Raw genomic sequence first — 72,089 nt, forward strand, 5'->3', positions numbered from 1 at the left:
AATAAAGATAAGAAAAGATTCTTATAGTAGAATCATGAAATATGCTTATATCAGAAACTTTTGCTATTATTTTAAATTTGTTCATAAACAATAGATTTAAATTTTAGCGTGGATTGTAATTATGAAAAAGATAAGTATGATTTCAATTATTTTTAATACTGAAGAGCATTATATACTAATATTAGCTAAACATAAATAGATTTTAATTGACTATTACAATTATTCAAAGAGAAAATGAAGTCAAGAATACTAGATATAATATATAATTTTTCAATGGCCATGGAAGTATTGAAATAGCTTTTTATTGCCATAGCTAAAATTTTCCTAAAATTTCGAAGAAGTCTTTCCATCTAATATCCATTCTGTGTATCTTCCACAGAGGACCTGAGCCTTCCAATGTGACTCTTATGTAACTAATATGATTTAAAAATTTGCCCTGATATTGTCATAGACTATAGCCTCTATGTTTCCTCAATTTTAAAAGTCTAATTCTCACTGTATTTAGAGATGGGAAGTAAGCAAAGCTCAATAAGACCATTGGTGGAGTGGGACTGGGGTGGAATTCTCTTAATTGGCATTAGTGTTCTTATTAAAAGAGTCTTCTGAGACAGGGGAGGTTCCCTCCCTGTGAAAGAGCCAAGGAAAGGCAATAGGGAGAAGTTCCACATTTGCAAATCAAAAATAGAATGCAGAGCTCAGAATTCCAGTCTCCAGAACTATAAGAAGATACGTTTCTACTGTTTAAACTACTCTCTGTGGTATTATTCAGTGACAACTTAAGCAAAGTTATTAATGCTATTCTTAGTGCTAAGTTAACCATCTAAGGCAGTTGATGACAGTGACATCGGTCTCTTTAACAATGAAATATATGCAGGAACAATAAAAAATATGCAAACATTACTGAAGTTTTTAAATTTAAGCATGAAGGGGGAAATCAGAAACAAGCATTTTTCATATGGTGTCTGCAGAATACTGTAAATTGCATAAATCTATAGAAACTGCTAATACTTACTTTGATTTATACTCTATAAATACCCAAAGACTATTCAAATACGTAATATACATATTAAATAGTTTTCTACACTCTTTGCACATACATATACATAAAATACTTATGAGAGATTTGAAGGTAATATTTGATTGTATTTAAAGTAATTTAAGCATTGTTATGAATGTTTCCTTAAACTCTAGACAACTATAATACTTATATATCTGTGGAGAGTGGTGACAGTGATTGGGAGATCAGTGTCTGAGATTGGAATCCCTGATAACTTCATGGCTATGGCATGCTTGGTGCCTGGGAAAGTTTCTGTGCAAAGGTACAGGATGCATGGTTGCTTTGGCAATACTCTCCATGGGGGGTCTCTGTGCTAGATTCTTATCATCCTCCACCCTGCTCTCAGACACACAGTTCCTGGAAATGAAGTAATTCTCTTTCTAAGACAGCTGCAATATTTCACCAGTTCTGCTGTTCTTGAACCTGCACACATAAAAGTAACTTTAAACAATGGACTTTCTTGAGAGCTACACAATGCTCCTAACATTGCACATTGAAACTGTAGAATGTAACTGAGAAATAAACTGCATACTGTTGCTAACTCTGTAATTTTCATGAATACAAAGAATAATATGTGCATAGTCTTTAAGCTGATTAATAAGACATATATAATAAATATTGCTGACATGATTCTTTAGAACCTTCTCCTCCATCAAAGAGCAGTGCTCCACCCAATATGAGCTATTTTATCTTCAAGATCTGTGTATGTGAGTCTCATTTCTTCCAATCTCCCAACACCCCTCAAGAGAACCTGCTAGAACCTGGTTGAAGCATATATCCACATACTTGACTAGACAGTCATGTTGAAAATCCAGAAATATGAAATAATATATCAGGGATCTTCACTTGTGCCATAGATTTGAAAAAATTTTATTCAGATATTCTTTAAAATTTACATAATCTTCAACTCTTTATAATGCAGTTTTCAATGCCTACAAATATGACAGATCAAAAAAAATAATTCTGTGAAAAATGGTAATGTACTCTCTTAGTGTCATGATGGTGGAACACTGCATACCAAGAAACTTTTCTAATTAGTTTGATAATGTAATGTGAATCTGATAATTTTATTGTTTGCACTCTGGATACACAAAACTAATTGTGGTAATCCAAGATTGAGCTGTATATCTTCCAATACAAAAAGTCACATGGCATGTATAGCATTGTCTATATTGCTTCTATCTCCACATCCTCTAGTTTAAAAATTTTTGTTACTGCTTATTTTAAATACTGAAATTTAAGGCATGATTACAAAATATATAACTCTGCAAACACTATGGAATTACAATAGTAATAGAATCATTTTCCTGCTTTATCTGATAATAATTTAATTCTTCTGAAATAAAAATGTAAAATAATAAAACTAACAATAATCCTAGAAAAAATAATTATATTTATTATTTCATTTTCTCTTTAGGAAGAAACTCCTTAAGGACCAGAATCTGGTAAGAACAAAGACAGTGCTTAGAAGCAATAATTAGGAGATATCTTCATTTACATAAATGGTCATTTCCAAACTTCAAAGGTATTTAACTGTCTTCCAGGTACTTAAGGCCAGTTCCAATATCCCCTGTTGTTCTTTTAGCCTCAACTGGTGCCATAAATACAAATAGTGGATGTAACAAAGGGATTTGTAAAATATGAATCATTTTACATTATCTTCTCAGTTTAATAAACATAGCAATTGGAATCACAACTTCTCTGCTTGCTGTTTTTCCTGAAGTTTTAGAACACAGTGAAACAAGGAGTGTTTTATTGGCAGTGATTATGACAGACATAATGATATAGCATAGTATTGCTTGCCTAGAAATGCCCTAGAAGTTGGAGATAAACACTGAAAGAATTAAAAAGAAAAAAATCTTCCTTTTTTCTAGAGGAGAAGGGATGAAGATAGAGTACATAAAAAGCATAGATTATATATTACATTAAAATGATAATAAGTGCATGGAACAGAATAAATATTCTTAGGAATGAATTTTAACTTAATATTGATTGTCCACAGAAGGTTTCATATTTGATAAGTGAACAAGTACAATCTTCCCCATCTTTGACTTTCAACTCATTTTATGAACCTCTTCCCATAATAAGCAAATTCCAACAAGTCTGATATTAAAAGGATTTATTTTCCATTTCCTCTATTTTTTCACCTCTTATGTACTGTCTCCGTTTCTTTCACAATTCAAATTTTATGGAAGCCATAGGATCAATTCCTTTAATACTCTATCAACTCATGTGCCATTTATTTTTTTCTTTGCTCTTACTGGGAAAAAGAGTTCATCCTGATTAAATTCATCTTCTTTATACTGCATTGCTTTCACCCATTCAATGAAAAGTGGCCAAAAAGTACACACACACACACACACACACACACACGCACAACCACATGTGCATGCAGAGCTTTTCCTCCATCAAGGTGAATTGGTTTCATATTCAATTTATAACTTGCCACAAGTGGGATCTTCCTTCTACTTATTGAGTTGATAAATTTCTAATCCTTTTATCTAATGCATTAAGCTGAATTTAAAAGAAAATAGTCAAGATAGAAAAGAAATTGAAGTATGTCTACATGACCACTGTACATTTCATTATTATCTTAATTTTGTAATCCCCTTTTAAAACTCAACTTCACTCTCATGTAGTGTATTTTCTCATGGTATATTCTCTAGATTGTTGACTTCCCATTAGAATGATAAATTTGGTCTCTGTTTACAGTGATCATTTTTAATATGAATGGAGATAAGAAAACCTATTTGTTCAATAATATTATAATTAATTAAAGTGTTTTCTACATTTTATTTGATAATAAGGTTAAATTATTGTCCTAATAAATGATGGGGTCAGATGTTTGTTAATGCTTAATAGTTCTAACACATTTCCATTATATTTCTTAAAGTAAAATTCAAACCTTAATTTTATTCTTATTACTCTTATGTAAACATTTTGAAATTGTGCAGCCACTTTTTGAATTTAATATTCATAAATAAGTAACAATTTAAAAATATAATTGTTATATTTTTATCTTTTAAAGTTACCTGTAACTGAAGTAAAAAAATCCAGAAGGCAGGAATGTTATTCTCATTTATAACTATGACATTTCTCAACAGCAAGCATAAGGCTAATTAATATTTAATCTCCTTGTTAGGGAAGAGATGATGAATCAGAACAGAGTGCTAAATCTGTAATTTTGATATATTAAGTAGGATTAATACCTAGTTCAGGAAAAACTATGTGTTTGCACATTTAGTAGATCATTTGAGGTATATAAAAGTTTCATTCAATATATCATTTATTTAGCTTGTCAACTCTGAAACTTTTTAAATTAGATGACTAAACTTCCAGTAATAATAAAGAATGAAGGGAGTGGGATGGAGCTTAGTGGTAGACTGCTTGCCTGACATGTGCAATACCCCAGGGTAAATCCTTGATAAATAAATTATATAATAAATTAATAACCTATGCCTGTATAATCAACTTTAGATCTACACATCTTTGTTATGAAGTAGAGGTAATGGATTCCTTGAAAACATTTCACTTATTGCTTAGTATAGCTCCTTTAAGATTCTACATACAGTTTTATTATCCCCTATATTGTTTATGTACATAAATTGTTTAATAATTGTATTCATTGATATGTTAAGTGACATTGGGAAAGAAGAAACATGGTTGGGCACTGGGATGACAAAGATGTGAGAAAGACAGAATAATGGCTAGGCAACATGAAAGAACTATGATAATATTTATAAGGAATATAAGGCAAATTGTACATTTTCTCCTATGTATATTTCTTATAAGATTTATCTATGATATTGGCCAGAAATTATTGTGTATGTTTCCTCTACTATATCTTTTCATGGAGAATCCAGGTATCATCTCCTTAAACAAATTCCTATCCTTTGCCATTTTCACTAATACAAAGAAGCAGAACAGTTTAGACTCTATGAGCCTAAACTCTGAAACCAGAGTACCAGAGGTACTTTTCTATGGCCATTTGAATGGAAGCTTTCTTAAATTCCATGTGCCTCAATTTCTTCCCTTTGTAAATGTGGTAAATAAGAATATTTAATTTATTGAATTTTATCAGATAATTATCATGCTTCTACTTCAACACAACACAGTCAACCTGGGAAAGAGGTAAACATTTAAAAATGCAATCATTTCTTTCAAAAAATTTGAGAAGTTTTTAAGATAAAATTACTAGTCATTTTTACAGATTATATTGTGCTATAGAGGCAACAAACCAAGCTACCTCAGAAAAGCCAGACATGTTCTGGAGTATCAGGCACCCAGAGGATATTATTTTCTAGCACAAGCAACCTGTTCAGGGTTCTTGTGATATGGCTTCCACAGAATACAATTTAACACTGTACCCCATTAGCCCAGAAATTAGAAAGCAAGTAAAATAAATATGGCACTCAGGGCTTTGTCACTGCATGGTGACGTCAGCCAAGGATACTCCAGTAGACTTTCTATGCCTCATATATATATTTGTTTTAAGAGTATCATAGACTTTTTTGGTACTGACTTATTTCACTTAGCTTGATGGTCTCCAGTTCCATCTATTGATTGGCAAATGTTGTAAAGTCATTCTTTTTTGTGGCTGAGAAATACTCCACTATGTACATATACCATGATCTTTTTATCCATTCCTCTGTTGAAGAAATAGTAGAAAAGTTGTAGAGTAGAGGAAAAGAAACTGGAGAAGGGAGGAAGAGATGGAAAGGGGAAAAAGAATACTGGAACTTAATTAGAACAAATTATATTCCATGATTTTATAAGTATGTCAAAGTGAATCTCAATGTTTTGCATAACTAAAAAAAGAACCAATTAAAATAAAAATAATAAAAATTTAAAAAGTATTGTAGAAAACTGACCCTTAAAATCAATAGCAAGTTTCATGATTTAGAAACCAGGAAGAATGATATACCCAGAAATGTGGCCCCTAATTAGATCTTTGAGCTGGTTCAGTTCCAGGCAACAGTCCTACATTTTAGTAGCTGTTGTCCCTTTTGATAATATTCATACTAATCTCCAAATTTAGGGCCCCAAAAGACGTGGATGCTGCACATTCTGGATCTTAACTAATTTAAAATTTTTAATGCAAATACATTCAAATAGCTTAATGACTGAATTAAAGGGATTTAAATTCATTTAAACATTCAAATAAATTGAAATATTGTAGTTGTTAATAGAAAGTGAAGTTATTAAGTCCTGTTAATTTTAAGCTGCTATAAAATTTTAATATTTAAGATAAAATTTATTTCTGATATATAAAACACAAATTTCAGATATTAATGAGCTACATATGAAGTTTCAATACATTATATACATTGTACAATGTTTAATATAATTTTTCTTCTTATTTGTCATCTAATTTTGGCAAGAACTTTAAAATTGCCTTCCCCTAGGTTGCAAGGATGGTTCAACATATTAAAATTAATAAGTACAGTTAACCACATAAATGAAATTGAGGACAAAAAATCACAACACTATCTCTAAAGATCTGAAAAAGTCCTTGGATAAAATTCAGTACACATTTGTGTTTAAAACGTTAAAAAAAACTAGAGACAGGGAGAACTTTCTTAAAATACCATAAGGGCTATTTGTGTCAAACTCAAAATTAACATTATAGTGAGTGAGGAAAACTGAAAATATTTCCTCTAAAAATAAGAAAGAAGAGTATGTGCTAACCACTCACATTTGTTGTAATACTGAAAACTTAGCCAGAGCAATTAGACAAGAGGAAATTAATGGGATACAAATAGGAAAGCAAGAAGTGAAATTTCCACTGCTTGAAGGTGATATGATCCTATAATTAGAAGATTCAAAAACTCCATGAGCAGACTTCTAGAGCTGATAATTTCAGCAAAGTAGCAGGATAAAAATCAACATACAAAAGTTAATAGTATTTGGGGGGCTGGGGTTATAGCTTAATGGCAAAGTGCTTACCTAGCATGTGTGAGGCACTGGGTTTGATCCTCAGCATCACACATAAATAAATAAAAAATAAAAGTGCATCAACAAGCAAAAAATATTTTTAAAAGAAGTTAATAGGGTTTCTATATATTAATAGTCAATTAACTGAAAGAGAAATTAGAAGTATAATTCTAATCATAATTGTGTCAAACTGAACTGAACTATAATACCTATGAATAAATCTAATTAAAGAGGTAAAATGTCTCTACAATGAAAATTATAGAACACTGCAGAAAGAAATAGAAGTCACTAGAAGTTGGAAGATCTCCCAAGTTCATGGATAGTCAGAATTAATATTGTTAAAATGATCACATTACCATAACAATCTACAGAATCAATATATCAATGGAATTCTTCACTGAAGTTTTTTTTTAGGCAGTCTTAAAATTAATATGAATGAATAAAAGACCTGTAACAGTCAAAGCAAGACTGAGCAAAAATGTCAATGTTAGAGACATAGCAATACCAGATTTTTTTTTCACTTTATATATTTTTTTGTTGTTATTCTTTTCTAGATATACGTGGTGATGGAATGTATTTTGACATACTATACATACATGGAGTAAACTTATTCTAATTTTACATTCTTTAAAATTTTTGAGAAATAGAAGCTTTAGTTGATATAGCACTATTGGCTTCTATAATTTGCAAAATTTGCTACTTATATATTTAGTAATTAAAATTTAAATTTTATATAAATTACTTGAATTTCTCATTATTGTTTCAGTTATATAAAATCAATGGGGCAAGTATCTTTAGAATAATTTCCAGTTGACTAACTTGTATTTAACTTATAATAGATAAGTGTTTTTTATTGATTTGTTTTTAAAAATAAATGAGAGTAGAATGCATTGCAATTCTTATTACACATATACAGCACAACTTTTCATATCTCTGGTTGTACATACAAGAGTAACAAAAACAGCACAGTACTGGAATAAGTTCAGATATATAGACAAATGAAGAAGATTTGAAGACAAACCCACACTTGTAAATTCATCTGATTATTGAAAAGGGCTTCAAATAGTGTGTTGTAGAAAAAACAGACTTTTAACAAGATTTACTGGGAAAACTGGATATAAAAATGTAGAAGAGTGAAAAATCTCCACCTTTTACACTTCACTGAAGACAACTTAAAGTGGATCAAAAACCTAGGAATTATACCAGAAACTCCACAATTTCTAGAAGAAAACATATGAGCAATGCTACAACATTTATGTATACGAAATGACTTTCTCAGTATGAATCTTAGAACATAGGAAAAATTAAAAAAAAATGAATAAATGAGATTACATCAAATCAATAAGCTTTTGTAAAGCAAAGCAAAAAATACAAATAATGATAAATATTGATGGGGATGTGAGGGAGAAATACTCATATACTGCTGGTGGCATTGTAAATTAGTATAATCACTATGGAGATAAGTATGGAGGTTACTCAAAAGACTAGGCATGGAAATAAAAATAAAACTAGGCATGGATCCACCATATAACCCAGCTATACCATTTTTCAGTATTTTAAGAAAATCAAATAATCATACTATAGAGATACATGTGTAGTCATATATGTAGCATATATAGACATACTCATGTATGTAAATATACATACATATATATATATATAATATCAACACATGCATGAACATGCACACATATATATGTGAGGTTTTATTTAGCTATAAGGAAGAATGAAATCAAGTCACTTGCAAATAAGTAGACGTGAACAGTATCATGTGGAACAATGTAAGTCAGATTCAGAAAGTCAAAGATCATATATTCTCTCTCATATGTAGAAGCTAGACAGAAATAAAAGGTTTTAAAAGGATCACTTGAAAACAGAAAGGGGGATCTTCAGAAGTGACAACAGAGATAAATAAGGGTGGAGGGAGGTACTGGGGAGATGAAATTGATCCAATTATATTATATTAATGAACCAATATGTCACAATCAATGCCACTATTATAGATAATCATAATGCATCAATACAAATACTTTTTTCTAGGTTTATAAATGTGCCTTTTATTACTTTTATTTGTAATGAACCTACTATACAAAAGCATATCAGAACTTCTTGTTTTTATCTAACTTCAACTTCATACCCAAAGACCAACTTTTTACCATTCCTCCCTTTCCCTCTTCAATCTGGCCTCTGGCATTTCAACTTCAAACTTTATGAGATCATCTTTTTTTATATTCCACATATGAATTAGATCATCTGGCATTTTCTTTTCTGTGTCTGACTTATTTCATTCAACATAATTATTTGCAGTTCTATTCATGTTTTAAAAATGACAAGTGAATGAATAGCATTTAATTGTGCATTGGATCACATATGATTCTAGATAATACAGATAATAATATTAGATGACTGAGCTGATATCAGCATATATCTATGTATTATTTGTTGAGTTAATGAAATTTAAGTCTAAATATATAGTGTATTTCTAATCTTCTGAAACCTTCATTGACTCTACTACTGTTCTTGAGGCTGTTGGAATTCTACTTCTTCAAATTTCCCCTAGATAGCAGAGCTGACTACAGGCTACAGTTCTATACAATGAGATTAAAGAAGGATTTGTTGTAGTCATTCCTATTCCCATTATTTTCTTGATGAGTTGAATACTATTATATAAGCTAGAATTGTGTCAGCTGTCTTGAGACCATGAGAGAAAGACTCGAAAATAACAGAGGAATTAAATAGGCATTGAGATCAAACTGCCAAATAAATGTCAATAAATTAGCAATTCAGGTCTCCTAAGTTCTTGTTTTATGTAAAAAAAAATTGTAAGTACAGGTGTGTAGGATTTATAGTTTCTATCACAATTGTTTCCCGAAGATGCATATTCTAGAATGATATTTTTTTTGTTTTTATTCAAACAACAATGAAGTGAACATATCTCATTTTAAATAAAAGGTATAAAGTATTTTGAAGTTCAAATAAGTTGCCTAAGATCACAATTTATAAGTTAGAAAACTGGGAGTTTTACGAACATTTGTATGTATCCAAAATGCATATTCTTAGCCTCCCATGCTGTGGGAGACCAGGCAATGATGTAATCCAGTCATCTCAGTCTACTTTTGGTGAACTAAATCTACTCTGCTGACAACAAAGCATGTAATATACATTACAGATATTCAGGGACTTAATTATTTAGGCAATGCTTTTGAGGTATGATTGCTCTATAGGTGTTCAATATAAGAAACATCTAATTTTATATACTCTAACATCATGTTAAACACTTAATTTAGGGGACAGATATCTGATAATAGTTTAGTGTCTTTTGTAGAAAGTAGAAAAAGGTGTTAATTTGTGACAATTTGTTTATCTATGCTGATTTGTGATCTTTAAAAACTTTTATGTAAGAAGCATTTGTTTGTTTCACTTACTACTCTAACAGTGCAAACAGAAAGTCTTCACTGTTTTACACACAAAGAAGAAATCACTGAATTTTAGAAAATCATGTCTACTCTCCTATGATTTTTCTTTCCAATTTTCACACTCAAAAAAAAAAAAAACAACAACAAAAGACATATACTTACAGGGAGTTAATTAATTTAAGAAGCAGTTTTTTTCTTTTAATATTTTTTCTAAATTTTTTGTTAGCATGTAAATGTTCCTTAAAGTTTATATCTCTTGGTCCAAAGAGAATCAATAAGAATACAGTTTCCCCTAGGGAGCATCTCCTGGGAAGTGTGCAGAGCATGGCAGTACTACAGAGCCAACAATTAGTACCATCATTCAATATGCGATGACAGAGGTAGTGAATTTTCATGGCCACCATGAATTGATCTCACTGTGTTTCCTCTGTCAGTATTGCCGTCTCTAATGATCTAGCCTTATTATAGGTTTTGGTATGCTGCATGAGATAGAACCTCACAATATTTTACTTCATTCGAGGTTATAAAATCCTGTCATTGAGAAAGCTTATTAAAGTAGCCATCATGCCAACTAGAAAAAATGTGCTTATTCATCTGTCACAAAGCATATCTACAGAGCATGAATCCTGGCACAGTTGTTTCTAAATCATTTTAAAAGTGGAATAGATAAATAAAATGGAAAATTCCAAGGATAGCAGTTTGTTTATCTCCCTCTTTCTTTTTCCTACACATTTCAAATCAGAAACTATAATTCAATCCAATTATTGGACCACAGTGGTTACCAGACTCTAATCATAAATCTTAACCAGTTGTCTGGAAAAATGCACATATTGTATGTCAAGTCTCAAGCTTGTTGGGTTATTCCTGTCTTACATTATTTTTTCTTAAAAAGGTTAACTTCAAAATATACTATGTTATTAAGTTAATAATGTGTCATCTTGTACTTATTTTGTCTATAGTACTATAAAAATTTTGAATAGTATTAGAACAAGAACCAACTATTGTTTTGAAGACATCTGAAGGAAATGTGACAAGGTTGAAAATTCTACCACATATGGCTGAACATTATTGCTTATTTGTTATACATAATTAAGACTACAAAGACATACTGTGCAATTCCAGCAGGTAATTGAGCCAGACTACCTTGATTCACATGCTGACTCCACAAATTTCTATTTTAGTGACCATAAGTTAGATTCTCCTCTGTGTCTTAGTTTCTATTTTATAAAATGGGTGGTATAATACAAATCATCTCACAAGATGGTTGGGACGATCAATTGCTGTGTATAATATTCTGTAAAAATTCCTGTCTCTGTTCTAATACATTTTAGTTATATATATATATATATATATATATATATATATATATATATGTGTGTGTGTGTGTGTGTGTGTGTGTGTGTGTGTGTGTATCCCTGTTGTAGATTGTGTTAGAGTCTGTAAACAAGTCAGGATGGCACCTGGCATTTTGCAAGAGGGAGTGGTTTGTGAAGTAATGCCAGTGAGCCATTAAGTGTGGAGATTCCTTATTGGTTGACTGCTGTATCTAGTTTATGTTAATTAAGATAAGCTGTGTGGAATGTATATATACCCCTCCTGTCCTACAATAAACGGATTCCACTCCTGTTGTATCAATCTACACAAGTTGCTGGTCACCCCCTGGTTATTTTGCTGCAGCTGGACTGTGGCAGATTGTAACATCTTTCTATGTAGATAAAATGGGTTTGTTGAGTCTTTTTTTTTTTTAAACCAAAGATTTAACCCAGGGGCACTTAACCACGAAGTTACATCCCCATCTCCTTTTTTGATGTATTTTATTTAGAGACAGGGTCTCACTAAATTGTTTAGGGACTCACTAAGCTGCTGAGGCTGGCTTTGAAATCTAGATCTTCATGCCTCAGCTTCCTGAGGTGCTGGGATTACAGGTGTGAACCACTATGTCCCTCTTGTTGAATCTTCATTAGCAAATAGAAGGACAGGTGCAATTATTCACCTGCCAAATCCTATGACATCATCCAGTGGAGGATAAATAGGAGAAATCCTGCCAATATTGTTACCACTTGCTTAGAAAGCAGTATTGACAAAGAAGTCTACTTTAACTGGGTGTCAAAGTAATAAATGGTAAAAAAATGGAACTTACTGCAAATAGGAAGTAATTCATGAGACCCTCTCAGGGGAATAGAATAATATGCTCTCATAGTCAATTTGAACTCTGTTAGCAGTACACTATAGATTTGGTAAATTCTAACAACAGAAACATATTCCTCATAGCTGTGATGGCTACAAAGTCCACAATCAAATTGAAAGGATATTGAATATCTAAGAGGACATTTCTGGTTCATAATGGCATTTTCTCATTCTATCTTATGTGGTGGAAGGAGCAAAGTATATCTCAGGTCCTCTCTATTGAGGGCACTAATTCATTCATGAGGACTCTGGCCTCACATTCTAATGCCCACATAATGGCCTTATTTTCTAATGGCATCACATTAGTAATTAAGTTTCAACATGTGAACTTTGGGATGACACAAACACTCAGACAATAATAATATTCTAACACAATTTTCTAAGATTTGGTGCTGTCAGCCACCTTATGCTAAAAAAAAAAAAAAAAAAAAAAAAAAAAAAAAAAAAAAAAAAAAAAAAAAACAAAAAAAAACAGCAACAACAACAACAAAATAGCCTAACAAACTATTCCTTATTCCAGAAAAAATGTATAAATATTAGTCCTCTGCTTGCATGAAGTGTCTGCCTGAAGATTGCATTTAAACAGTCTACATTTTGGATGTGGTGGACCATTCACTAACTAATGATTGGCTGGTCAGAACTACTATTTGCCTCATGATTGTAAGATTATTTTTGTTAGGCATTAGAGAGAAATATTACCTTTGAATCACATAAGATAAAGGTTGCTGAACAGTTGAGCATATGCACACTGTGTCATACTGAATTAAGTGACAATTTGCCAAGAAAGATGTCTGGATACGACAAAATGCAGATTTGTGTCACCTTCCAAGTTTGTCACAGCTTCAGGCTTTTGACTACTCTAAATCTAATATGAATGGAATATCTTTAATAAAAGAGACAATGCATACTAGATAATATCCAAGAGAATTGTAATAGGGATGATGTAGAGGCCAACATCATTGGCCTTTATCTTTCTTTCTTTGTATGGGCAAATTGTGGTATATGTTAACATCTTTGTTTACTATAACCAATACCTAAGATAATCAACTATGAAATGGAAAGGTTTATACTGGCTTATAGGTTTGAGGGGTTCTGCCTATTACCAGTTGTTTTCATTGCTTGTGGTCTCCACTGTTTGGGCCTGTGGTGTTACACTACATTATGGTAGAAGCATTTGCCAAATTAAGCCTGTTTACCTCATGAACACATGAGAAAGCAAGAGAGGATGGGCTGGGGTTTCACCATCCCATTCAAGGGCATGCCCTCAGTGACCTACTTTCCTCCTGTTGGGCCCCACTTCTTAAAGAGAGCTTAGTGATGTGGGCTGAAGATCAAGATTATAACACATGGATCTTTGAAGTTCATTTAAGATTCAGACTATAGTATGGAGTCCTGTAGCACAAATGGTTTGAGTGGCCTTTATAAAAGAATATGTTTCATAGAGCAACCAATGCTATGGTGTCTTTATTGTGTACAAAAAATAAACCTATGAGAGTAGCAGGAATGCTGGAATGTAATCAAAACGGACACCATTAATTCATATGGGTCTTGAACATATAAGAACTACAGCATTTTTGGATTATTGTGTCATCTATTCCAAATTGTTATTCCTGGATAAAAACACTATGCTAACCAGATAGGAATGTTTAGGGGGTCTATTCTAAGATCCTCTCTGCAACTGAGAGACAAACATTATGAAATGAGTCATGGGTGGAAATGACTTATTTCCAAATGATCAGTGTATCCCATTCATCCACAACATTGGAGTCTGTCTTCACTTTCACTGTGGAAAGAGTATTAAAGATATACATCACTATGAAATCTTAGCAAGTGACCAGGAGTCCTTGAGACCAAGTCTGAGATAAAGGTAAAGGTAAATTCATTTATAAGAACACAATGGTAGGCCTAAACAATGTTAAAAAAAATTACTGAAGGATGTAACTTTAATTGAAATATCTAAAAAAGTCTATTCCGTGGACAAAAATGGCTTTTCAAGGGGACCATGTGAGTAGTTCATAATGCAACATGAAAGTCTGTTTTCATAAACTTATAGCATGTTTATATCTACAAAGTGGAATATAGATTTGTTAGAATAATGGTTTCTTGTTACCACACAGTAACTACAACTGTATGTCTCATGATAATTATTTGGTTTTTATCAGAAGTACAAAAATGATCCTGGAATTTTAAAAGACACCTAAAGAGTCAAACATTATTTTAATAATTATACTATGACTATACATAGTGAAAAGGCATTTTCAAGACTAATGATAAAATTAAATAGAAATCAAACTTCTTTACATGATGGTATTCAAACTTATTTTTAAACATATTTGAGATGCAACCTCATGTAATAACTAATAAATTTAATTGGCTGACAGAGTAGAACAGCTGACCCCACAAAAATCCTATGCATCCATTAAAATGTAAGAAGAGCCAAACAATGATAATAAGAGAAATATTATACTTAATGATGCAGGTCCAATTTGATTTGGTTCATTTGATCCCTGACTTGAAATCCAGTACTTGATGTATTTATTAGTGCCTCCCTTTTTTGATTACTCCCCCTTTCTTTTTTTTTTTCTTTGCCTGGAGTGAACCCCCAGGGGCATTCATTTTACAACTAATCTACATCCCCAGCACCACTTCTTCTTCCTCCTCCTCCTCCTCCTCCTCCTCCTCCTCCTCCTCCTCCTTCTTCTTCTTCTTCTTTTTTTTTTTTTTTTTTTTTAGACAGGGCCTCAATTAGTTGATAAGGCTGAACTCAAACTTGTGATTTTCCCTGTCTCAGCCACCTGAGCTACTAGAATTATAGTCATGTGCCTGCACCCAATTTTCTATGCCTGTTTTTCAGTGATCTCCTAACACAAAACTCAGACAAATACAATGTATACACCCAAACTCTATCTCTCTCTCTGACACATAAACACACACCCCCACACACATAATACATAAGCAATAAATATCCCATGAAGTTGCTGCTAAGTGATATAGGCTGGTCCTCTACTACTGTTAATTTTTCTAGACTTATCTGGATTTTCTCAGGTGTTTGATGTTCAGCTAGCTATGAGTAGGAAAATTGAGGGTGACAACACCTGACTCCACATAGTTCTGCTTTTCTAGTTGATTAGCTTAGGCCTGTACTTACACAATAGAAAGAGTACAAGACCAGGAAAAGTACCATTATTCAAATGATATCAAAACTTCTTTCAACATATTTACTAAGATTACTGTTAAAAACAATATGAATGTTCAAGCCAGAAACCTTACATTAGAGGATGATATTGAAGCCAGATTTAAAGATAGGTAGTTAGTGTAGTTAGGTAAATTGGGTCTAATATTGAGTAAAATCCAGAATGAAGTCCAAATTAAGAATGGAGTCCAGGGAAATAGGAATTGAAAATGTCCCCAAGGCCCAGAGCCCACCCCAAGGAAATGTTAATGAAGCAGCTCCCAGCAAACAGGAGATGCTAATCCAAAAGTCTTCCTGCCCAGATTACTTTTTAGGCCCACCTGTCCCCCACCCTTTGGGCCTTTCCACTTACATTCCAACACTGCAAGATAACAGAACAAAGGACAGGAATGGGACAGGAATTCAGGAAACCTGAAAGAAGACCTTAGCTATAAAAGAGGGAAGACCTCCACCTTCCATGGCTTTCACCTCTTGGGTCCCTTTCTTCCTTCAGGGAGAAGTCTTTTCTATTGTCCTTTAATAAAGCCTCTACTTCCCACTCTAAACTTGCCTCAGTGTGCTCTCTGTTGTTACACTTCAGCATTGGGGAAGCACAGACTCGTCACATGTAAACAGCGGTAACAATATCAATATATAGAAAACTATATATATAGGTGTGTATGTGTGTGTGTGTGTGTGTGTGTGTGCGCGTGCGCACGCATGTGTGAGTAGGTAGGTTGGTGGGTAGGTAGCATTATGTTCTACCAAAATTCATGTGAAGTCTTAGCCCCCCAAAATATGACTGCATTTTCAGATACCCTTAGAGAGTATTGTAATTTAGATATAAGGTATCCCCAAAAGATCATGTGTGAGACAGGGGAAGAAGGTTCAGAATTGAAATTATTAGATTATGAAAACTTTAGTAAGTGGATTAATCCACAATATGAATTAAATTGCTGGTAACTATAGGCAGGTAGGGTGTGACTGGAGGGCATAAACTACTAGAGTCATACCTTTGGGGTTTATATTTTGTCTCCATTGATTGGAGCTCTCTCTGATTCTTGGTTGTTATGTTCTGATCTGGTTTTTTTTTTTTTTTTTTTTTTTTCCCACATCCTTCTGCCATGCTGTTCTTCCTTCCTTGGGTTCATAGAGTCAGCTGACTGGGCTGAACCTCTGAAATCAGGAGCCAAAATGAACTTTTCCTCCTCTATGTTATTCTTAGATCTTTTGGTCACAGTGATTAAGGAAAAAAAAAAATAGCTAGCAAAAACAGAGAGGTAATTACTTATTTGAGTTATTTGACAAGTCCTAAACTGTGATAACTTGCATTCCTGTAAGATAGAGATTTGGAACAGACATGTACACTCAGAAGGACAACATGAAGATAAAAGGAAAGGAAGCCATTCATAAGAAAAGGACAGAGATTTCACTTGGAACCTACATATGCCTCACTCTCAGACTTGGATCTTCCAGTACTCTAAGAAAATAAATATTTGTTTTTTAAACCACCCAGTCTATGGCACCCTCTTATGGCAGCCTTAGGAAACTAATACAAGGTGAAATAAGAAATGCATTCAAAATATGCTCAGCTCCAGATCTTGGCATCTAAAATTCTTATGCAAACACTTTTTTGAGCTCAGAGTACAAGAATGCCTGGGTCACACAGGATATCTAGATGAGTTTACTCTTAGCTGATTTACAAACTGAAGTAAATTATATATGCCTCCCTCACACTAGATGATTGACCCAGGGAAAGGACAGGACAACATCAAAAGGCATCTCTACTCAAAAAGATATAAAAGAGTCTGTCTAGAAAAGACTTCTGAGGACATTTGTTGCTCCCTTTTAGTCATATTTTTGTTGCTGTGACCAAAAGACTCAACAAGAACAACTTAAAGGAGGAATAGTTTATTTTGGGTCACAGTTTCAAAGAGTTAGTCTATGGTCAACTGACTCCAGAGCTCTGGGATTAATGTAAGGAAGAACATCATGGAAGAAGGACATGACAGTGTAAAGAAGCTCAGGATATGACAGTCAGGAATCAGAGAGACTGCTCCACTCACCAGGGAAAAAAATATAAACCCCAAAGGTACGCTCCCAGTGACCTACTTCCTCCAGCTACATTCCACCTGCCTATAGTTACCAGCCAGTTAATCCATACCAGTGGATTAATCCACCAATCAGGTTACAGTTTATATAACCCAATCATTTCACCTCTGAACATTCTTGCATTGTCACACATATGAGCTTTTGGGGTACACTTAATATCTAAACCATAACATTGTTCAAATCATGCACAAAGTCTTAGTCCCTTTTCCTAGCACCTGGAGATGACACCTGAGTCCCTGGAGCATATTCCTGATAAAAATATCCTTATGAACATGAAGATTTGGGCCAAAACAGCTAGTTTATTATAACATTATTATGGCAAATATTGTTGTGTGTGCTTGAAGGACGTCAATGTTTGAATGAACTTTTCTGGTTGGCAACACTATGCACATGTTAGCGTATACCATTTCTGTGGGATCTAGACAATGTTCATACAATCTACTGGGAGGTGGAAGGTGGTGTCTGATTTCTCTAGGACTCTATCCTCTTTCCCTTTTCTGTTATTTATTTTTATGTTTCCTTTTTCTGTAACTAAATTGAAATTGTGAATATTGTGATTTTTTTCAGTGCTCTGTGAGTTTACCTAGTGAATTAAGGCGATTCACTGCAGTATGTGGGATCATGCCAAGAAAAAAAAAAGTGTGTAATGAATTTTTATGATAAATCTTAAAATTGGCAAAATTTCTTATCCTTTATCTAGTGACCAAGACAGTTAATATTGATGCATTCCATTCCTCTGGGTGTAATAACAGTTTACGACAAACTCAGTGACTTCAAATAATATAAAGTTATTTTCTCAGCCCACTCTAGAGGCCAAAATACAAAACAGAATTATTGAGACAAAATAAGTGTTGTCAGGACCATGTTTGCTTTAGGGACTTTCAGGCAGAATCTCTTTCTTGCGTTTTCAGTTTTTGGTGGCTGCCAGAATTCTTTCTCCAGAACAAAACCTTTTCAATCTGTCTCTGTGACAATTATCTCCTCCTTCTTTCTCTCAAAACCCCTTCCACATCTCTCTTTTAAGGATATAGATGATTGCATTCAGATTTCAATAGTATAATCTAGGACAAACACTTCTTCCCAAGATCTTCAAGTTAATCAAATGTTTTGCCATGTAAGGGTCTGGTGTTATAATATTGGCCTTCCTTTTCTGGGGCTACCATTCACTCCACAACATTTGGTGGGAAACTGACACCATGCATACTAAGAAGAAGGGAATACTAAAATGTCAAGACCAAAACGTTAAAACATATGTAGAAAAATTTGCAATCTGTCTCACAATTAGTCATACTAGTGTATTACCATATGAAAACCTGCAGACAGTCATATACAAATGTTCCTTTCCCTCCATTTGAAAGGTTTCTAAAAATACCATTTAATTGTGGCATTCAGCCTCAAAGGCCAGGTTATTATGATCTAGAGAGAAGTGATGCTTCATTTATGTTAACTCATTACATTTTTTTAAAGCTTAGCATAATCCAACAAACACTCTCATTTTAAAAGGGGAATAAGAGGAAGTATGTACCATACATTGTAAACATTGTGAAATCCTGCTGCAAAATTTTATTTGGTCTTGAAATTTTCCTTCTCTTGATGAAATTATTTTTTCCTCCAAACAAGTTTATTGGATGTTTGAATTCAGTCTCTTGGAGGGTTACCTTCCCTATAAAATGCTGGTCATTTAAAGAAAACACTGTAAAAATATGTATTTAAAAAAAATATTCTCAGAATACTTCTTGAGAATGGTGGGGGTATGGAGCAGAGACATTTTTAATCTTGTATATTCCCCATCCTTTTAACTCCAGGCTGGCAATACTTTCCATAATACAACTTCCTAAATCTTCATGAGCTGTTTCAATTTTTAATCGAACTCTGCTTCCTGTATCAGAAAAACAATTCATTCCTCAATATCTTTCTCTCTCTACACTTGATCACTTCAACTATGGTTGTATCATTGCCCATACCAGTCCTAAAGTATACTTATCAAGTTGAGAGAATCTTCTGGTAACTGCCATAAATCTTTTAGAAATTGTTATGGTTTTACTCTGGAATGTTCCTCAAAAACTCATGTTTTGAAGTCATGGTCCTCTGACACAAGGTTCAGTAGTGTGTGTTTTAGGCAATGATTAGAAAATATGACCTCTTTTGTTTTTCAGGTTTTGGGCTGAAATTTCCTCCCCAAAATTAATATCGGGAAACCCTAACATTTTTAATGTGACTACTTAAAAGGAGGAAGTAATTATTAAATGAGGTTAAAAGAGTAGGATCTTAATCCTATAGGGCTGATAACTTCATAGAAATAGAAAAAAAAATCAGAGCACTTTTCTTTCAAATAAACCCATGAGAGTACAAAGAAATATGGTGGCCATATGAAAGACAGAAAGAGAGTCTTACCAGAAATTGACTACACTGTCACCTTGACCTTGAAACTTGTAGAACTGTGGGAAGATAAATTTCTGTTGTTCAATTCATACAGTTTATGGCAACCATAAAAGACTTACTTAAATCATTACCATTGTAACTCTTAATTTGATTACTCTTATAATATCCTAAGATATTCTATATGGTTTTTCTTCTTCATTTTGCAATAAGAATTGAACACCAAGGCTCTTAATCACTGAGCCACATCCCCAGTCCCTTTTAAAATATTTGGTCTAGAGATAGCATTGTAAGTTGCTCAGTACCCTGCTAAATTTCTGAGGCTGGATTTGAACTCATGATCCTCCTGCCATAGTCTCCCAAGCCACTGGGATTACAGGTGTATACCATCTGGCACAGTTACTATAGGTATTTGATTTAGAGTATCCAATGGTGTTATTTTATATTATCTTTCTGCCACATCATACATTGGACAATCACTACTTTGTTTGTATAATTATTAATGATTTTAAACCTTTAAAAAACCAATCATGTTCTTCAGTATTATTGGTCAAAAAAATAGAAAGCTGAAATAAGATTCTATACTCAAAAAATGTCAGTAATTATCAAAATTTAAACAGACTAAAAGTTCCATGAAATTTTCCTAAAAAATAAAAAAAAAAAAAACTTTATCCAATGCTTTTATAGAAGGTTACATTTTTTGTTTGTTTGTTTCTTTACTAGAAATTCATTGTGCATTTTAGAGAGAAGCATAATGGAAACTTCTTGAATGTATTTTACTATTACTACATAAAAGTATGCTATACCAAAGCATACATACTATATAATTTTCAAATTTTATAAGACAAAAATGATTTTATACAAGTATAATAAAAAATTAACAAATTTTGCACATAGATTCCTATCAATATTTGTTGAATATATTCCTATCAATATTTGTTCGTATGTATAGAATTGGGAGTCCTCTCATTTTAGAAAAGAGCATATTGGAGCCTATCTAAAAAATTAAACTATTTATCAAGGTATTTATATTTTCTTGATTAAATGAATCCACTGTAACTGACAAAGCCTCTCTTACTACTCTTTGATCCATACTCTTCTGTGATCAGCTGAAATTCCCTAGAAATGGCCTGAGTCTTCTGAGGCTGTGCCCCTTAGAGCATTATGTCCTGCATTCAGAGTTCGTCACCTGCATTTTTCTCATTCATCCCCTTAACTAACCAGTTCAGATCACTCTGTGCATTTGAACTGCTGGAACACCTCAATTTATTTACGTCTCCTTTATCACTCTTGGTGTTCTATCTTAACAATTATTATTCTTTTTATTATCTATACAAGATGAGAGAAGATCCTGTGTTTTATTCACAATTGTCTCATTCCAGTGTAAACATTACTATATATAAACTTTTCAATAATTATTATTTTATTTATGAACTATAATCCAAAGTGCTTTAAGAATAAGGCTTTTCATTATTTTAATTGTAGTAATGATGTTTATAATTGTTTTATTGCTGAATTGATTTAGGAAAGAATTGACAGTCTCATCATCTTTATTCTCCCAATCTCTATAAAGTGCATATTATAATACTGGCAAAGAGTCAAACCTAAGCAAGCAAAATAAAATTATAAATAAATAAACAAACAAACAAAAAAAACCCCACATGGAGCAACATTAGTACAAATGCAGAGATTCAAATGATGACTATAATTTTCTTTTTCCCTTTTTCTTGATTTTCTAATATTTTGTTTAATAAAGGCCCATTTCTATATTTAATCCAGGTTTTAATAGAACACTTAATTCAATGATCAATACTACCAGAGCCCTCTGCTGTATTCTGGAAATATAACAATAGAATATGATTGCTACAAATGCACTAGAAACAGTATAGGAAGAAATGTGCTTATAGCTACTTTCTTCATGCGGCTAAAATGCATAATCATAGGTTATTCAGAGTGCATTACTATGGCTCCATATTTTTGAAAATTAATTGCTGTATCTAACTAGAACTTTATCTCTGGAACTGCTACTTATAAAACAAGACTTTGTATATCCATAAAAGATACAAAAATAAAAATCTTCACTCCTCTTCCCAGTTTCCTTGCTGATTTCTGTACTAAATATTTTCTTTTCCTAAGTATGAGGGCTTTTATTCATTAACTTTACTTAGTTAATAGGCTGAGTTTTTCTATTTTGAGTGTATTTCCAAACACATTACAAGAGTCCTCCTTTGCCTTTTCTTTCTCTCCCTTCCTTCCTTGTGTACCTCTACTGTAAATAGGGGTTAAAAGTGCAAACTTGTAAAATCCAATTCATTTTGGATTGCAGAAATGACAAGATGTGTCAAATAGCATTCCTCTTTCACAGGAAATAGGAAATGTATCAATCTTGTGCAGTTTCTCTATAACTGATGAATCTGAACTTTAGACAGAATATGTTCTCTCTGATGGGGTTGCACATATTAATTGAGATATAGTATAAATAAATACAAATAGTATAAACTACTTATACTATTAATCGAGAATAGTATCCTCACCTTTCATCTGAAAATTAATGATATTACATTACCATTCTGTACAAAACTCAGAAGACTACTCTTTAACGTGTTCAGGATCTACAGTTGTGTTTCTATGTCTGTATATTTAATGCAATACATTGTTATTAAACTTTATTTCCCTTCTAGCAGTTGTGTTAATAAGTATTAGTGTTTAGACTGAACCCAAACTATTGTAACTGTTCATTAATATTCTGGAACATTCACAAAGTAGAATAATTAATAAAGGACTCAATATAACCTAATATATTTTGATAAGATTGAGTTCTCCATAAAATAAAAACTATTGCATTTTAAAAGTAATTCCTGCAATACAATATGTGTAAAATCCTATATAAAATATACAAGTACATGTATAAAGACACAAATTGGTGTGAATGTACTTTGTATACAACTAGAGATATGAAAAATTGTGCTTTATATGTGTAATAAAAATCGTAATGCATTCCACTGTCGTATAAAATAAAATAAATGAATAAATAAATAATAATAAAATATAAGCAGCCAGTAAATTCTTTTGATAAAATGTACCAAAAGTTAATCTTTTATGTGATATAAAAACTTTATGTGAATTAAATAGTAGAAGTTAATTGTATAATATTTATTGTCAATATCTTAAATACATCAATTCATTTCAAAGTATAATATTATGCTAGTATGAATGCCGTATGCAGGATATTCTAGAAGTATTAGTTAACTGCATTTTAGAATTGCATTAATATAGATTTAACAATAGTAATATTATAAATTTATCAGATTAATCTTCAATTCTGGCAAAGTGGTAAATAATATTAATAAAAGAAATAGAATAAAAAATAAAATATCCACAAAAACTGAAATTCATGTTTCCTTATGCAACAATGAATTTCAGTCAGATATTCATTCTTAACTTTATCTCTAAATAAAATGCTGGAGTAGGAAAAAAAATTGAAAACAAGACAAACCTTTCTCTACTATAACAAGGATAAGATATGACAATCTTCCATAGACTCTGGTTCCTAGATCACTTTAAGACACTGAATTTCATGTTGTTTGGAGATTTAAATTCACATGTATCTGGGTTCCCTACCCAAACTGATTTTTCAGATATAAAATGTATTCTTTGTAATTCCACAGAATGTCAGATTACCAGGGATTTTTAAAGAAAATCAAACCCACTAAACATAAACAAAATTTGTAGGTGTCAAAACAAAAGCACAGGGAAAACAGAAGGAAAAAGACATAGATGGGAGTAAATTAAAGTAAAAAGTTTCTGCAAAGTAAAAGAAACAGCAAAGCCAAAAACGGAATCTATGAATCAGAGAAATAATCATAAGACATTTACATGATAAATGGTAAATATCAAAATACATGTCATAAATGCAACTCAATGGAAAAAAAAAAAAACACAATAACCCAAGATAGGAGCAGCAGACTTGAGTAGACATTTCTCCAAAGATGAGGAGCAAGTGACTACCTAGCAGATGAAACCATGTTAAACAGCACTGACTATCAAAGAAACTCAGCACACACGGAGACATCATAGAAGCAAAAATAAAATGGAGTTTATCAGGAGCAGGTTATAGAGGATAATGGACTTTGCTGCTTAATGGGTGTAAGTTTTTTTAAAAAATAATATAATATCGTAACTTCAACATTTGTTAAGAGAGTAGACCTCAAGTTATATGCTTATAGTGTGTGTGTGTGTGTGTGTGTGTGTGTGTGTGTGTGTGTGTATAAAATAAGGCTACAAGGAAATTATTAGAGATGTTGTATATGTTTATGTCCATTACCTTGATTATGCTTATAATTGCATGAGTACATGCATATGTCAAAATTCATCAAATTATATGGACTAAACATATATAGATTTTTTTCTCATATATCAATTATACTTTAATAAAGCTATTAAAACTTTAAGGTGGACTGGGGATGTGGCTCAAGCAGTAGCACACTCGCCTGGCATGTGCAGGGCACTGGGTTCGATCCTCAGCATCACATAAAAATAAAATAAAGATGTTGTGTCCACCGAAAACTAAAACTAAATAAATAAATATTTTAAAAAATTCTCTCTCTCTCTCTCTCTCTCTCTCTCTCTCTTAAAAAAAAAAACTTTAAGGTGTCAAAAAAGCCTATGAAAACATAACCCACCATCACTGAGAGTTGTGAATGTAACAGAGAAGTAAAACATGGAAAATATAAAATAGTGCTTAAGATATTAGAATATGTGAAAACCTAGTTGTATGTCTAATCAGAATAACAGAACAATCTCAGTAAGAAAATGAAAACCTAAAGATTTTTAAAACAAAAGTAAATACAACATATACAGTTGTATAACAGAATCTACATTCACAATTTTCTCTGAAAAACAATTTTTAAGATGTCCTTTGTGAAGGCAAAACTAAAATCTATTTTAAAAATAAATAAAATGTAAGAAATTATGGGTAAATAATTAAATTGTCAAATGTGTTGGTATATATAAATATTTTACTTTTTCTTCTTAAAGAGTGAAAATCTTAAAACTAAAAGTTCAAACATAAATTGTAAACCATTGGGGTATGAGAAAAATACAGAATATATATTTTATAGAAATAACAATTGCAAATTAGTATGAAAAAGAATAAAGAAAAATACTTAATATAATACATGGGGGATAAAGAAAAATGAATATCAATAAATTAGATATTAAAAATCAATCTACATATTCAGCAATGAAGTTTATTTAATGTATTATTATTTATTTAATGGCCTCATGCATGAGAAGGAAGTGCTACCACTCAACCCCAGTCCTAGGTATTTGTTTTTATGAGCTAAAACCTATATGCACTGGAGGTTGAAAAATGAACTGTTGCAAGATTTACTGAGATTAGTGTTATTTTAAAGTAAAGAGGACTAAAGCTAACCCAAAATGAAGATAAAGAACTTATTGTTTCACCTATGAGATTTCTTATTGCAGAACTAAAAGGGAAGGGAAATGAAATGGGGGTTCTTAATTAAGGATTGACAATCATTGGTTTCAAATAACCGCTTGAAACTTCTCTAAATTGTATTTTCCTCAATTGCCAAAGTAGGCATTTATACTAAATGATCTCAACAGTCCATTCACTTTTAAGCATGTACAAATTAGCTCGAACAAGTCTTTATTATTTATGCTAATTGTGTGCTTGAAGTAAATAAGATTAAGAGATAACCATTTAATCCTCTAAACCCATTCTGTGCTTTCTTCTTTATTTATTCATAGAACGCCTTTAAAACAATCATTTACTAAGAATAAATTTAACTGCTATTGGTTTAAAATTCATTCATTATTTTCCCTCTTAGAATTCCTTGGTCAGGATAACAATTATCAGTAAGAAATAAATGGAAATATAAAAGGACAAAAGAGTTAAAAGTAAGCTACAACTCACAGTTATTTTCTTGTTTAGATAATACAATTAAAAGAGAAGGAGGATTTTGTATTCATTTGGTAAACACTAATTGAGCCCAGCTGCATTCTTGGCATGGTTATGGGTACTGAATGGACATAATATTTCACTGTTTACATATGTTGAACTCTATGTTCAGGAATATTGTAAACATACTAGCTCAAAAGTTAAAGATATAACAGGATTGCATTGCCAGTCTAGTGTTTTTCCTTTGCTTACCATTATAGTGGTAGTTAATAGCCACTTTACTCAAGCAGATTAATCCAAATCCCCAAGTACTTGGTTTCATGGTGTAAAAGCACATATTAAAGTAAATATATGTGAGAATCATGGTTAAGTATTTATAGCATTTTTATGTACAGTTTTTGGTAAGAACTTGTGATCATCTTAATTTTAACTTATTATAATGTCCTTCATTGGTCATCTTCAATATTTCAATCAAATAAATTCTACCACTTCATATCCCAACAATCATTTGGAATGTAAGAGATCAGTGTGTGAAAAGTCATTTCAAATTGAATACTAAACTCAACTGTGCCAATGTTAAGTTCCTGCAATTGTTAATGATGGATTTTAACTCAATAACCTTGATGATCTCTTGAATTAGATCGGAGACATGTAAGTTGCTCACTTTGTCTTAACTTACACAGTGTCCGTTCAGAGTCCTTATTCAGCACTGTGGTGCTCTAGAATGTTGGGACCTACACACTGTTCCTTGCTTTCATTTCTGAGTATGCTCTCAACTGAAGTGAGAGGCCTTATACAGGTATCTCCTCTCCTAGTACAGAGCTCCCAAGCCAGCTGCTTGCCACAGGATGGTAAAGGACCAGGACTTTCCCATGCCTGTGGATCCTATGGAAACAAACAGTTGAACTCTCTGTGGGACTTCACATCAGTTCCACTTCTTCCCTTGCTTAACCTGTTTTCTCATCCCTCACTTTACTTTCCAGTGTAATGTGAATCAAAGGAAAAACACTGGGTTAGCAATGCAATCTTGGAATTTGAGTTACTCTATTGAATTACCTCCATACAAATCACTATAATTTCCCATGTTTCCTATGGAAGACAAAAAAATGCAGCTGTCACCAGGGGTTATCCTAGAAAGCACATTATAAAATGAGTTGTTAGAACAAATTATCAGACAGCTAGTTTTTGAGAACATCGTTATGTACAAGAAAAATAACACTCCAAATAGCTGTGCATGTTTTTCATGACAGATGCAATACTAATAAATGCTTTACTCTTAAATATTTATGATAATTATTGGAATTACAATAACTCAGTGTATGCTCATGAGAAATTTTTAAAGGAAAAAGCTGTAAATAAAGCTGATAACATGTTTCAGTTCTAGAAAAAAAATGTGTGTTTGTGTGCGTGTGTGTGTGTGTGTGTGTTTGTGTGAGTGTTCATTACCCAAATAATGAATTTTATATTTTGTCCCTGGGTTCAATGTTTTTCTAGAATAAAACAGAACATATGTGCTATTATTGATTTTATGATGAAATAAAATTCCAGGTGATTATGAAAACAGAAATGCACTATGATATTGAATATAGACTTTCTGATATTTAATGTTTATGTTTCAAATTCTTTCAAATCTTGTATTAGATGAGCCCCATTGACCATAATGATGTGAAGTTGTTCTTTATCCCATTTGGTTTCTGTTTTCATTTGTATGGTTTGCATTATTCTTTGACTCTCTTCTTTCTAATTTTCTTATCTGTGCAAGGATAATCACTTTTCAAAGAAATGTATGCACATTGTCATATTCTATTTTACTACTGAATATTAAAGAACATTGTATTCCAAGTACTATGCTATTGTATTTACTTTTACAATGTTGATAGTTGAGGAGAATTCAATTTTACAATATAGTCTGGGTACAGTACACTGAATTTATTGGTACATTTTTCTAAATGCCTTTGGTTTCTCTTCTTTGACTAGAATTATTGCTTTTGGCTTAATGGTAACTATTCCTGCAACAAATTCTGTCTTCACAAAATGGCATTTATACAATGTTGCATATCAGCCCAAACCATTTAATATTTATCACTCCTTTAATTTATCCAGGTGTAGATTCACTTCCACTGATTTATATAACACACCTTATCTGAATAATATCATTATTTGTTAAAGATTTAAACATAAATTTAATATCATGAAAAAGTTCATAGACGTTATGTGGCATACAAAAATCAGTACCTTATAAGAAAGTAGAAACTGGCATGGCGGCACATGCCTGTAATCTTGGCAGCTCCAGAGGCTGAGGCAGAAGGATCAAAAGTTCAAAGCTGGCCTCAGCAAAAGTGAGGCATAAGCAACTGAGTGAGAACCTGTCTCTAAATAAAATAGAAACTAAGGCTAGGGATGTGACTCAATGATTAATTTCTGTTTAATGCAACCCACCCCCAAATGCAGAAACTGCAGTATATTTTTAAACATTTTATTCTTCCATGTTCTTTAAAGTATCTTTTGCACACTTTGATTTATCTTAAGTGCAATTCTTGAAGTCTTTGAAAATTTCTTTGGAAATATAACCATGAGTCAGTTTTGAATAGATCTGAAACCTCAAAATATATGTAGATGAAGATAAGGGTATCTTCATCTACATATATTTTGAAGTTTTATATATATATATATGTGTGTGTGTGTGTGTGTGTGTGTGTGTGTCCATAATCATGAATAAACAGTTGTGTAATAAACACACCTGTTTTATTTTAGTCCAGTTTGGATGTATTATGTGGTTTTGTTTTGTTTTTGTTTTGACTACTCTTGTTCTCATCTCCCTATTTCCATATCCATGTTAAGTTGCTAAATCATATCCACTTTCATGTTCATCTAATTATCTAATTACTTATTTTGTTCCTCTTTGCTTTACAAAATAGATTTATATTGTCTTCAAAACTTCTAAAATGACAATGGAGAACATTTGATTAGAAAAAATAATTGCACAATGACATTGCAAATCCTTGAATGAAAAAGATACAAGAGAAAATAGAGCAAACCCTTTAAATAATTATGTTTGATATAAATTAATTTTATCTTTCATGCTTTACAGTTTCTTTTCCTTTTGACTTTTGCATCAAAGAGAAAATGAGTTCTTAATAGTATATCAGAAACATTTGGCAAATGCAATTTGTGATAAATTTTCTTCTCCTGCAGGAAGAAAGCATGCACCTTGAACATCACCTTGCTGTCCAGTTGGCTTCTGATGCATGGTGACAGAAAAATAGTAGAATATTCAGTGCATATTTAGTATGAGGGATATTTTCTAGTAAGAAAAATGAATTCTTTGACATGTTTATTCTACACATCTCCCAATGTGTCATTGTGAATATGAACAATAGCTCCACGTGGCACTTATGAACAAGTATAATATTTTAAGACTTAATAATAGCAAATATGACTATAAAAATATGTTGATTGCCTTTGTGTTAAATTAGGAATGCAAGTAATTTGTGTTTGTTAACATTCTTTTAATGCAACATATGCACATGACATGTCACTGGAAAATATATAATTAGAAAAAATAATTATATAATGAGATAGCAAAACCCATTGATCAAATGACTTGGATGACTCCATTGAAACATGTACTAGGAAATTATTCCAGTAAACTGTAAAAATAAAAAAATATATATTTGCATTATGTTTTAAAATCTCAAAAACATGAAAAGACAGACTACATGAGTTAAATCTAAGCAATGCTCTAACTTAAAGTGATACAATGGAGACCCCAGGCCCATAGTGTGAGAATTGTAATTTTTTGAGGTCTTTGATACTGAAAAACTTTTTTTATTTCAGTATAGGAAAATGTAAAATTACCTAATACTTAAGATGATAAAATCAGTTTCAAAATTATGACTCCACTATTAGCTTTACTACATTTAGCAAGTAATTAAACTTTTGTGTACCTCAGATGCTTCTTCTCTGAAGTAGGACAGTTATAGAAAACAATAACAGTTCCTGTAAAATAGCAAAATTAATATGTATTCATACATGTTTATATAGGAAGCATTCAATATGGTTTATAGTTAAAGGATTTTGGTAAAGAGTGAATCCTATAGCAGAGCAGCTAACTTTCCCTTTATGTTAGGTCTGTGAAAAGGGAGCAAGACACAATTTCAAACTTTGGTAAGAGGGTTGGAAAAAGCTTTAAGAGTGTATCCAATGCCACATGTTGTGATAAGCATACTGGTCAAAGAACGGAAACTACAAAATATAAAGTAACAATATCAAAGTTCAATCAAAAAGCTTGGGAAAAAATATGACAGCAAGAAATGAAGAATAACTGTGCTGCTGTTAGGGTCCACATCTCAATTATCAGACTGCTGTTCTGTTTGGTTAAAGGTGTCTGTGAGTGTGTGGCAGCGGGCATTGGAACAAGCTAAAATCAGGATCCAGACAGAACTTCCCAAATCTGCCAGGATAGATTTGGCATTAGAGAATGCTAATATTTAACACTCATTTTTTTCCCCCTAAACTTGACAACGAAATTCTGGTAAACCATGAAACACTGGGAGGAACAGTGACACGAAAGGTGATCTAAATCAAATGCACCCATCACCAAAATTTGAGAGGCATACTTCCTGAAATGCACTAGATTAGACCCTGAAGAAAATCCCCCCAATTTTAAGAATGATTTTCTTATCCTTTTATAAAACCAAATCAAATTTGTTCTTGAGAGGTTGAATTCAGTTTTCAGGTTGTCTTAGTTTATTTTCTGTAGCTATGACTGAATGATATGGACTGACTGACTGACTAAACAACAGAAGCTGTTTGGCTCATAGGTCTGGAGGTCTGAAAGTAGAAGACATGAGCTCAGCATCTGATGTGGGCCTTCTTGCTGCCTCAGAATGTGACAGAGCATCACATGATGAGATAGGCGGGCCCTCCAGCTCAGGTCCCTCTTCCTCCTGTAAAGTTCTCCATGCATTTGTGGGGTCCTACCCTCACGGACTCATCTCATTCTAATTACATCCTAAAAGCACTGTTTCTAAATACCATTCATATCTAAATTGGGGGATTGACTTTAGAGCAGATGAGAATTTGGGGAAACATTGAAACCACAACACAAATTTTTACCTTACGTCTTTTTCCCCCGTAATGAAAGACAGGTCAACAAATGCATTTCACCCTCAGTATCTGGGTTTGGCATGTAGCCAATTGGGCAATTGGATGAAATGATCTCTAATTGTCATGGTCACAATTAATGCACTATATAACCCTCATCATTTATCAAAGTGAAATACACTATGAAATTGCACCAGTATTAGCATTGCACCCTGAACATGATCACATAGATAAAAGAAATTTAAAAAATGAGGGATTTCAAGATGTGTCACTTCTATAGCATTTGCATTGTATTTTCTGTCTCCAAAAGTCATTATGAAATTGCAATCCTTTTCAAATCTCACAAAAGTTAGATTTCTGTTAGTCAAAAATAGTAAGGCATTACCCACACCAGTACCCATGTTGCATATATGTACCAATTAATAATAGTTTTAAAATTGACCAAATGAAAACCTTAAATTTCCTCAAATTGGTAACCCATATTCTAACAACTAGCAAAAGAGATTAGTAAGACTGAAGAAAGTCAAATATAAGTTAGTATTACTTTTTCTTCCAGTTTAGGTAAACTTTTTATTTTTTCTTTTATGTGACATAAATACAGGGCAAGAAGACATAGAGACAAAAATGAATATAATAAAATTAATCAGTGTATTTCTATATTTCTTGTTTTTTTTCTTTTTTTCTTTCCTTTTTTTTTTTTTAGAAAATGTATTCTGCATCTGTGTCTTTAAATTTGATGGCATTCAATCATTTCTGTGAGTTTCATTATCTCACATCAATGGCCTACCCATATCAATGGGTATACAATTCTTGCATCTCAGCCTTTTTGTGTGATTGTTTGTTTGGTATTCTGCTACCTTTGTGCACAAGACCTTAGAATATATATCCTCAGTCACAATCATATGCAAACACCTTGAACATCCTTGAGAAATAGGAAAACATCCTCTCATCTGTCACTTCCTTGTCAGTCTCTCCCAAACTTGTACTTCTACTGGCACTCCTCTGTTAGTTGAGCCTAAGCCAGACCACCAAACTTGACTTGTATTCCACAATCTGTCTCTTCTACTCAGGTTCAAAGTCTTTTTTATGACTCTTTAACTGTATGTTTCTCACCCCTCCTGCTGTGTGATAGTAATAATATGGAATATGAGTTAAGTGATTAATGGCTGCTCTAAAACACGCCATTATGAACCATTACCTTAATAATTGTAATCAACTCTATTGTCTATTACTCCTCAAATTATACAGAGGTTTTACATAGATTAGAATATTCCATTTCTAAACTACAAATAGGATAATTGTTTGGCTTATCTTTCCGATTTTTCTTTGAAATGAATTGCCTAAAGAGGAAACTTCTTTATGACCTTCATCATGGGCTCTGTGTGAAAAGAGTCTCTTGACTTTCAACATGGTCACATGATTTGCTAAAGAAAATGACATATGAAAGCAGTTGAATTTAGTATAATCCAACTCCAAGTCTAGGCTTGAAATATGTTCATGTTGTTTCTTATCAGAATCTTGGGAGCCGTTATATCATCATCTCACACACACACACACGCACACACACACACACACACAAATAAATACATAGATAGATAGATAGATAGATAGATAGATAGATAGATAGATGCCATGCATCCAGGAGAAGCAGAGTTGTGTACTCCAGAGCTATTAGTCCATCTATCCTAGTCAAGACCTGTATGGAACAGCAACTGACCAGCAATTATACAGACTCTTAGGAATAAAAAATGGGTGCTGTTACAATACACAAGTTGTTGGATGATTTTTGTAATAGTTAACTGACCTGATTACATTGTTTCATTAAAATTACAGGAAAATAAGATTTCCTTTTTAATCAACTCTGAGTCCAGTTACTTCCTCTATTAACAAATAAACAATTTAATAATGAATATATTTTTAATTTAGCTTTACATTATTAGCATGTGAACCCATCCTGTAAATACCAAAAAATATAAAAGCACTAAGTACTGTTAAATATATGAGATATGTAGGAAATTAAACAAAGGGTGACTTTATATCTCAAAGGATAAAGGGCTTATAGGTTAAAAATACTTAAAGGAATACAAAACACTATGTTTACTTGCATAAAATTTTAGATAAGTTTTCCTTTTGATCTTTGAAATATGAAAGCAGTTCTCAGTCCTCCCTGGAAAAATAACGTTATTGGCAATCAATTATGGTGGCGGGACAGATAATTATGTGATATACAGTATGCTCCTAAAATATCTTTCTTTATATTTTCATCACAAGCAAAGCAATCTTTGGTAAGTATGATAAATTGATGTTGAATTGTGTATTACCTGAGACTGTGAAGAGAAAATGTCCTGTAATTAAGCTTTACGGACTCTCATAATTCTTCCATGTAAGGGTAAAAGTATTACATACCTCTGCCAAGAAATTCTAGATATGAGCTCTTTGTGATCCATTAGAGCAGGCAGTATGCAAATTACATGAAGGCTCTAAGGTTAAAGGACAGCAACTATTTGTCAATTTATTTATATTCAAATGCTATGACATATTTTAATGAAGAGTGTGTGCCAGATTTCAGCAATTATTGTCATATGTGAAACAGTTTAGAGCTTCTATTGCCTGACCTCAACTGAAACATGTGCATCAATGATTCCACTTACTTTTAGCTAAATTGTCACTTAATTCATATTCCATATTAGTACTATCACCATTAAGAGTTAAACATGTTCATCAAGGTTGAAAAAAATATATGGCACGAAAATCATGCAGTCTTTTAAATAATGATACATCACAGACATTTTTCAAGGAACAGAATATAATATTGTATAAGAAAAAATTAAAATGGTATCATATTAAATTATTCTCTTATGCATGAATTATCAGTGCTTTTGCTCTTTTTATACTAGGAGAAATAAGAGTGTGTCATCATATGTCATCATACTGATGACATATATAATAAAATATTTTTAAGAAATTTTGTTGACATTGCCTTTAAACCTATAATTTGAGGTATAAGTTTCTGAATCTAAAAGTGTACAAGAAAAATTAAAAGAAATCATGAATCAGAAAGATATGAAATAAGAGGGGAAATTAAATAAATATTATATCATAGAGAATAAAATTTAAAAAAAATGAATATTTAGTGTCATTTAAGTATATAGAAATAATTATAAGAAAATTATAAAAAACACATAAATGCAAATTATGAAACTAACACCAAACTGTAGTAAAATATGATATTAAAGTACAATATAAAGTATTATTTTGTAATAATATCTGATTAAAAATAGATAACAAAGTTGAGTATGAATTTTTTAAATATATGACAAAATAAATTTACAGAAAGAAAAAGAAAGTAAATTACTAACACTCTTTTCCAAAGCACTATAGTAGCGATAATAAATATTGTTATTTATCTTTCCACATCTTTCATTATGTTTAAAAATGTATGACTCATCCACACAAGGTTGAATATTTTTTCCTTTTTCTCTCCTTTGTTAACCTTCTTTCCTCCTTTCATCCCTAACCCTCTACCTTACTTTATTCCTTCTTTTCCATCAACTTTCTTCCTCCTTTCCTTACCTCTTTCCCTGCTTCTTCTTCCATCTTCCCCTACAGTAATGATGGAAAAAAATAGCACTCATAAAATATTTTTTTGTGTTTACATATAAAATATTAGAATCACATATAACTCTATATTTTCAATTTATATACATTAAATATGTTTTGCAAAGACAAAATATGCTTTCTTTTAAAATGGATTTTTATGTTTACAAATGATTTTTATTTTGAAAAATTCTCCCTTGAAGTTCATTTGTTGAAAATTTAATATGTTTAAATGTCTTTGTTTTCTACTCATAACAAAAGTAACAAAATAATAATTCTAACCATATATATAATAGATTGATAGTTATTCAGAAGAAAAATGAGTAAGTCAATATAAGTTTATACATGAATATTAAATTATAAAGGATAAATCAATGTTACATATTCAAAAACAATATTCACTATAACTCAATTACATTATAAAATATTATCATTAATAATACTATTTTCCATTTTTTCTATTTTATTTAGTTTATTTCTATTTTAAGTATTCTCTGAATTTTTTCAAACATTTAGATATATATATAATGTCAAAGCAAAATTTTACCTCCACAATGCAAAAAATTACATTGACATTTTAGCAGGTTGCAAATTAGGAAATTAAGATAAGAGACATGTATATTTTGTATCTTTTATTTATTTATTTATTTATTTTTTAATGTTTTCTAACTTTATTTATTTTTTTTTATTGGATGTTCACAACATTACAAATGGATGGCACTAGAGCAGATTATTCTTAGTGAAGCTAGCCAATCCCTAAAAAACAAATACCAAATGTCTTCTTTGATATAATGAGAGCAACTAAGAACAGAACAGGGAGGAAGAGCAGGAAGAAAAGTTTAACATTAAACAGAGACATGAGGCGGGAGGGAAAGGGAAAAAAAAAAAGGGAAATCACATGGAAATGGAGGGAGACCCTCATTGTTTTACAAAATTATTTTGTATCTTTTAATGAGACTGCTTTGATAATGAAATACATGAAGCATACCTTTACTAAAGAAGATTTTAATTTAAATTATTTTATAATGGCAGGATTATTTACATTTTTTTCTATTTCTATGTTTTATGAAAAAAATCATATAAGAAAAAAAGTCAAAATGAATCCATTTAAACAAAGATTTAATAAAACTTTCTCACCTTTATTAGTTTAGCTACTTGAAAAAAATCGCTAAAGTATCTGTGTTTCAGATTCTAAGCTTCTGAAATAGATATAAAATTTTAGTGGGGCATTTAAGTAATAAAGACTTCAGATAGTTCATATTTAATTTCCTACCAAACATTGATTAGTTTATTGTAATTTATTATTGTTGTTGTTTTTGTATGTCTTGTTAATCATTAACCTTAGATTAAAAATGTCAAAAAACTTTAATTATTCTAATCATTTCAATGTCTATTAAAAATTTGCTATTTTTTCCTTAATCCTTAGCCCTCTTCCTTTAACTTTATAAAATTTAGTAAAATCATTAGAAATATAAATAACATTGCCTATAACTTTGTTATTAGAAAAATTTATTTATTAATTTATATGCTTATTTATTTCAGCCTTTCTATATTGGCATTGCATGTTGTTGTACATTTCTAAGGAGTGACTTCCCCAAAATTACTTTTTCTTTTCTTTTCTTTTTTTTTTTTTTTTTTTTTTTTTTTTTTACAAATATGCCTACTGATAGTTCTTTATTTTAAAAAACAGGATTTGACAAAGATCTAGTGGCTTATGTTGAAGAACGATAATGTAGTCACAGAAATATTTAAGAAGTAATTAACAGTTATCAAACTAAATAGTAAAATTAATGAGCAGAAGGATAGAGTATCAATGCTGCAATTACTGATATGAAACACTAAGAGATGTGTCTTTGAAGGCTGCTCTCAAAACTCAACCCATCTGGTGGGGTAAGCAACATAGTTTCTTTAATCATGATTTTGCTTTGCTAGTTTTGAAATCTGTATATACAAAGAGATCCCAGACTATGCATAGATGTAAAAAGGAATCAGAAATGAATAAGGTAAGTGAGTTACAGATTGTACTTGTGAAAATTAGTAGTTATTCAGTGAGAACCAGAAAATCAGTGTGGCTATAAAATAGGGACTGATATAAACAATGAAAAGTGCTATTTGAGAGATGGGAAGTCATCTCAGAAAAATCATTAGATAATGCCAGGATAGAAAAGGAAAATTTAGAGATTTGAAGGATTAAAAAAAAATATCTCTTTTGTGCCAGAAAAGAGGAAAACAATCTTGATTTATATTGTTACCTGTTGTTCAACCACAGACATTCTCAGGGCTCTAAGAATAATATATTTATCTACTTTTGAGGAAAACAATATTTAAAAATTAAAGTATTTTGATTGTACTATGTAGCCACAAGAAAATTGAAGGACAAATTATCAGGTTCTTTATAAAATATCTGTGGAATGTCCACACGCTTTTAATGCATACATTTTTTAGCAATTTCACATGATCTTTTGTTACTGTCACCATTGTCCTGGTTGCCAGATATAATTTGCTTAAATAATATAAACCAAGACTTCCACTAAACATCTAGAGAATTCTAGAAAAAAATCATATTTTTAAATTATCAAAAGCAATATTATGTACCAACAAATAAGTAGAATTGAAATTTAAATTCACAAGACTTTTAACTGAAAGCTCACAATCTATTTAAAAATGATAAACTTATGTTATTATTTTTTCTGTTTTTTTTTTTTTTTTTTTAAGCTTGCTTTCTAAGAGGAAGAAAAAAAAAAGCAGCACTTTAGCTCCTCTCTGAGCTTTACAGGTCTGTGTTTTCTATCACCACAATCCCATCCATCTTCCACTTTACTTCCTCTCCACCTTCCCCACATGTGCAGGTGCAGCTCCCTCCACTCCAAACTCTAAAGCATATCTGATATCCACAAGCATGGCTCTTCTCAGAGAATTGCACTTTCTATTTTCTCTGCCTGAAACTTTCTTTTACAGATTACTGTTTAAATGTTTCCTTAGCATCCTCTTGGTCATTATTTGTTCATGGAAAGGTAAATCAACATAAATGATAAATTGAACTCTGCCTTCAAGTGATCTATGGACCAATATTTTATTAGTATTCTCTACCACAAATTTACAGTTCTCAACTTATTTTGAATTCTTGTCATCTTACCTTAGTTCACCTCTTTTTGCCTACATTTTAAGCCAATTATAATTTAAAAATTTTTGTGTGTTTTTCCATGTTATATCTTAATGGTAACATATCATCATAAACAATGCTACGTTGATAATCCAGTTGAATTGTAGCTTTAACCCTTACTTAGATTCTCTTTTCCTTTTGGTCTGAATTGCTTAGTGCCTAGCTTTTGCTGAGGCTGGCTTTGAAGTTGCCATCCTCCTGCCTTAGCCTCCTAATTCATTAACATTCTTAATTATTTTTAAATAATTCAGCTAAGATAATTTTTGTTTCTCTGTGTAGCAAGTTTGCAGTAGATTAACAAAATAGTTCAAAAATTTATGCACCCATCAACTTACTCTAAAACTAAAATAAATAAATAAATAAGTAAACAAACCATTTAAAATATCATGCAAAAAGTTATTTCATAGTAAAAAGAAGTGGACAAAAGGTTAAAACTAATTTATATGCTTTATTTAAAATGGTCAAAATATTTTAACCAGCTTAAAATTAACTCTTTGATAATTTCATAATATAATGTCGAAAATAACACAAATGAACAATTCAAAATTTTAACCATCCTTTCTCATCTATGGTGGGAAAAGAATATGTAGAAAATTTACTGGTAATGTGTTTGCCTGTATGGTGAAATTATAAATACTCCTTTTTATGTCTTGAGCTGTATATTTAAAACAGTTAATTAGATAATGGCTGTTAGATTTAAGTCAAATCATACAAAAATATGATAAACAGTGTTCTAACGTTAAACATATTTTAATAAAAGTATGAGTTATTATAATTGAGTTAAAATGATAAGCCTCAGTATTAAGTATATCAATTTAAAAATAATTATTTTGAATATAAACACATGAATAAATAGATCTTATAAAGTGGCTAAATATACATTAATTGTTCAACAAAAATTAGCCTAAAGAGATGTTAACATACAATTTATCAAGTGCTATGGGAATTGAGTTTAAATTGTATATAATTTCATAAAGATGGAGAATAACTTAATTTTCATCAAAAATCAAGCATGATGATCTATAGGCACACACCCTGAGAGATAGATAGAGAGAGAGAGAAACAAAAATTAAGATTTCTTAAAACCTTTATGACCAACCTGTGTACCTGGTGACCAATACATGCAGATCTGAAATCAATGTTTTACATAATATTAAATTTTTTAAATCCCAAAATGTTTTCAACTTTAAGAAACTTTTTAAAAATTGTAATATTATTTCTTTACAAATGAAAATGGTCAAAATATTTTAACCAACTTAAAATTAACTCTTTGATAATTTCATAATATAATGTCTAAAATAACACAAATAATTATATATATACTTATACTTCAGTTATGATTTATTTGATTTTTTGACATTAAATTGAAAGTTTACAGTAAATTTAAATTTAGAAAATTAAACCTTAAATTTCGTAGCAGACCTGGAAATGAAAATATTGTTCAATGTATATGAAACAAGATAAAGTCCACAAGCAAATATTAAGAAAATTTAGAGATATGAAGGATTAAAAAAAAAATTCTAGGGGGGTGGAAGATGGCGGCCAAGGGAGTGCAGCACACCAGTACGCTGCGCCACTGTGTGGGAGAAACACGAGGTGAAATGGCTGAAGGCTACCTTGGTGGGAATCCCCAGTGAAATTGAAGTGCTCCAGAATCTAGAGGTCAAAATTCCAGCGCGCGGGATTCGGCTGCAGGGGCTTGGTAGCGGGCGATTTCCCCGCACGGAGCGAAGCAGTACTTGGTCGGCGGACCGCCCCGTGGATGGAGTCTGGGACGCGCCCGAGTTAATTAGCCGCGAGTTACCAGAGAGGGATTACAGCGAAGCGGATTCTACAGGCCCCTGCCAGTGGCACACTAGCCGCGCTGAGTGCTGAATTCCAGCTTTGAAATACAGGAGAGAATCGGTCCAGTTCGTTTCCCGACACCGGTCGGAACACGCAGGAGAACTGCAGCCGCCATCATGGAGAGCTGACGCAATCATCCCTGTTTTCTGCTGATCTCAGCTCATTCAACTACAGAACAGGTGATTCCAGGCTGGTATTTGCCTGCGTCGCGCAGACAGATCGCTCAGGCTCGGGATTGGAAACTCTGAGGAGAATACTCTTCAGGCCTCACCCCTGGCAAGGCAAGGCGGGCGCCGGGCTTTGAGCGGCCAGATTCTAGTTCCCCGGGTTGCTTTGGCCCAGGGCGGGAGATCCTTCTTGGCCCGGGGCTACGGAACCCGCGGCGACTGTGTCTTTGACCCTGCCCCTGTCTGAGCGTACACTGAGCTGGGAGAGGTTGGAGCTGCCAGGCCCGGGCGGGGGCCGCCTGGGCCTGAGGCTGGGGTACCTCTGTCGACCCTGCTCCGAGCAGAGTGTGGCAGGGATCGGAGAGGCTGGGTTCTGGCCCTCGTTGCTGCTTGAGCCCAGGGCCGCGGAGCCTGCGGGGACCGCGAGCTGAGGCCAGCCACAAGTGAAACTTGCGACGAGGGGCAGCGGGACTCTGTCTCCTGGAACAGTTTTGACCCGGAGCTGGAGAGCCCGCGGGAAGTGCGTCTTAGACTCTGCTCCAAGGGGAGCGTACACCGAGCAGGGAGAGTTTGGTGCGGCCAGGCTTGGGCACCTAGCAGGGAGTGTCTGGTGCGGCCAGGCTTGGGCTCCCGGGGCGGCTCTGGCCTGGGTTTGGGGAACCCGCGGCGGTTGCCCTGAGGAGCCTGCTCCTAGCAGAAAGTGGCGGGGATCGGAGAGACCGGCTCCTGGCTCCCGAAGCGGCTCTGGCTCAGGGTTGGGGATCCTACAGGGACTGCTTCTTGGTCCGGGTCCTGCTGGGTACTGCGGGGGCCTAGAGGGCAGAGTGGAGCTGCCTCCTGTGCCCAGTGCAGGCTAAGGGTCCCGCCGGTGTGGTATCGCGACACCCCAACTGCAGCTGGGGCCGAGGAGAGTAGCCGCCCACGCCTGGAACAGGACCAGCGACCCGACGGCAGGGTAGCCAAGTCAACCCACTTGGAGTAGAGGCCGTGAAGAGCTGCCGTCTGACCCTGCAAGGTAGGCAGTCCTGCGTCCCACTGGCAGGACAGGCTCGGCAGCCGGCCAGTGTAGTGGACGAGTAGCATCGAGGCAGTCACGTCACACTGGTTGGAGTGGGGGTTGAACAGAGCCGCCGCCAGCATCCGGAAGGAGCCCAGAGACCCGTTGGAGAGGCAGTTAGGTACCCCCACTGGGAGTGGGGGTTGAGCAGAACTGCAGCCCAGGCCCGCAGGGTGGGCAGATCTGAGACCCACCGGCGGAACAGGCTTGGAGGCCGACCAGCGTGGTAGACACGTCACATCAATTGGAGTAGGGGTGGAGAAGAGCTGCTGCCCACATCCGGATCAGGACCAATGATCCGAGGACGTGGTAGGAACGTCACCGCAATTGGAGTGGGGGCAGAGTAGAGCAGCCACCCGTGCCCACAGGGCGGGCAGACCTACGACCAACCAGCGTAGTATATAGATCACCCTGATTAGAGGAGGATCACAGCCACTACCCGCCCTACAAGAGAGATATCCCAAATATACAAGAGCAACAAAAATAAACAGGGGGAAAAATTTCAAAAACACAACAGTTTCACGAAGCAGAAAGAAACGCAAGCAACATGAAAAGACAAAAAAAGAAAGGACCACAAGCAATGCAGGTCAACTCAACCCTAGAAGAGGTAACAGCTGCAACAGATGGAATGTCAGATAAAGAGTTCAGGATATACATGCTTCAGATGATCTGGACGCTCAAGGAAGACATGAGACAGCAAAATCAGACAATAAAAGATCACATTGACAAGGAACTACAGAAACAAATCCAGGAAGTAAAAGATCAATTTCACAGGGAGCTAGAAGTAATAAAGAACAAACAAATAGAAATCCTAGAAATGCAGGAAGCAATAAACCAACTTAAAACCTCAATTGACAATACTACCAGCAGAATAGATCACTTAGAAGATAGAACATCAGACAATGAAGACAAAGTATTTCAACTTGAGAAGAACATAGACAGTTCAGCAAGACTGCTAAGAAACCATGAGCAGAACATCCAAGAGATATGGGATAACATTAAAAGGCCAAACTTAAGAGTCATTGGGATACAGGAGGGCACAGAGCTCCAAACCAGAGGAATGAACAATCTATTCAATGAAATAATACGAGAAAACTTCCAAGACTTGAAGAATGAAACAGAATCCCATATCCTAGAAGCCTACAGGACGCCAAAAGTGCAAAATCATAAGAGATCCACACCTAGACACATTATAATGAAGATGCCCAACATACAGAATAAGGAGAGAATTTTAAAAGCTACAAGAGAAAGAAAGCAGATTACATTTAGGGGCAAACCAATCAGGATAACAGCTGATCTCTCAACACAGACTCTGAAAGCTAGAAGATCCTGGAATAACATATTTCAAACACTGAAAGAAAATGGGCTCCAACCAAGAATCGTGTATCCGGCGAAATTAAGCTTCAGGATGGAAGATGAAATTAAAACCTTTCACAATAAACAAAAGTTAAAAGAATTCGCAGCTAGAAAACCATCTCTTCAAAAAATCCTTGGCAAAACATTACAGGAAGAGGAAACTGAAAATAACATTGAAAACCATCAGTGGGAGATAGGACAGTAAAGGGGGGAAAGTAACCAAAGAGGAAAACTAATCAGGTTTAGTAACATAAATAAACAAATATGACTGGAGGAACAAACCTAATCTCAATAATAACCCTAAATGTTAATGGCTTAAACTCACCAATTAAGAGACACAGGCTAGTCGAATGGGTCACAAAACAAGATCCAACAATATGTTGCCTACAGGAGACGCATTTGATAGGAAAAGATATACATAGACTGAAGGTGAAAGGCTGGGAAAAATCATTCCACTCATATGGACTGCGGAAACAAGCAGGAGTGTCCATACTCATATCAAACAAAATAGATTTCAAGCCAAAATTAATCAAAAAGGATAAAGAGGGACACTGCATACTGCTCAAGGGAACCATACACCAACAAGACATAACAATCATAAATATATATGCCCCAAACAATGGTGCACCTACGTTCATCAAGCAAACTCTTCTCAAGTACAAGAGTCTAATAGACCACCATACAATAATCATGGGAGACTTCAACACACCTCTCTCACCACTGGACAGATCTTCCAAACAAAAGTTAAATAAGGAAACTATAGAACTCAACAACACAATTAACAACCTAGACTTAATTGACATATATAGAATATACCACCCAACATCAAGTAGTTACACATTTTTCTCAGCAGCACATGGATCCTTCACAAAAATAGATCATATATTATGTCACAGGGCAACTCTTAGACAATATAAAGGAGTAGAAATAATACCATGCATCCTATCTGATCATAATGGAATGAAACTGAAAATCAATGATAAAAGAAGGAAGGAAAAATCATGCACCACGTGGAGAATGAACAATAGTTTACTGAATGACCAATGGGTCATAGAAGACATCAAGGAGGAAATTAAAAAATTCTTAGAGATAAATGAAAACACTGACACAACATATCGGAATCTATGGGACACATTGAAAGCAGTTTTAAGAGGAAAATTCATTGCTTGGAGTTCATTCCTTAAAAAAAGAAAAAAACAACAAATAAATGATCTCATACTTCATCTCAAAATCCTAGAAAAAGAAGAGCAAAATAACAGCAAAAGAAGTAGAAGGCAAGAAATAATTAAAATCAGAGCTAAAATTAATGAAATTGAAACAAAAGAAACAATTGAAAAAATTGACAAAACCAAAAGTTGGTTCTTTGAAAAAATAAATAAAATTGACAGACCCTTAGCCATGCTAACGAAGAGAAGAAGAGAGAGAACCCAAATTACTAGCATACGGGATGAAAAAGGCAATATCACAACAGACACTTCAGAAATACAGAAGATAATCAGAAATTACTTTGAATCCTTATACTCCAATAAAATAGAAGATAGTGAAGGCATCGATAAATTTCTTAAGTCATATGATCTGCCCAGATTGAGTCAGGAAGATATAGACAACCTAATAGACCAATAACAATAGAGGAAATAGAAGAAACCATCAAAAGACTACCAACTAAGAAAAGCCCAGGACCGGATGGGTATACAGCAGAATTTTACAAAACCTTTAAAGAGGAACTAACACCAATACTTTTCAAGTTATTTCAGGAAATAGAAAAAGAGGGAGAACTTCCAAATACATTCTACGAGGCCAACATCACCCTGATTCCTAAACCAGACAAAGACACTTCAAAGAAAGAAAACTACAGACCAATATCTCTAATGAACCTAGATGCAAAAATCCTCAATAAAATTCTGGCGAATCGGATTCAAAAACATATCAAAAAAATTATACACCATGATCAAGTAGGATTCATCCCTGGGATGCAAGGCTGGTTCAATATACGGAAATCAATAAATGTTATTCACCACATCAATAGACTTAAAAATAAGAACCATATGATCATCTCGATAGATGCAGAAAAGGCATTTGACAAAGTACAGCATCCCTTTATGTTCAAAACTCTAGAAAAATTAGGGATAACAGGATCATTCCTCAACATTGTTAAAGCAATCTATGATAAGCCACAGGCCAGCATCATCCTGAATGGAGAAAAATTGAAGGTATTCCCTCTAAGATCTGGTACAAGACAGGGATGCCCTCTCTCACCACTTCTGTTCAACATAGTCCTCGAAACACTGGCCAGAGCAATTAGACAGACGAAAGAAATTAAAGGCATAAAAATAGGAAAAGAAGAACTTAAATTATCACTATTTGCAGACGATATGATTCTATATCTAACAGACCCAAAAGGGTCTACAAAGAAACTATTAGAGTTAATAAATGAATTCAGCAAAGTGGCGGGATATAAAATCAACACGCATAAATCAAATGCATTCCTGTATATCAGCGACAAATCCTCTGAAACAGAAATGAGGACAACTACTCCATTCACAATATCCCCCAAAAAAATAAAATACCTGGGAATCAATCTAACAAAAGAGGTGAAAGACCTATACAATGAAAACTACAGAACCCTAAAAAGAGACATAGAAGAAGACCTCAGAAGATGGAAAAATATACCCTGCTCATGGATAGGCAGAACTAACATCATCAAAATGGCGATATTACCAAAAGTTCTCTATAAGTTCAATGCTATCCCAATCAAAATCCCAACAGCATTTCTTGTAGAAATAGATAAAACAATCAGGAAATTCATATGGAATAATAAAAGACCCAGAATAGCAAAAACAATGCTAAGCAGGAAGTGTGAATCAGGCAGTATAGCGATACCAGACTTCAAACTATACTACAGAGCAATAGTAACAAAAACAGCATGGTACTGGTACCAAAACAGGCGAGTGGACCAATGGTACAGAATAGAAGACACAGTAACCAATCCGCAAAACTACAACTATCTTATATTTGATAAAGGGGCTAAAAGCATGCAATGGAGGAAGGATAGCATCTTCAACAAATGGTGCTGGGAAAACTGGAAATCCATTTGCATCAAAATGAAACTGAATCCCTTTCTCTCGCCATGCACAAAAGTTAACTCAAAATGGATCAAGGAGCTCGATATTAAATCAGAGACACGGCGTCTGATAGAAGAAAAAGTCGGCTATGATCTACATACTGTGGGGTCAGGCCCCAAATTCCTCAATAGGACACCCATAGCGCAAGAGTTAACAACCAGAATCAACAAATGGGACTTACTCAAACTAAGAAGTTTTCTCTCAACAAAAGAAACAATAAGAGCGATAAACAGGGAGCCTACATCCTGGGAACAAATCTTTACCCCACACACTTCAGATAGAGCCCTAATATCCAGAGGATACAAAGAACTCAAAAAATTAGATAATAAGATAACAAATAACCCAATCAACAAATGGGCCAAGGACCTGAACAGACACTTCTCAGAGGAGGACATACAATCAATCAACAAGTACATGAAAAAATGCTCAACATCGCTAGCAGTCAGAGAAATGCAAATCAAAACCACCCTAAGATACCATCTCACTCCAGTAAGATTGGCAGCCATTAAGAAATCCAACAACAACAAGTGCTGGCGAGGATGCGGGGAAATGGGTACACTTGTTCATTGTTGGTGGGACTGCAAAATGGTGCAGCCAATTTGGAAAGCAGTATGGAGATTTCTTGGAAAGTTGGGAATGGAACCACCATTTGACCCAGCTATTCCCCTCCTCGGTCTATTCCCTAAAGACCTAACAAGAGCATGCTACAGGGACACTGCTATATCGATGTTCATAGCAGCACAATTCACGATAGCAAGATTGTGGAACCAACCTAGAAGCCCTTCAATAGATGAATGGATTAAAAAAATGTGGCATTTATACACAATGGAGTATTACTCTGCAATAAGAAATGACAAAATCATAGAATTTGGAGGGAAATGGATGGCATTAGAGCAGATTATGCTAAGTGAAGCTAGCCAATCCTTAAAAAACAAATGTCAAATGTCTTCTTTGATATAAGGGGAGTAACCAAGGACAGGGTAGAGACGAAGAGCTGGAGAAGAAGAATAACTTTAAACAGGGATGATAGGCGGGAGGGAAAGTGAGAGTTAAGGGAAATTGCATGGAACTGGAAGGTGAGCCTCAGGGTTATACACAATTACATATAAGAGGAAAGGAGGAGTAGGAGAAAAATTATATAAGTGGAAGAAACGATTTATAGTAGAGGGGATGGAGAGAGAGTACGGGAGGGGAGGGGAGGGGTGAGGGGACAGTGGAGAATGGGATAGACAGCAGAATACATCAGTCACTAGAAAGGCAATTTGTAAATCAATGGAAATGTAACTGATGTGACACAGCAATCTGTATACGGGGTAAAAATGGGAGTTCATAACCCACTTGAATCAATCTGTGAAATATGGTATAATAAGAACTATGTAATGTTTTGAACAACCAACAATAAAATAATTAAAAAAAAATTCTAAAGGGTGTAAGACATGAGCTGAAACCTATAAACTGTGGACTGTAAGTGATAATGATGGATCATTGTTGGTTCAACAATTACATGAAAAGTGTCCCTTTGATGTGAGATGCTGCTAACACAGTAGGATATATATGAACAATGTGCATGTGTGAACAACCTGTGTATCTTAATATCTTATTATGTGTCTTGAACTCCATAAAAGCCCAAATATAAAGACATTTTCAAAAATCTTAAACAGAGAAACCATTACTACTGACATGAAAATCTAAGGAAAATGAAAGAAAAAAGATGGAGATTATCCCTTAAAAGAGCAGATGGAAACCTAGAGACATAAGAAAATGTATCCAGAGTGTAAGATCAGAGAGAATGACAAGAAAATGTGCAGTATTGCCACGGATAGCTTGGCATTTTAGACGTACAGAGTATATTTTACAAATGGATTCACATTCCTGTTACCATGTAATTAGAATAGTATGTTGGCAAAGTCAAGTCCTAGTTCAGGATCATCTTGAGAGAAAAGGTAATTTTCATATTACATCACTAGGAACAGATGTGTAAGAGGAAAAAATATTAATAGTTCTTTTAAACTTTTATGTATTTTGTACCTTAAATTACCTTTATTATTATTATTATTATTATTATTATTATTATTATACTGTTTTTTAATATCAGTTGAGAGTACCAAGATGAATCTTTTTAAAAAAAATAATAATGTTGCATTAGTTTTATGTATGATGACTCATCTGAGAATGAGGCATTCCTTCACAAGCAGATTAAATAACTAGCATTTCCTTCAGAAAACTGCTACAAATTTCACAAGCAACAACAAAAAGCATTATATAAATATGAGTGCCATCTAAAGCACAATATCACATCATTCACTAAAGCCATAAAGTAAGTGGTAAATGATGCTTGCTATTTCTGAGGAATAGAATTGGCTTTGTATTTTTCTTTCTTTCTTTTTTCTTTACTTCTTATTTGAATCATCCAGTGAAATGTAGGTGGTAAAGATATCTGGAAATCTGGAAATTCATATTGGCCCATGTCTTCTAAGACTCTTTTCTAGGTTTTTTGTGATATCTTACAGTACTCTTTATCCTTATACACAGCTTAAAAAGAGGCACAATAGTTAAATGAGATATTGGTACATGGGAGTTATGAGAATGACATATGATTAGTGTAGCATGGTGTCCAAAATGGGTAATGCAATTCACTATAACCTTGAAATTAATCTATGCTTGTAAGTCAAATGTTCTGGAATGACTTTATACACTTGTGTGAACTGGTTTCTGATTTGGGGTGTTTTTTTTTTTTTTTTTGTATTGGGAATTGAACTCAGAACTCAAGGGCACTGGACCACTGAGCCACATCCACAGCCCTATATTCTTTTTTTTTTTTTTTTTTTTTTTTTTTTTTTTTTTTTTTTTTTTTTTTTTAGAAACAGATTCTCATTGGGTTGCTTAGCTCCTTGCTTTCACTGAGGCTGGCTTTGAACTCACAAACCACCTGATTCAGCCTCCCAACCTGCTGGGATTACAGGCATGTGCCACTCACTCAGCTCTGGTGATCTTTTAAAAATTACTACATTTATATTTTTATATAAAAGTTGAAATACTCTTTAATGCACACACACATACATAAACACACACACAGGAAATCAAAAGGATACAAATTATACAAAGACTCAAATGAAACAAAGACAAAAAGATTCAGTTTTCATCAGTGTCAAGCAATTTCTCAATTCTAATATTTAGAGGTATTTTAAAAATATTTCAGAAACATTTTCATATGCATATATAAATTTAAATAGATATACCCCCTTATACAAACTAACATAAATGTGTTTTAAATAAACAGGATCATACTTGAATATTTCTTTAAAACACTGTTTTCTCTATAAAACCAGTTTTTAATTTTTAGCATTGGAGCATATAGAAATTTTCTTGATCATTTTATGGATGTCCACTGTATGGTGTATTTAAATTTAGAATTTATTTAATTCAAACTATTTCTGTAGTCATTAAAATTGTTTCATCGATTTGGGCTCATGGACACTTACAAAGTACGTATATAATTATACATAATATTAATGATTATAAAACTATATCAGTAATAATTTTCTAGTAATATTCAGTAAATATTATAAATAATATTTCAATGTTTATCTAACCATATATGTCATAGCCCATTTTGTGCTTCTGTAACAAAATATCCTAAGACTGAGTAATTGATAAAAAGGAGGAAAAATAATTATATAGTTCTGGAGATGGGGATTTTGAAAGTCAAGAGGCATCTCTTTTTTTTATTTATTTTTTTATTGGTTGTTCAAAACATTACAAAGCTCATGACATATCATCTTCCATACATTTGATTCAAGTGGGTTATGAACTCCCCTTTTTTACCCCAAATACAAGTTGCAGAATCACATCGGTTACACATCCACATTTTTACATAATACCATATTAATGACTGTTGTATTTTGCTACCTTTCCTATCCCCTACTATCCCCCCTCCCCTTCCCTCTCATTTTCCCTCTCTATCCCATCTGTGGTTGTTTAATTCTCTCCCTTGTTTTTTTTTCCCTTTCCCCTCACAAACTCTTATATGTAAATTTGTGTAACAATGAGGGTCTCCTTCCATTTCCATACATTTTCCCTTCTCTCTCCCTTTCTCCCACCCCACTCGTCTCTGTTTAATGTTAATCTTTTCCTCATGTTCTTCTTCCCTGTTCTGATCTTAGTTGCTCTCTTTATATCAAAGAAGACATTTGGCATTTGTTTTTTAAGGATTGGCTAGCTTCACTTAGCATTATCTGCTCTAATGCCATCCATTTCCCTGCAAAATCCATGGTTTTGTCATTTTTTAGTGCTGTGTAATACTCCATTGTGTATAAATGCCACAGTTTTTAATCCATTCATCTATTGAAGGGCATCTAGGTTGATTCCAAAGTCTAGCTATTGTGAATTGTGCTGCTATGATCATTGATGTGGCAGTATCCCTATAGTATGCTCTTTTAAGGTCCTCAGGGAATAGACCGAGAAGGGTGATAGCTGGGTCAAATGGTGGTTCCATTCCCAGCTTTCCTAGGAATCTCCATACTGCTTTCCAAAATGGCCTCACCAATTTTCAGTCCCACCAGCAATGTACAAGTGTACCCTTTTCCCCACATCCTCGTCAGCACTTATTGTTGTTTGACTTCATAATGGCTGCCAATCTTACTGGAGTGAGATGGTATCTTAGGGTGGTTTTGATTTGCATTTCTCTGACTGCTAGAGATGGTGAGCATTTTTTCATATACTTATTGATTGATTGTATGTCCTCCTCTGAGAAGTGTCTGTTCAGGTCCTTGGCCCATTTGTTGATAGGGTTGTTTGTTATCTTATTGTTTAATTTTTTGAGTTCTTTGTATACTCTGGATATTAGGGCTCTATCTGAAGTGTGAGAAGTAAAAATTTGTTCCCAGGATGTAGGCTCCCTGTTTACCTCTCTTATTGTTTCTCTTGCTGAGAAAAAACTTTTTAGTTTAAGTAAGTCCCATTTGTTTATTCTTGTATATAAATCTTGGGCTATGGGCGTCTTATTAAGGAATTTGGAGCCCGACCCCACAATATGTAGATCAGAGCCAACTTTTTCTTCTATCAGGTGCAGAGTCTCTGATTTTATATCTAGCTCCTTGATCCATTTTGAGTTGACTTTTGTGCATGGCGAGAGAAAGGGATTCAGTTTCATTTTGTTGCATATGGATTTCCAGTTTTCCCAGCACCATTTGTTGAAGATGCTATCCTTCCTCCATTGCATGTTTTTAGCCCCTTTATCAAATATAAGATAGTTGTAGTTTTGTGGATTGGTTTCTGTGTCCTCTATTCTGTACCATTGGTCCACCTGCCTGTTTTGGTACCAGTACCATGCTGTTTTTGTTACTATTGCTCTGTAATATAGTTTGAAATCTGGTATCGCTATACTGCCTGATTCACACTTCCTGCTTAGAATTGCTTTTGCTATTCTGGGTCTTTTGTTTTTCCATATGAATTTCATGATAGCTTTATCTATTTCTACAAGAAATGCCGTTGGGATTTTGATTGGCATTGCGTTGAACCTGTAGAGAACTTTGGGTAATATTGCATTTTGATGATGTTGGTTCTGCCTATCCATGAACAGGGTACATTTTTCCATCTTCTATGATCTTCTTCTATCTCTCTCTTTAGGGTTCTGTAGTTTTCATTGTATAGATCTTTCACCTCTTTTGTTAGGTTGATTCCCAAGTATTTTTTTTTTTTTTGAGGATATTGTGAATGGGGTGGTTTTCCTCATTTCCATTTCAGAAGTTTTGTTGCTGATACATAGGAATGCGTTTGATTTATGCGTGTTGATTTTATATCCTGCCACTTTGCTGAATTCATTTATTAGTTCTAGTAGTTTCTTTGTAGACCCTTTTGGGTCTTCTAGGTATAGGATCATATCGTCTGCAAATAGTGATATTTTAAGTTCTTCTTTTCCTATTTTTATGCCTTTAATTTCTTTTGTCTGTCTAATTGCTCTGGCTAGTATTTCAAGGACTAAATTAAATAAAAGTGGTGAGAGAGGGCATCCCTGTCTTGTTCCAGATTTTAGCGGGAATGCCTTCAGTTTTTCTCCATTTAGAATGATGCTAGCCTGAGGCTTAGCATAGATAGCTTTTACAATGCTGAGGTAAGTTCCTGTTATCCCCAGTTTTCCTAGTGTTTTGAACATAAAGGGATGCTGTACTTTGTCAAATACTTTTTCTGCATCTATGGGGACGATCATATGGTTCTTATCTTTGAGTCTATTGATGTGGTGAGTAATATTTATTGATTTCCATATATTGAACCAACATTGCATCCCAGGGATGAATCCTACTTGATCATGGTGCACAATTTTTTTTGATATGCTTTTGTATTCGATTCTCCAGGATTTTATTGAGGATTTTTGCATCTCTTGACAGACTTCTTGCTGGATCCTCTGTGAAGGCAAAAGTTTAAGAGATTACTAATTCCCTCCATCAGAGACCTTTTATAACAGTACAGATTCATTCAGGAGGGTGAAATGCTCATAAACTAAACACCTTTCATAATGGCCCTTCTCCAAACACTATTGCATTGGGAATTAAGTTTCCAAACATGAATTTTGGGAAACATGGTAGATCATAATATTTGCCTCTTTCCCCCATAATTCATTTTCTACTATAAGCAAAATTATATTCCTTCCATTAAGCAGCCCCCAAAGTCTAAATTTCAGCATCATTTCAAAAGACCACAGTCTAATATGAACCAGATTCAGGTGAGACTCAAGGCACAGTTTGCTTTGATGAAAATCCCCTCCAATTGTGAGCCTATAATTTCAAACAAGTTATGTGCTTCCAAAATACAATTGTGGAATGGGCATAGGATAAACATTCTCATTCCAGAGGGAGAAAAAGGAAAGGAGAAATAAGTAGCAGGCATGAGCACAGACAACATTAAAAATTAGGGCTTGAAAATAATCTTCTTTGACTTCATTTCCTGCCTTTTGAATAAACTGGATTAGAAATTGGACTTCTTATTTCCTGGAGACCTCCACCCCAGCTTTCACGGGTTACAGATGGACGCCTGTAATTCTCCTAGGCTGTCATTGTGTTCCAGAGGGGCTATAATTGTGGATTCTTAGGGGCTGACTTAGCCCATGACTCCATCAATTCCATGCTTAAAATCCAGGGATCTCTGAAGCATCCTTTAAAATATGGGTTGAGTAAAGTACGCTTCCACACCTCTTACATATAAATGTGTACAGAATAAGGACCACCTAGATGCCACCAAGATCCAATGTTTGTAAACTCTGAGTTCCACAAGTGTAATGTAGGTCTGTGGGAGGATCGAGTATCAACGGAATGCCTTCGGGGCCTTCTCCAGTGTTCTGTTGAACTGTATGGGAGTTTCTCTATTCATATTTGTCAGGAGCCATCCATGGGCTGTGTGTGAAAGCTGTACACATTTGAGGGTATGAGGGGACTAGTCTGGCATTGCGCACTGATTGGGCTGTGCAACACAAATGTCCCTTTCCTCTTGCTGTGCTGTGATCCCACATAGCACCTGAGATGGGTGTGACTTGCCAAGATGTCAATCAATCTGCTGACCACAGACACTACCAAGCAAGACTCCACCCTTCAAAACCCTACCCCTTGCCTCATTTGGGTGGAATATTCTATCTAATATCTTCTCCTCCATAAACAAAGGGGTTTTCAGGTGTGGTTGTTCCCTTGCCTCCCTTGCTCCCCTTGCCCTCCAGCATGGGAGCTGACAGCTGAGGTCTCAGAGCTGTCCCCTACCCAGGCAAAAGATTTCTGTGTTTGTGTGGTGTTTTTGTTGCCAGCCCAATTCACCAGAAGTGACCTGTAATCTATTGCCCATGTGGAATATGGGCGACACATACTAATTTTCTTATAAAATGGTCACTTTGTCATAGTCTTGCTATTCTTTCCAAAATATTATTTATTTATTACAAAACCAGACTGAGAATTTTCCAAATCTTTACATTATGTTTTTTATTATAAATTCTTACTTTAAGTCATTTTTCTCCTCTCACATTTTACTATAAACAATTAAGCAGAGGAATAGCACACCGAATTTAGTGCTGCTTCGTGGTCTTTACCTGCAAAATCCAATAGTCCATTAACCTTGAGTTCTGCCTTCCTTAAAGTCTTAGCATATGGATATAATTTAGAAAAATTCTCCACCACTCCATAGCAAAGATGGACTTCCCCATAGTTTTCAAGAGATATTCCTTATTTTCATTGGAGATTTCACCAGAATTCTTTATATTATCCATTTTTCTAACAAAATTTTGGTCACAAACACTTAAAAACTCTTAGAAGAATGGACTTTACCCACATTTCTTTTCTTTGGCTCAGCTCCCCTCTAAATGACCCTTATTACTCCTTTTAAGGCAATGTAGGATTACTCTGATTAGCTCCTTTACATTTTCAAGTCTCTGACTATAACTGAGTTTGCTATCTGCTTCTATATTTTTAGGTATTTTGCTGTACTCATACTTGCTTTGTCTTACCAATTTCAGTCTTAGTACATTTTGTACTGCTGTCTTATAATGAAAACAAAATCATAAAGACCAAAAATGTGTTTCTCACAATCTAGAAATTAGGTAGTTCAATACTGAGGCACTGGCATCTGATGAAGAGATTCTTGCTGGACCTGCACATAGTGAAACTGGAAGAGTATGAGTATCGACCAACTTCTTCTCTCAAGTCTCTATCATAATAATATTCACTCATTCATGAAATTGGAACCCTTGTGGCCTAAATGTTTTGAAAAGGGACCACCTTTCAACACTAATCCATTAAGTATAAATTTTCCAGAGAATGAATGAAAAAATGAACCTTGGGAGATGTCTGCATAATCTATCAATTTACACCTGTGCACCTTCCAATTTTGAAAGTAGAAGTGAAAATTCAATGTCCAAGATATAATATTGGTTACCTTTCTTTTCCATTAATAAAAATATGAGTAAGCCCAGAAGCTAGGCCTTTCTCTAGTTCAGGTACTACACTCCGAAATACACAGGACATACGTTAAATACCCATATACATTTGACATTGTTATTGATACTTTAGATTACAAAATCAGATCTAAAGTCACTCCAGCCTTTTTAACACCTATATTTTTCTTAACAGAAAAACAGAGTAGGTTTGATTCTACTCTGTGATATATTATTATATGTACAAAAATTGTTACTGGTATTTATTTGTATGATTATATAAGTAAGTCTTCTTATTTTCACATTTTAGGTGTTCTGATAAGAGTTTTTTTTGCACAGCATTTTTGTCAATATCTTTGAATTTCAGCAACTTTATTATGATGTGTGACTTTCTTTTCATCAATTCTTATTACGATTTATTGAATTTCTAGAATGTGAGGGTTAACACCATCAATTTTGGGAAATTCTAGAAAGTGGTGATCCAAATAGTTTCACTTAAATTATATATATTCTTAATGAAGAATAAGAAATATGTGAGAAATACAAAAAAATTGTTTTTTTTTTCTACATCCAATCTACATCCAAAATGTAATCACATGCTCTGATCTATCTCATGTTCTACAAGCCCAGAAATTTTTTTCTGATCAGTTAATGTCTCAACTTGGTATCAACTGAAACATCAAAATAACATACATATATTTCAATTCAAAATTTTACAATTTTTTCCCCACTAAACTTTCTTTCTTTCTTTCTTTCTTTCTTTCTTTCTTTCTTTCTTTCTTTATTTCTTTCTTTCTTCATTTCTTTATTTTTTTTGGGGGGGGGGCAGGGGTAGGGTAGGGACTGAACCCAGAGGCACTTGAACCTTGAGTCACATCCATCATTTTTTTTTCTTAATTTTAAAGCACTTTCTCACTAATTAGCTTAGAGCTTCTCTAATTTGCTGAGGTTGCCTTTGAACTTGTGATCCTCCTGCATGACTAGAATTGCAGGTGTATGCCACCTTTCCAGGCCCCCCAGAACTATTTTTTTTTTTTTTTTTGGTTTTATCTCCTTATACAACTCAAGGCACTTTCTCAAACCTTCCCATATTTTTTCAAGGAAAATTATATTTTTACTTAATATAAAGGTAAAATTTGTCACTCTTTCTTTTTTTCGTTCTGCCAATGCTTTAGATGCAATGTAACTGTTAATCAATCCATTCACTTATATTGGTATCCTTATTTATCAAACAAGTTGAAAATTGGTGTTTCTTCTGTCAGTGATAGTCTCAATCTGACCTTGTCTCATCTTTCAACCCATATATATCTTTCATGAACAATCCTGATACACTTATTGGTCTTCCTCCATCTCTAGATTGTACTTACTTCTCACACAGGTGCCTGTGTATACTCACATGCATACTGATATAAACATAAATATATAGATATATAGACATGGATACATATAATTCTTCCTGAAGATCATCAAATTGATCATGAGGACAAAGAATGGCAAACTCCAGAGGTAAAGCTGAAAATCCTAATTTTAAAACTGTTTAATACAAATATGCCATATTTTTAGTAGACTCCTAAAAGATTCTTACTGGACTTGTGTCATGAAAACATGTTTGTGTACAATTATGCCATCTGTTCAGTTCAAGAAACAAAAATATTTGGAGACTAGAGACCATTATTTTAAGTGAAACATGTAATAAACAAAATGGCAAGTATGAAATGATCTCATTCATGTGAGTCTAAAAAAGTTGAAATCATGGAAGTTGGAGTAGAATGATGGTCACTAAAGGCTCAGAAGAGATGGGGGAACCAGGGAAACATTGGTCAATGGATATTCAGTTATAGTTAGGTAAGAGCAATAAGTTCTGGTGTGTTATTAAACTGGAGAGTAACTACAGATAATGATAATGTGCTGACATTTGAGAAATCTAGAGAAAATCATTTTGAAATTTTTTACCATGAAGAAATGTTGTTTGTTTGAGAAGATAACTTGTTTTAACCTGATTTATACATTATATAATGCATACACATATAGCAACATTACATGGTATACCATTAAAATATGTTTGGATATGTCAGTTAAAAATAAATTTTCAATATTTTTAGAAGAATAATATTTCAGAATTGCACAAGATGATAAGTGGGTTTCTTACTATCCAGGTTCTTGTGCTACAACCATAGAATACTGAATTCAATGTCGTATCCAAGTCTTAATGATATTAAGAATATCATTACATCCTGACAAAGAGATCACAAAACTCAATAGTAAAGGTTCAAGAAATTGAATCCTTTGAGCACAATGTATCTTTCGCAGAGAACCATGTGTCCCATAAAGGTGTTATCTTCATTATTAACCTGGTATGAAGCTATTTAAAGCAGTGAAGATTTTAGGGCTATCCAATAAAAACTCTAAGAACATTAGTGAAAAGAAAACAATACCTTAGAAAACAAACTAGTGTATCTCAAATAATCAGTTTTATAGCTTCTTGCTTTTCTATGCTTATCTGTTCAAATATGATAGCATACAAAAATTGCTTAACTAAAGAAATGCAACAGAATCTTAAACTAATGGGTATGATGTGCTATGCTTTAACTTAATGATGTGGCACTTTTTGGACTACTCCACTTTATATGTAAATTTCTGTAACCCTTGTAAATGGAAAATCTCATATAGACTAAGTAACATCATTGTGTAGCATAAAAATTATATCAAAATGGGTTTTCTTGATGACATGCATCCATTAGAAGGAGCACATAAAAGTGTTATAAACATATTTGGATCTGCTAGGTGATGATTTTTCCTGACAAGCTAATGTGCTTTGCTGTGAGTGAATGTGGAGTAATACTGTAGAAAAGAACAAAACAACTCCACTGCCTTTGTTGTGAAGAAAACCACAAGAGGAACAGAATACTCTCTATGAACAGAGCTGCTGAGTAGCCCGTTGATTGTTTCAAGTTTCCCCTAATAATTCTTGCATGTTCTTTCTAGGTTGATAGAAAGTGCATTGATAAGGATAGACTTTTCTTGACCTCACATTTACATATGTAGTTAAAACTCACAGAGATTCCTAAAGTAACCCCTTCCCTATGTTTTCTTTAATTTGAATAGTAGCTTTACAGAACTAAAATTGTGGAATGCACATTTCAATTTCTTATGAATATAATCTTAAAATTTCCTCTTTTTTATTTTTATTTTTTTTGTTTTTATTGGAGATATATATGTAGGATTTAATGTCACCTTGACACATGACATATCCTGGAAGTCTTGACCAAATTTTTGTAGTCTAATAAGTAATTGAGTAACAGTCATTTTTTGTCACTGAAACATAATATTCAAGTACTAAGACTACATACTCAATTAAAAGCAAAGATTGAAAAAGCTATTAACCAGCCTGTGTAGAAAATATTAAACACTTTTAACAAAGAAATAATTTCTGATTCAATTCATGACTATGAATAGAAAAATAGAAATTAAAAAGAGTGATATGTATGGAACATGACAATTTTAAATGATTACAGACTTAAAAAAACTATTTACAATGCTAAGGTATTAGATCTAGCAGTAGCTTCAGTTCTGAAAATACACAACCTGATCCAAAGTAGATGCTCATTGTGAATATAGAAAAATGATTTTCATATTTCATATGTATTTAACTTCCATTTTAAATAATTCCTTTTAGAAAACAATTTCATTTAAAATAATACTTAAGTGCATTTTGAACTTACTTGATGGAGAAGACAGTTAAATGCAGAGACAGAAGACCATGAACCAAGGGGATATGATGTGGAAATTTTTTAAATTTCATATTTGTGGCCACAAGTTGGAATTTAAGACAAATAACAATTTAGAAATATGAGGGTTGAACCCAAGAATTCTCTGCACTTAGGTAACCACAATGGGAAATGAAGACTATGGGAATTTTGTTCTGATTGATAAGGGGAAAGATTAATAATTGAAAAATTAAATAACTTAAGTCCATAAAAGTTAATATGTTTGTAATTATATTCAGCAGAATTGAAAACTGCACATATTTTTAAAACTCATTAGGAATTATAAACACAACATATATTACCTTCATTGACAGTGAGTCAAAATGTGTATCGACCATGGAGGTAAAGGATATCTAAGCAGAAAAAGCATTTTGAAAACCATTTCAGGCTGGGGAGGTGGCTCAAGCCTGGCATGTGTGTGGCCTGGGTTGGATCCTCGGCACCACATACAAATAAAGATGTTGTGTCCTCCGAAAACTAAAAAATAAAAATATTAAAATTCTCTCTCTCTTTCTCTCTCTCTCTCTCTCTCTCTCTCTCTCTCTCTCTCTCTCTCTCTCTCAAAAAAAAAAAAATAATAAATAAATAAATAAATATAAAAAAAATAAAAACCAATTCTACACTGGTAAATCCCTAATGGAACAAAGTAGATGAAATATAAACTAAAATCTGAGAGGGAAACTATCTTTCTAAAATTTGCTTTAGATGAATTTTAATCTAGGTTTTGATGCACACAAAACTGTAATAAACGCAAACTAAAGACAGAAGCTTACAGAGACTATGTTCCATGCACACTGAACAACCACCTTTTCCTGTATTAACTAACTACTACATTGCCCTCTTTATAGCGCCCATCAAAAGTTTTCATAAGGGAGACTCCAAAGACTTGGGAAATGAAAAGCAATTAGCTCTTAGAGTATTTAGATAAAAAGGATCTGTCAGTATTTTAAACACTGGTTTATGGGCTGATTTTTTTTTTTTTTTTTGATCCTGGGAATTGAACCCAGAGGCACTTAACCACTAAGCCACATCCCAACCTTTTATAAATATTTTATTTAGAGAAGGGTTCTCGCTATGTTGCTTAACACATTACTAAATTACTGAGGCTGGCTTTGAACTTTCGATTGTCCTGCTTCAGCCTCCCAAGCCACTGGGATTACAGGCATGCAAGATCCACCATGCCTGACTTACAGGGCATCTTTATTGAAATAGATATACTACTTGTCCTGGCACCTGAAACAATAAACATTTTCTGTATATATTCAAAGATGGTTGTTTAATAGACAGGAAAAAATATAACAATGATGTATGAATAATATAGTGAATAAATATTAATAATCCAAGTCTATTAAAAAAACAATACTACCAAGACATACAGTAAAAAGAGGAAAGTTAAACAATAGAATAGAATTGAAAATAGTTGTATTTAAAGACAAAAAATGCAGAAAAAAATTCATTTTTTTTCTTTTCTTATCAATAGACCATAAGCATGTATAACCTAACAGGTTCCATTTTTATCTACTGATGTTCATTAATTCTGTACATTATTTTTTAATTTATTTTTGTATTTTATGTACCATTTTGTATTTCTATTATTCTACAAAGAGCAATCAAGGACTAAAATACCTGGTGCACACTTGTAATCCCAGTAGCTTGGGAGGCTGATACAGGAGAATGAAGACTTCAAAACCAGTCTCAGTAGCTTAATGAAATCATAAACAACTTAGCAAGAACCTGTCTCTACATAAAATTTAAAAAATAAGGTTCTGAGGATGTGGCAAAGTGGTTAAGTGCCTCTTAGGTTCAATAACCCTATACACACACACACACACACACACACACACACACGAACTGAAATAACTTTGATAATTGAAGCATTAAGGGTATTGAAAGTAGAGTTTTTGAGAACATACAAACCTCACCAAATTTAGGAATGCTTAGTAAAGTGTATTTTTATTCTATAGTTTCAAGATTCTACTAAGAGCAAGAGTAGGAATAAATATGAATGCAAAGCAATCCCACTTACATGACAAAACTTAATGAGGATTCTGTGCCAAATTGAGCAAAGATAAATTATAGAGAGGAAACAACAACAACAACAAAATCCTCTAGATACAAATTTTAGACAAATTTAGTAAAATGCTGTTACTCAAGTATGAGCTTCAATATGATGAATATATGCTAACATCTCTTGTTAGAATAATATAAATAGATTGTGCAAACAAAAGTAAGCTTCATTGATGCATGTCATCACAGAAGAGCAAAAGAATCATAGGTAAGAAGAAAGTACACAGTGATGTTAATACATGCATCAATGGGTCTGGTTTAATCTGTTGATATAATTGTGATATAGATTCATTTCTATCTTATTATTCTGCATTATTTGTATCAGACATATTCCTTCTTTATTATTTGCAGCAGATCTTTTCCTTATTTTCAGTACTTTTATCTTCTGTTTACCCATTTTCTTTAGTATTTTGTCTAATTTTGTACTTTGAATGGCTACTGATAAATTGAGCATGTTTTCAAGCAATCTATCTGCTCTGTGAGCAATACTAAGAAAATATTTGATTTAAATTGAATTCACTGCACTGGGAAAACTGGAAATCCATATGTAGTAGAATTAACATTTAATCCTTACCTCTCATCCTGCACAAAACTCAAAGTAGTAAAAAACCTGGAATGTAGACCAGAAAACCTCCACATACTAGAAGAAAACGCAGGCTGCACACTCCAACATATTGGCTCAAAAACTGACTTCCTTAACAAGACTCCTAAAGCTCAAGAAGGAAAATTAATAATCAACAATGGAATGCCATCCATCCAACTTTCCTCACAGAAAAGGAAAATTTTTCAAAAGCATTAAGAGATAGCCTACAAAATGTAAGAAAATCTTTGCCCCTGAATATCAGGTGGGGTGTTAATTTCCAGGATATATAAAAACTCAAAATCTTGACACCAAGGAAACAACCCAATCAATAAATGGGCTAAGGATCTGAACAGACACTTCACAGAGTAAGAAATACAAATGGCCAATAATTATATGAAAACAGGTTCAATATCTCTAGTAATCAGATAAATATAAATTAAAACTACTCTGAGATTTCATCTCACCCTAGTCAGAATGGCAATTATCAAGAATACATGTAATAATAAATGGTGGTAAGGAAGTGGGAAGAAAGGTACATCCATATATTGCTGGTGGGACTGAAAATTGGTGCAACATGGGCTGGGGATGTGGCTCAAGCGGTAGCGCGCTCGTCTGGCATGCGTGCGGCCCGGGTTCGATCCTCAGCACCACATACAAACAACGATGTTGTGTCTGCCGATAACTAAAAAATAAATATTAAAAAATTCTCTCTCTCTCTCTCTCTCTCTCTCTCTCCCCCTCTCCCTCTATCACTCTCTCTTTAAAAAAAAAAAAAAAAAAAAAAGAAAATTGGTGCAACCACCCTAGAAACTCATATATAGATTCCTCAAAATACTAAGAATGCAATGACCATTTGACCCAACTATCCTACTCATTGTGAAAAATTCAAACGATTTTAAAATCAGCAGTCTACAGTGATGCAGAATGTTAATGTTTATAGAAGCTCAATTCATAGTTGCTAAGCTATGGAGCCAAACTAGGTGCCCTTGAACAGATGAATGGATAAAGAGATTGTGAGATTATATATATATATATATATATATATATATATATATATATATATATATATATACACACACACACACACATACATACATACATACATACATACATACATACAATGGAATATTAGCCACTAAGAAGAATGACTTTATGACATTTGCTAATAAATGGATGGAATTGGAGATTATCATACTAAGTGAAATAAGCCAGTCCCCCAAAAAGCAAAGGTTGAATATTTTCAAAGATATGTGGAAACTAACAATAAGCGGGTAAGAGGGGAAGAATAGAAGTTCATTTGATTAAACAAAAGGCAATGAAAGGAAGGGAAGGGGGGCCAGATTAAAGAAAGTAGAATGAACCTGATGTAATTTCCCTATATACATAGGTGAATAGACCACCATGAATCCCACTGTAGTGTATATCCACAAGAATGGGACTCTACTTAGAATGATATATATTCCAGGCTTATGTAATCATACCAAATTATATTATACTATCATGTACATAACAGTCCTTATGACTGTTTAAGATTGAATATTAAAATATAAAAGTGTTCCCAGATGATTTGACTGACATTTCACTTATGACCATGACATCGTGCACTATGTTCACAGAATTCCAGTTTGTCAGTCATTTTTCTATCTGTATATTTTTTTAAAATGTATCTCTTAGATTTGGAATTTTCTGATTATTATAAACCAAAAATTTTCCATTTTCCTCTGTATTATAAACTTTATCATAATTTATTTATTTGTTCTGTCTATTCTTTCATTTCATAAGTCATTTATAATTTTTTTCTGTTTTTTAAAAATTATTTTATGTTACTTATTTTAACATGGTGCTGAGGATCCAACCAACTGCCTCACACCTGCTAGGCAAGTACTCTACCACTAAGCCCCAACCCCAGCCAGAGTTGTAATTTTAAACATACCATGGTTTTTATTAAATTATCAACATAATAACCCTATATCATTGATTTATTTCATCTTAATGATGTATAGTTTCTAAAGTCTGAAATTATTAATTATTGTTTAGAAATTAATACATGACATTTTGGATAGATTTTCAAAACTTATTAGGGAAATTAGCCAAAAAATTTTGGCTGTATTCTTCTAACAATGCCACCAGATATTTTTTGTCTTCATTACTATGTGAACAATCATAAGATTTAAACATTTAAATTTATTTTTTACTGACACATAAAAATATGAAATTCTACATATCATTGTGGCCAGGTTGTTTCAGTACATGTGTACATTACGTATCTAAATCAAGTTGAACAGGGTTCCTTGCACATGCGTCATTTCATTCGAAAACTTTCAAATTTATTTCTTATCTCTCTGGAATGCGTGGTACTTTAGTCATCCTCTGTGCAACAGAGCCTCAGAATTTCTTGTTCCCAACTGTAACTTAGTACGCCCTGCTCAACTCATGGCTTTCTTCCCCCTTCGCCATTCTCCTCCGCCTCAGGTAACTGCCATTCTAATCTCAATGTCCATAGGTAAATGTTCTAGATTCCACATATGAGTTATATCATGCGGTACTTGTCTTTCTGTGCCTGACTGATTTCACTTATCTTAATGATCTCTATTTGCATGCAGGTTGCTCAGAATGTTAGGGTTTTGTGCTTTTGTATGACTGAATAATATCCAATGTGTATGCTATATCTTTTATGCATTTTTCAGTCAATTGGCACATAAATTATTCCTATTTCCACATTATTGGGAATAGTGTTGCAATGAACATGGGAGTCCATATACATCTCTAACGTATTGACTTCATTTACTTGGGAAATATACTGAAGAGTGGGATTGCAAGATCTTAAGGTAGTTCTATTTGTAATTTTTGGAGGAAACGCCATACTGTTTTCCACACTGGCTGTACTAATTACATGCCAATTAATTTTGAACCATAATTTGATGAAGAAAGTCAAAAGAAAATCAGAAACTATTTGACTCTACACAGGTACAAAAATTAAAAAAAAACTCAAAATTACTTAAAGATAAAATAGTAAAATATTATTTTCATATTAAATGATATTTTCAATCACATATGTAGTTATCTCTATGTACTGAATGTCAGTGATCTACCCCATCTCTTTATTAAATGAATGCAAGTTTCAAAATAGTAAGTAGGATATAGAAATATAGTTTGAAAAAATAGAATTATTAATATAAATGACTGCATTATGTAAAGAGTCTTATATTTGAAAGTAAGAAACCTTAGCTATAAATTAGACCTATGATGCTTAAAAAGGCACTTATGTCCTCTATGACTCAGTAAACACATTTATATGATGAAGAGTGTATACTCTTAGTTTGGTAATAAATGTTACAACAGATGTTCAGGTATATAAATAAATCAATTCAAGAAATACATCTAAGCATTCATGCTACATGGTCGCCTTCTATGATAAGGAGAAAATAATTTTAACTTGGTACATTCAAAGGATGTAATTTGAGGTGAAAACAATTGTACTTCTTGTTTCAGCTCAGAGATTTAGAGAGCTGGAAAGAGCATTTGCCCTGCCCCTACAAACAATCTGGGAAACTGTAAATCTAGACTTTTCTTGAATCTATTTAAGCACTTATATGATAAACACCTAATCATGCAAGACAAAACGGGACCATAAGCGGAATGTCTTATAAGTCAGTTACTATGTACGTTAGTAAGATTAAGCCAGAAAGTTCAATGAATTGATAAAGGCCAAGTATGAGCTAAGGTGAGGAAGTCTTAGGATCTAACAGACATTTGAAGCTCCTTCTTGTTGTCTTTATGTCCAGGAAGATTCCAACTCTGAAAAAGACAGTCCTTGGGGCTGAGGTTGTGGCTCAGTGGTAGAGAATTCGCCTAGCACGTGTGAGGCACTGGGTTCATCCTCAGCACAACATAAAAATAAAAACAAATATAAATAAAGGTATTGTATCCAACTACAACTAAAAAAATTATTTAGAAAAATAATAAAAAAGACAGTCCTCATGGTCTGCTAAGCTGGAGTAAATTTTAGGTAGACTACATGACTAAATGTTCCTTGATCTTCCTTCTTTTAGCGTATTTAATTGGGAAATCTGCATTTATAAAGTTCCTTTTACTTTGAGATGTCTTAAACTTATAAGACACAGGAATATTTTTCATTGATATGGAAGCCATCCCTTTGAAATATAATCATCAATAAGCATGGGTGCCCAGTGTAATAGATTTTTTAATGAATTACATATGATTGCAGGTGTGTTCTTTAATGCCAGAGAAAGAAATTACAAATAAATGTGAGTATAGTGAACTTCTTATATGGAATTCTAGTGGGATGCGTCAGAAGCAATTCTTATTTATTTGAACATATGAGAAAATTGTAATTATAAACAGAAATACAAAAATTTGTGTCACTTGTTCAAGTAGTCATAAACATGAATAAGTATATTTAAAACTTTACAACCCTGGACTAGTTCGAGAAAAATATCATAATTTTATACATATACTAGAAAGTATCTATGCAAAAATTAAAAAATTAAAAAAAGGTTTAGTGTTTCTTTCCTAGCTGTCTCCTGAGAAAACCTAGAAACTATAATTTTGCCATTTTCAAAAGCACATCCAACACCAAAACTCATTTTCTAAATGTTATTTTGAAATAAAACATCTGAATGCTTTTGATAAATGGCTAAACCTAGTGGAGAGCAGAAAAATGTAAAATATATTTTAAGCATCTTATAGTGAAAGAAAGTGGTGGTTTTTCAGAAGCACAACAAAACCAATGTGACTTCCAATGGTCAAACAGAAAAAAATTTCAACAGCATAATAAATAATGATACAAACAAATTGTAACATAACAATAAAATATTCAGAAATTCATATTGACAAAAATAAATTATTGAATAAAAGGTGAAGCAGTTATAAAACTTTAGTAAATAAAAACTCCAAATAATAAATGTATTAAAAATATGGGAAAATAGCAGGGAGCAGTGGTGGATGCCTATAATTCTGTTGCCTGGGAGGCTGAGGCAGGAAAATCACAAGTTCAAAGCCAGTCTCAGTAATTTAGCCAAGCCCTAAGCAACTAAGGAAGACCCTGTCTCTAAATAAAGTATAAAACATGGCTGGGGATCTGGCTCAGTGGTTAAAAGTCCCTGGGTTCAATCTCCAGTACCAAAAACAAACAAACAAGGAAACAAACAAACAAAACAAAACAGGAAATAATATTTAAAATAACAGAGTAAGATCCACTGAAGAATGTGAAGAATAATTTTCATATTTATGGAAAACCATACATTTGCAGAGCCTCAGTTTTATCTCCCAAAATACTTACTAAATAATCTGTTGTTTTTAACAAATGATTACTAAATATTTCATATTCCTCCCAACAAAAGGTGAAGTTTACTTTACCTTCCCTGAGTATGGGTTGGCCTTACTTACTTAATAAACTGTGGTAAGAAAAAATTATAGCTTTACTATGCAGAAATTTGTCTGATATCCACAATCAACTCATAGATATTAATATCACCATCAGTGTCATGATATGATGAACACAGTGTCATGGTTTGAGAAGGATTTTTGTGATATCCTTCCCCAGTTGTAAAACCATTATAAGTAAGAAAACATAAACAACAACTAAATTGTAAGAGTCCTAATCAAACCAGAAAAATGAAGAAACCATCAGAAGGAGGAGGCTAAAGCAAGATATCTGTTGGTAATGTGGTATAATAAATTGAAATCTTCAAGTAATGAATTATATGAATAAATAAGTTATTAATGGAAATATTCTGAAATCCAAATAAGTAGGTATTTCAGTTAATATGTGCAAATTGTAATTATAAACAGAAATGTGAAAAAATAGTATGAAAAATTTTGTTTGTACAAATGTGTCCTGATAATTTGAGAAATCAGTATGGGAAGCTGAAACATGGGCATATAAAACCATCTTGTATTATGATTGAAATTTGTAATCCAAAATTACCTCCAAATAAAAAATTGAGTTAAATCTGACAATCTTATAGAAAAATATAAATATTGACTTTCAAATGCAGGAATAATGATGTAAGCAAGAAATCTTAAAAATATGAAAATGATATTGATGAAATTAAAACTGCCCAGCACAATTACCATCTACTCAAAATAATGCTAACTTCATTTTCTATTTTTATTTTTTCACATTTATTGGGAAATTTAGGGAGCAAATGAGAGACAGTTGAAAGGGCATACATGGGACAACTTAAAAAAACCAGATATTCTTCCAGAATGAATTCATTTTAATGATTATATTGAAAATAGAGTTTATTTGTATCCAAATTATTACCAATTAGTAAAAATTAAAACAAAATACAAAGTATATGACTCTATTTTTATGAAAAGTAACAAATTGCTACCAATATTAATAGTAAGTTTAAGATCTTGTGATTTTAGAAACTTAATATTGTGAACTTGCAAATGTTGACCATATAAATTCTAAAAGTTTTAAATGCTCTTTCATGCATGTTAGAAGACATAAAGTCACTTTGAAGACTACTTTACTAATTAGTAACTATGAAGTAGTGACATAAGTAAAATAGCATGAATTGCTGCTACTAAGTCCCTAAAAATTAAACCTGTTATAATATTATGCTTAAATAAAAATTATACTCCTGAGTTTTTCTGCAATTAAGCTTTCCTCTTACATAATTGTTCTAAAGACATCTGAAAAATAACCAAGATTTTCAGCCAATCATAATCTACATTTATGTATATTCCTTATCTTAGTCTCACTTGTTTGTTTTTGATATCCTTGGATGTTTTCATAGCTCATTCTGAAACTCTTCAAAGCAATTATGTAAATTTGTTAGAAAAAGAAATAAACCCCATATTTCAAATATACTTTTGACTTGGGGTGAAATTTACTGAACCTCATAATTATTTTTAAAGTTTAAAACTGGATTTATATTGGATCACATTAATGCATTTAAAGGTCTCTGTGATATTCTTCTAGCCATGAACTGAATGATTTCATCTTAACTATGCACTGTTAATTTCATTGCAGTGATTAATAAACCCTGTCAGTTTGCATTTATAAACCTGCTATTTTCAGGGTTGCATTTATTGCTTGCCTTTTTTCAAAGTGTCATTTCACAGGAGTAGTTTAACAAATGTTAAATTTCAGAGACAGATAATAGATAATTACAAACATTTAAATGATGGATGATAATTTGATCCTAATAAAATGTCAGGTAAATTAAGGTCATGTCTACAGAAGACAGTCCTTCCAAAGTAAATTTTATTATTAGATAATAAATATGTCTTCACTTTTGTGTCCTACTCATACAGTAACCTACTCAGAATTTAATATGGTTTTTAAATAAGGGTTAGATATAACTAAACAGTTCTCATTACTCATGGATTTGAAATGAACTGTTAAATAAAATATTCTAAAATACTAGAATGAAAATATTAAAATGAAATGTATTCTAAAATAGTATTTAATAAATTGAATAATCTAATTGTAACAGACACAGTTAAAAGATAATTTTTTCTCCCCTTTATAAGTAAGATGATTTTGGCATAAAGGAATTTAACAACCTTTCCAGAGCAATGACAAAAGTTTTGTAACCAATTACAAACTCTTGACATGCAAACTGGAAAGTTGTACTACAAAAAATTTTGATGAATTATGTGTGAATATAAAGGTATTATTTTCCAATTAAAAGAATATTTTACACTGGACACAATGGTGCATGTTTACAATCCCAAGAACTCAAGAGGCTGAGACAAGAGGATGGCATGTTCAAGACCAACCTCATCTACCTAGCAAGACCCTAGCAGCTTAATGAGAGACTGTCACAGAATAAAAATTAAAATGACCTGGAATGTGGCTCAGTGGTAAAATGGCCTTCCAATAAATTCCCAGTATAAATACCTACTGATTTGAAACTCAGACAAGTACAACTAAATGGAATGAGTAATTTGCAACTACTCACATTTTTTGCCACCTTGGGAATCTCATATGAAGCAGACAGTAATTCATAAAAATTCTGAGATATGATTTAGAGTTAGGGTGCAAACTTTGGTTAACTAAAGAAATTCCAAAATTATTTCCAAAATATATAGGAAGAAGTAACTTCAGTCATATTGTAACTTCCTCTATCCAATTCATATCTGACAACATTTTCTTACATTTCCTATAAAGAAATCTATTTAGGCTTGAAGGAAAAAAGACACTATTAAACAAAATGAATCAAACAATCCTAATATTAGATGAGAATACTTATGTCTGAAGATATTTTAAGACAAAGTGGAAAAGAATCAAAAGAATCAAGAACTATCAAAACAAAGTTGTACACTGTAATGATGAATGTATGTATTCAAAAAGAAGGAATGGTATGATTTCTCATGTAATTCAGGCACCAAATATTAGAAATATTTTGGGCAATTCTCTGTTCATTTTTATCACATATTATTACAAAATGCATACTTTTATAACCTGATTGTTCATTTGGATAATTTTCTTAAGAAAAGTAAATGGAATAATTTTATGATGTCTTAAGTCTTGTATGTCAACATATATATGAATAAATGCTTTGTGTGAAAGAGCATTTTGTGATTTTGTTTTTGCACACTCCTACAATTAATCATGAAAAAGAATCTAAATTTTAACATTATTTAAAAAACAAAATGCAAAAAGAAAATATGATTGTATAAACACCTTTTATTTCTCATATTTTCAGGAACATACTATACAAAAAAATCAGGCATTTTATATAATCATATTAATATTTCATGACAAAAAACCAAAGAATTACTCCAAACTGAAAACATGTTTCCTGTTTATCAGACATGATAGTGCTTGAGTATGCAATTTTAAGATTTCTAGAAAAAAAAATTTGCAGAAAAATGGATGGAGCTAGTGAGCAAAATAAGTCAGAGTCAGAAAATGAAGGGTCATATGGTTTCTCTTATATTTGAAAGGTAGAGAGAAAAAGGAAAACAAAGGAATCTAATAAAACAGATAGGAGACAAATAGAGTAGAAGAAGAGGATCAGAGGGGCAGAAGAGGAGAAGTACTAGGAAAGGAAGTTAATGCTATGTGCAGGTGCAAACAGACCACAATGAAACATGCTGTTCTGTATAATTATTATGCATCAATTAAAAAAACACATAAATGATGTTTCATTAGAATATTATGAGTTTATTCACACTAAAACCAATGTATTTTAATAATCAGTATAGTTCATCTATTTTAATTAATATATAGTTTATATCCTCCATATAACCCACCTTCAATCTGATAGAGCTATATTGTATTATAAAGTGGAATATAATAAACATAATGCCATTGTTAATAAGCAGTATCCATGGAAATAATTATGCTGATTTCACTTTGATTTGGTTGAGCCATTTGTCTTTTTGAATTTTGATTTCCATTTATTTTATGGATGCCTAAAACATATGTTTCAAGTATTATAAGAAATGTTTTCATTGACCTAAATGATTTTGTTTTTATTTCTTTATATTTATCTGGAAATATATTTGTGTTAGTCAATTGTTTAAATGGACTAAAATCCTGATGTTCACAGAGATTTCTTCTTTATTAAAATATTTATACTTTGGCCAAAATTGAAAAATTAACCTTGTTGTAGGGTGTGTGGTGCACACCTGTGGGTCCAAAGGCTAAGGCAGGAGGATCACAAGTTTAAAATCAACCTCAGCAACAGTGAGACACTAAGAAACTCAGTGAGACACTTTCTCTAAATAAAATACAAAATAGGCTGGGGATGTGGCTCAGCAGTCAAGTATCCCTGAATTCAATCTTGGTACCCCCCTCAAAAAAATTAATATTATCTTAATATAGTCAAAAACTTGTTTTTTTAAACTTTCAATCTACATTTTTTCATTATTTTAAAGAAGAAGAGTATTGATCCTCATAATCCTGATCCCAAAGGAGAAGTGAACAAAACTTTCACACCGTGAGAATGCATAATGCTAGCAAAACATAGATTTAGTGGAAACTTGAGTATAGGTACAATGTTAGTGCTTGCAAATAATTTCTTAAGTAAACTATTAAGTTATTATTAAACCACTGTAAAAATAAAAAATAAAATTATGTAATGAAAATGTAAGATGACAGTGAGAATGACTGGGATATAAAAGACTTCATAAAAGGTCCTAAATAATGAATGATGATAAGCAGGGACTTTTTTTAGTTTATATTTTATTTAAATTTTTGTAACATTCTTGTCAACTTATATGAGAACTTTGTACACTAATTAATATTTAATTTTCAGCTTAATCTCTTTTATAAACCTCAGTCATTTCACCAAAGTAGACCCTTAGTTTTCTTTAACATCATCATAGGAACAAAAAAATAAATAGGGCTATCTAATCGCAGAGAATACTGTCACATTGACTAGTCATGTATTCAAACTTAGTACATATTTACTCTAGAGAAATATCCTAAGGGGCAGTCTCTGAAACATAAAAGAAAAAAGTCTTGAGAACTGAGGACATCAGAGTATTTGCTATTTTAATTATAAAAACTCTTATCTGACTAGCTTGTTATGCTCATTAAATAGAACCCCTGATGATGGTTTATACATATTGCACATTTTTCTTTCTTTTTTTTAAAATGTCTTCAATGAGTGAAAATAGTGAGATGATTCTTTCATTATAGTCTCAACATAAAGGGAGGAAGAGGTATCAAAGGGATACTTGCTGTGGTTGTTTTTGCCAAATATTTTCAGGAAATAATGAACAGGTTTTAAGGAGAAGGACATATGGAGAATGAACTAAATCAGAGTTTCCCTAATCAAGCTTTAGAAGCCAATTCCAATTAATTTAGAAGAAAAAGGATTTTAAAATTTTTGCAGCTTAATTGGTAGCTTCTCAAATTCATGTGATAGATGAAAAATTGGACTTAGAAAAAAAGCAAACTAATGGCACAGTTGAAACCAAAGCAATGGAAAGACACGCTTAGAGCAATGCCACAGCAAAATCACCACAAAGGCTCTAACCTTATCCCTGGAAATATCACCAAAGGAAAGAGCTATGGGTATGCCAGAGCTGTACATCTAGAAGTCTCTGGTCTCTCAATTCTGGGAATAATTTTTTGCCAGCACCATAATTATGTGTGAATCTCCCAATGTTAACTCTCAGGAGAGAGACTTATAATTCATGCTTATACATTCTTACATTTTGAAAAGGGGAGGGAGTAC

The sequence above is a fragment of the Spermophilus citellus genome (assembly GCF_964194105.1).
Source record: "Spermophilus citellus genome assembly, chromosome: 1".
Taxonomy (NCBI): domain Eukaryota; kingdom Metazoa; phylum Chordata; class Mammalia; order Rodentia; family Sciuridae; genus Spermophilus; species Spermophilus citellus.